General features: G+C 35.4%; 2 protein-coding genes across 2 annotated transcripts; both read left to right on the top strand.

Moving 5' to 3' along the window:
* The first annotated feature begins 22,090 nt into the window (after positions 1-22,090).
* LOC126668364 (uncharacterized) lies at positions 22,091-24,096 on the top strand. Its single transcript, XM_056104380.1, has 6 exons — positions 22,091-22,144; positions 22,231-22,332; positions 22,421-22,647; positions 22,716-22,839; positions 23,334-23,851; positions 23,940-24,096. Exons 1-6 carry the CDS (start codon positions 22,091-22,093, stop codon positions 24,094-24,096), a joined length of 1,182 nt encoding a protein of 393 aa, XP_055960355.1.
* Positions 24,097-49,874: 25,778 nt separating this feature from the next.
* LOC126668359 (uncharacterized) lies at positions 49,875-56,274 on the top strand. The gene is made up of 17 exons (XM_050361566.2): positions 49,875-50,029; positions 50,071-50,128; positions 50,907-51,740; positions 51,820-52,128; positions 52,225-52,367; positions 52,538-52,649; positions 53,093-53,143; positions 53,275-53,361; positions 53,470-53,556; positions 53,737-53,952; positions 54,060-54,335; positions 54,422-54,523; positions 54,612-54,838; positions 54,907-55,030; positions 55,513-55,727; positions 55,838-56,029; positions 56,118-56,274. The coding sequence occupies exons 1-17, from the start codon at positions 49,875-49,877 to the stop codon at positions 56,272-56,274; spliced, it is 3,345 nt and encodes a 1,114-aa protein (XP_050217523.2).
* Positions 56,275-72,089: the final 15,815 nt, after the last annotated feature.

Below are 72,089 nucleotides of genomic sequence, written 5' to 3'. Positions count from 1 at the left end.
TAAAACGTTACTGTCACGACCCATTTTCATGAATCGCGACCGGCTCTAGGGTATGGGTATGGTTGTACCAAAACCCATAGCTAGCCTTGCGGATAACCAAAAAATATATAAACCTGCATGAAAACTAATGCTCGGGGCAACCGAGACTTCAGCCTAGTTCTAACAGTTCATAATATACAAGAATTATTATAAAGTGCTTAGCCAACTCTGAGTCTTAAACGTGGTAGAAGTACATATTAACCCAAGTTAATAAAAGAATGTCAAAATAGCAATAATCCATTGACTAAGTTTATAGCAGTTATTAGACATATAAAACTTCTAATTATTACTGTGGTCTAAGAAAAAAAATCAGTTTAATAAACTTTATTAAATAAAGTAAAACCTCCGAGGAAATAAAGAATTGGAGAGCAGCTGACTCGCTGATATCATAACTCTGGAAAAATTGGGAAAACAACGGGGTCAGATATACTGAGATGAGTTCATATAACTATATACATTTATCAAGTGGAAAACCTTTAAAACTCTTTTAAAACATTTGATAACAACATTACGTATAATAGTTGGAACCCTAATCCACAATACTAAATATAACCATAATCCAATAGGTCTGGTCCCGAGAGCTGAGCTACACCGAGTTACCACCGACCACTCTTAATTCATAACCAGAGTCCCGAGAGCTGAGCTACACTGAGTTACTCTACTGGTCCCGAGAGCTATGCTCACACCGAGTTACCAACACATATCACGTACCTTATCTAGATCAATACTAGTGCGCATGCCATCCTAATGATACCCATTAGATGGAAAAACAATTCAAAATATACATACGGTATATATTTATATATTAAAATAACAATTTACTTAATAAAGCGGTAAATAGTAAGTACAAACTCACTGCTTGCTAATCCACGTGATAACCTGGCAAGCAATCTAATCCTGGTTCGTCTCCGAAGCACGAACGGTCGACGAGTCTAAAGAATATATATAATTATTAAAACAAACCCTAACTCTAAAGAGTATTAGACACCATATAGATAGCACAATTAATAAGTCAAGGTATAGACACATAGAGTAAACACAATACTCAAATAAATTATAATGTCCAAAAATAATACAAGTCTATTGAATTCCCGCTTTAAAATCCATTTCAAAAAATATTATTTAATTAATTATTAAATAATAGATCGAATAAATTTTCAGAAAGTGGATTAGCCGAGTTACCGATAACTACCAAGCTAACCTGACTTGTCGGGCGACCCAAGTCTAACCCCACCCAAATATTTTATAAAAATTATAAACCATAGTTTATAATTCAAAAATAATACATATTGATAAAATAATAATTAAATATTAAAACGGAACTCAATTGCTTAAAACACAAATAACCAATGACAAAATTAATTATTTAACTAAAATAAATTAAAAGTAATAATTTAAAATCTAAATTTTAATTTAGCCAATTTGACACGCTAAACCAAAATTCTCAAAATAATAATTACCCGAGTAATTATCTGATAAAAAATTAAAATATAATATTGTTTTCCGATTATAATAATCAAAATAATTTAAATTATAATCGAATCAACATTATTTTTCATTTATAAAATAATATTAACAAATAGTAATTTAGAAATCAAAACGATAATTGAAAGTTCGGTTTCAAATCGATATTTAATAATTTAATAACCTTTAAATAATATCAACCAAACTGATCGATTCCTCCGGCATCTCGATGGCGTTAATCCTGCAAAACAGTGTAGATGGCTAATCGGACGGTTTGTCCGATTAGCTCTCCGATGCTTAAGTCAGTTTAAGCTTAAGGGAGAATAATTGTATTTGCTATAAGTTGTGTGTTTAGGCATACCTCAAGCTCCTTTTATAGTAATTGAATGTATACCTTGTAGATATGGAATAGGAGAGTGATTCCTATTTAGTAGGGTTTGACCCTGACTAGGAGTCTCCTTCCTTATTCAGATAGGAGTCCTATTTAGGAAGATATTCCTAAATAGTCTCGTCTTCCTAAGTTGGAGGTTATCTTCCTAAGTTGAAATTTGTATCCAAATAGGACAGATACTCTGAATATGTGTAGATCTTGGTGATCTTATTCGAATCCCGGGGTCGACGTGCTTTGTCCGAGTCCTCAGGAATTCGGTCTTTATGATGTCGAATGATGTATTCCAGTCAAGGCGGATCCGATGGATTCGGCCCTTTGGGCGGGAGTCTGTGTCGTCTGAGAATGGATCTCCTGCAACTCGGCTCCATTATAAGTAGAATAGGATTCGGTATCCATCATTAGCCCCCCCGCAAGTGAGCTGAAGTCATGGTATTTTATGCATTTCAGCTCTATTTGAGGCGAGTCGTTTTGTATTCCGGCGTTCCTTTTTGCTTTTCGAGCAAGATTCCAGTTTTTCTCCTTTTTCGCCATGTGTCGTTCACCTATTCGTTTTTTTTAAGGTAGGACATGTATCCATTCGTTCTATCTTCCTTTGTCTTTAAACTGTTGTATTTGTTTCATTTTTCATCTTTTACTCTTGGTTGTTCGAAAGTAGCTTTGCCTCATCTTCAATCTTTAATTCTCGTGTTTGATTTCTTCTTTTGGTGAGACTCTTGGTGAATCTTGTTGATTTTTTTTGATGCCTTATCTCCGGGTATTCCTTTGTTCATGTTTTGATTGTTTTATGTTCTTGAAATTTTTTCAATTGTCTTCTAATTTCCAATCAATTTTGTGATTCGATCCATCGGCCTTTTGAATTTTATTTGTTTATCCTTTTCCTCTTTATTGAGATCCTTCTCTGCGATTCTTTATGGCGAAGCTCATTCTCTTGGCGAGACTTATTGTCTTCTTTTAAATATTTTATAGGCAAAATTCATGTTGCGACTCCTCATCATTTGGTGAAGCTTTTATACTATATGAATCTTCACTAGTGGGCGAAGCCCTTGTATTGGGCCAAGCCCTTGTACTGGGCGAACCATTATCTTTGGGTGTTCTCTCAGATTGGGAGAACCTTCTTTTGTGCGCGAAACCTTTTTCTTTTTATTTCAGGATTTTGAACCTTTTTGGTTTGATACTCGGCCGATTCTTCTTTACTGCCGCATTACTCCTTATTTTCCATTTGCTATGTTTGATCTTTGTGATTTTAAGTTTCTTGTTTATTCCTCCTTATTCTTGATCTTCATTCTTCCTTTCTTGGTTTTCAAATTTCAACATTCATGTGTTCTTTGTGCTTGTCTTTATCTTCATTAATCGAAGTCTTTTTTTCGAGCTTTCTTTTATTTAGACGATGCCATTATATTTGGCGAAATTAACTTTTTAGGGGTGAAACCTTTATCTTGGTGTTATCTTTAAATGTCACTTGATGTTTACTCTTTTAATGAGTAATTGTTTCTTCGAAGTGACTCTTTTTGTTTTCCTATATGCAATTCTTTTTCATTTTGAGAGTTTTACTTTCTTCTTTGGAAAGATATGAGTTCTTTGACCTCCTCCACCAGTACACTGATCTCAAAGGGTATTTATGCCCGTTTTTGAGATCATGTCTTCAATTTATTTCGTCGATTTTCCTTGATTTTAATTCTTTTTGAGTGGACTGCCTTCCTTTTTAAGATTTGTTCCTCTGATTTAGGCGAGTTGCCTGTGTTTCGTTGATTTGGGCCTGTAGCCTTATTTCTTTTGATTTGAGTGAGTCTCCTTATTTTGGCACATGGCCTTATTTTACCCGAATCATTTTAGACTCGGTCTTCTATTTCGAGATTTTTCGCATTCATTTTGATTGGTGTTTTGCCTTTCGCATTTCTCTTTCTTTTGCATTCCTCTATTTCTTGGCGTTTCTTCATTTGCTTTATTTTGCTTTATTTAGTTGATTCTCCTTTCGCTTTATTTTGCTTTGAGTTGATTTTAATCTTTGATATTTCGCCTTTACAGTTAATCTAAACTCTGTTTTTGGCGTTTTGCTTTTATTTTTAGAGTTAATCTATACTCTGGTTTTTTGGCGTTTCGCCTTTATTTTAGAGTAAATCTATACTCTGGTTTTTTGGCGTTTCGCCTTTATTTATTCTGATTCCTTTCTGCTTTGTTGCGTTGTATCAATTAAAGATAGTTCGCACCATAGGGTATGACAAACGTCTATACTTGACAATGGGCGATTGGCATCGTCGGGTATGACAAAAAGTCCATAATTGACGACGGGCGATTGGCACCATCGGGTATGACAAAAGTCTATACTTGATGATGGGTCATTTGACTTCTACTTCATTCTTCATTCTTTCCCTCTTGGGGTTTTCTTCAGAATTCGGATTGATCTATCTCTTATTTCCTTCTTGGGGTTTCTTCGGGATTCGGCCGTACCTATCTCTTCTTTCCCTCTTGGGGTTTTCTTCGGGATTTGGCCTACTCTTTCTCTTTAGGATTCGGCCAAATCTATCTGTTCTTTCCCTCTTGGGGTTTTCTTCAAGGTTCAGACGAACCTATCTTCTTTGTCCCTCTTAGGGTGGTTGGCGCAGCGGGACGCGAGGGTCCGAATCATATATTTCAATTCAAAATTGGAATTCCAACAAGTCGGATCCGGAAATTGATCATATCAATAACAAATGGATCGTCGTATCATCTAGTAATTAAAACATGCATCTAGAAACCGTAAGAAGAATACCTATGTCGATTCTCCAACGATTCTTGTAGTCGCGATAGTACGGCGACCTCAAGCTCGTCCACACGAGTATGCGTCCGATTGAATCCTCGCCTTGAAGTAATCCGCAAGAGTTCCTCTTGCCGAGCAACCCTAAACTCAAACTCTCACCGTGATTACGTCTTTGCTCGGATGTATGAAAAACTTCCGCCAAGCTTTTCTGTGATTGATGACTACTTGAACTCTTTCAAATATGCTCTCTTAAGTGTGGTGTGTATAGAAAGAGTAAAGACAACCTCTATTTATAGGGTAGAGCTTTGCTTAAGAATGCAACACCTCACATGCTAGGTGTCACACACCAAGTAAAGGTGTTGCCACCATTCGACACCTCACATGCTAGGTGTCACACACCAAGCATAGGTGTTGCCACCATCTGACACATCACATGCTAGGTGTCACACATCAAGCATAGGTGTTGCCACCTTTTGAAACGTCGGATGCTAGGTGTCACACACAGAGACATACATGACATCATCACATGACATCATCGTGACATCATCACATGACATCATCGTGACATCATCATCGTGACATCATCACATGACATCATCGTGACATCATCACATGACATCATCGTGACATCATCACATGACATCATCGTGACATCATCGTGACATCATCGTGACATCATCACATGACATCATCGTGACATCATCACATGACATCATCACATAAACTTGGATAAAATACAATTAGGTGCCTACTAATTTATAACTCTTACAAATTAGTCCCTAATTTATACTTGTTTTTCATCTTAGATTAATTTCCGAGATATGCTTGTATCTATATGAAATCGATCTCTCGTAAACTCAATCAGTTGTACACACTATTTTGTGTGACTAACTAGGTTCACATCTATATGGTAACGAGAGTCATAAGAACGTCTTTCTTATATTAAATAATTAAATCCCATTAATTATTAATTCTCGTAGATCGTGAGTGACGTCTAGCAACATATCACGACCCCCAAATAGATATGAATGTTTCGATGCATTCTTTATGAACCAATGTTCATAATTACCGTACACTCAAAATTCCCTTCATCTAAGATTCCGATCTCGACTAGTGTCACGGCTAAGTCAAACACTATTTTTCTTAATCATATGACCTCATCTCAGTTCTTATTCTTGATAAATATGACTTCCATTAAAAACAACTTTCTAAGTAAGTCATATACACCCGCGCAAGTTTTATCATCCATCAAGAACAATTTGAGATAGCATAGAATCTTTTCTCCGTTCATCCGGAGTGATAAATCCTCTCTTGGTTAAACCCCTATCTCCATATACAACTAACTAGAGCCAACACATCCCGCGACCCTAGCTCATGAAAGATCTAGGGATAAGGAGTATCAAACTCTAATCACCTATATACAAGATAGTGTCACCGCAAGTCAAAGGACATATATACAATTATAAAATAGATGACATTAAATTGACTTTGATGAAATACCATGTATAAGTCATCTAGCGTCACTTGTCCGATTCACTCAAACCCTTTGAGTGTCCATATGTTTATTCTGATCCCCATCAAGTAGTATGAGACTTACTGCTTCCTATAATTAGTAACTCTTTACTAATCAGGAGAATAAACAGAGGTGACGATCTTTCCGGGATAATGCGATGCCCTTATTCGTAGGACCCCATCGATCGTGAACGGTTATTTAGATCACTTGTATAATAGAATCTGTCACTCATATTCTCAACACCTTAAGAATAGATTCTATCAAAATGTGATAAGGACAATACGTAATAAATGAACACTTAGTTGATGAGACACTTAGTTCAAATATAGCATATATATCTTTGCCATTGGGATTAATTCTACAAATATACATAATCAAATGGCCCTAGGGCACATACTACTAACAATCTCCCACTTGCACTAGTGTCATTGACAACTATATCTAAGCCCCATCTTCTCAAGATGTAAATCTTAATGACTCTATGTCATGGGCTTTGTCAGTGGGTCAACCATGTTATTGGCTGATGCTATCTTTTAGAGAAACAATTTCTTTCTTTCCAACACTTTCTTCAGATAATATGATAATGCCTTTACTTATGTTCGGATAATTTGTGAGACCCGGTTTCTTTTGCTATGGTAGTAACACCATTGTGGTCGCAGAAAAGAGGAACTGCCGACTTTAATGGAAGAAAACCGTACTGAGTTCGATTACGAACTAATTTATCCAAACACCTTCTATTACGACATCTCATGTCATAATATACTCGGCTTCTATAATGGAATATGGAGTTGATTCTTGCTTAGAATACTTCTAGCTCACTACTCCATCATTATATATTAATATGAATCTGGAGATAGACTCTCTATTATCCATATCTGATTATTAATCAGAATCTGTAAAACGGTCTACTTAAAAATCTCATTCTCCATTTGTTAATACCATATCTTTAGTTCTACAAAAGTACTTAAAGATATCTTTAACAACCATCCAATGTTCTCAATATGGATTGGATTAAAAACGATTAGTCTCACTAACCGCATAGACAATTTTTAGCTTTGTAAGTGGCAACACATATGTCACGACCCAATCTCATAGGCCGAGACCGGCGCTAGGGAATGGGAGTGGTTGCTCCGAAACCCGTAGCAAGCCTAAAAACGTAAAATATTTTTTTTGCGAATATAAACGTCATGCATGACATACGTACACACGTGTCATGCTAGACACACATGCCAGGCATACATAACCTCTGGCAGTCTAAATTACCAAAACGCAGCTAGCATAAAACATTATTAACTTTAAAACGTTAAAGTTATATTTATAGAAAACTATACATTACAAGCTGACTTGCAAAACATTTATCTACTGCAGCTCTAAGAGTAAAGTACTGTTTCTTTACATACTTTCAAAAATACAGACTTCTGGAAGTAGGATAGAAGTCCGTTGCTTCAAAGCGTCTTTATCTTGAAAGGAAACCTGTGAGGGGTCAGTATATTGGGATATACTGAGTGAGTTCATACATTTGCTAATAAGTATTCAATAAAAACATAAAACAATATTCCATCATATGCAGCCAAGTACAGGATCCGACTGAAACCTTAATCCTCAAATATACTAATAATCAATCGAGTAACCCAATCATAAATATCAAATGCGAGTCCAACTCGCTGGTGGCCCAGCCACTAGATACGGGGACACCAGACTACACCATAGCCGAGTGCTCACTCGTATCAAAATCATATACCCAATCGTAAATTTTATAGTCATCATCAGCTCCCAGCTGATTCACATCAAAACTGGTGATCACGCAGTCCTATTGTCGCCCAATAGGTAGCACGTTCCATCGGATCAATACTGGTTTCAAATCAAGCATATGCAATTCATAAAAAGAATTCGCATCGCAATCATGCAAAACAAACATAAAGCAATATAAAATATTTGCTTAAGTAAATACTTTAAAAGCAAATCGTATAAACTCACAGAAAACGCTTATCCAAAAATACGTCGGGGCTTAGAAACGTCAAGCTTCCCGAACTACTGGTCCAGCTGCTTCTTGCCTCGCCGGATCTAAAATTTTTTTAAAACATTTGACTTGTATTAGAATCCTATTCTAAGATTGACTCTAGACTCGAGACTCGACACGTTTTACTTTCATTAATCATCGTGCTTCTCACGTATACTCCGATTAACAGTATCAAACTCGTTTACGGATCGTAAATCACTTTTAATTCAATTCCCGTTTAACCTCATTAGGTTAACTATTCACATACTCGATTAACTACTATTCGATTTCCGATTCAACACGCGTATTCAATTAATTCAATCGAGGTACGAAGATTCGGGGTGCGAGAATCGGAGGGTGCACGTTCGTGCAGGGGGGTACACGATCGTGCACCTTGATGGTACACGTTCGTGTACCTTGGTACACGGTCGTGCACCATATATTCGTGCACGTTCGTGTACCTTGGTCCACGTTCGTGTACCATTGATGGTACACGTTCGTGTACCACAAGTACACGATCGTTCACTATCGTGCACGATCCCCGGAATCGATTTCCGGGGTTTCCGACCTGCTATATACGTAAAAACGCTCCAATTTCAACCAAAACGCGTATTCTAAGCTCAAAACGCTATATATCAATCCTATACTCGATAAAACGATAAAATCGTTTCGTGGCGAACTCAAAATATATTCGTTTAAACGAGAAAATGTCAAGCTTACCGTGATTCGCCTCGTGAATACGATAGTTTTGAGCTATTAAACGTCGGAAACGGACGAGAAATGGAAACCGCGCGACGAACCGTACGTTATCGCCGTTTTTGATCGAAGAAGGAAAGAAATGAAGATGAAGTCTGGATGGTTCCTTCATCTGAAAGAATGTTTATATATATTCTGGCTAATTTGCACTTTGGTCCTTGAAACTTTTCAAAAGTTTCAATTTTGTCCAAAACCTATTTAATTAATCTTTCTATTAATTCATATACGTATTATTTATATCCGAATAAATAATACTAACTCAAAATATATATTTCCATCGAAAATCCTCAAATTTCAATTTTCGAGGCTCAATTGGCTAATTTGCACTTTAGCCCCTAAACTTTTCAAAATTTACAATTTAGCCCCAAAATGCCTCCACATCCATATTTTCAAAATTAACTCCTTAAATCCCGCTAATTGACGTATTAAAATTTATTATAAATTCCCGATATAATTAAATTAAATTAAATTAAATTATCCTTAATTTAATTTATCGGAAATCACGACATGTAGCACGACGTAATTACCTTAAAATATTTTGGGTTATTACACCATACCTCAGACTACCAATTGCCGAAGCCTATGGTATCTTTGCTAATTTCTTTCTTTCTTCAGAAGTTTCGGATGACACTCCCTTTGAAAGAAAAATGTTATGTCTAACTAGTATCAATCCTCTCTTAGAACTTCCATATTGAACTACTTCAATATCTTTTCTAAGAAGAGCCTTTAGGAGAAACCAATTATTCTCTTAGATCTATCTCTGTAGAGTCTAATACTGAGAATTTAGGCTACCTCTCCGAGGTCTTTGATGGAGTACGTATTAGATAAACCAAAGTTTTACAAAAGTTAACATTCCGATATTATTATTATTTATTAGTAATAAGTTATCTACATGCAAGATCATGAAAGTGAGTCTGCTCCCACTAACCTTCTTGTAAACGTTGCATTTATCATCGTTTTTAATAAAATCGTAACTCCTTACGGATTTATTAAGACGACAAAACTTGAAGCTTTCTTTCCATCCACTAGGGATCATTTTAGCTTACACGCCTTGGAACCTTCTTCGGATTCAAAATTCTCGACTTATTCTATATAGATATACTCCTTAATTTAACCATTAAGGAATGTGGTTCTTACATTCATATGTCCAACCACAAAATATAAATGTGTAGCCTTGGTAAGAAAAATCTTGATGGACTTAAGCATGGCTACCGGCGTTGAAGTATATTCACAATACAACTTCTTGCCTCTAGCAAAACTCTTTTGCAACAAGCCTAGCTATAAAGGTCTCCACCCTTCCATTAGTACCAATTTTACACTTAAAGATCCATTTAAACCTTATTGGTATAATACCTTTGGATGGATCGACTAGCTCCTAAAATTTGATTTCTTTATATGGAATCCATTTCAGATTTTATTCCTTCAAACCAATTTTGAAGAATATATATCACATATAGTTTCCTCATAAGTAAAGGGATCAACACTTGATCGTTTTCTCCACGACTAAACAACTCTTGTTTATCATGCGGGAAAATCATCTCTCTACCGTGGACGAGATACTCTACTTAATCTTCGAGTTGTTAATGTAGATACATCTTTTACTAACTCCGGCTTTTAGTGGGTTTGATCAATCTTCATTGATTCATTATTTTGTTGGTAACTAGATGACTCCTCATCTAATTCTATATTCCTTTCTTAGTGTCCCTCTTGAATAAACGCTTTATTAAGAAAGACTACCACCGATAAACAACGATTATTTGTTCGGTTCGAATATAGAAACAATATCCTAAATTACCTTTAGGATATCCAACATAACCTTTCCATGATTGATTTTGATTCCAAATTTATCGGATATCAGTTTCCTGATATATTCCGAAGACCCTCAAATCTTAACATCCTTAAGACTTGATTCCATACCATATCTCATAAGGTATCTATGGTGCAAATTTAGTTGGAATTTAATTTAGAATTTTATTTGTGGTAAGGAGTGCTTGACCCCATAACGAGATGGATAAGTCAGTATATAGCTCATTATTGATCGTATCATTTCCCACAATGTACGATACCTCCTTCTTGACAGACGCACCATTCAACCATGGTGTTCCCAAGGAGTAAGTTGAAAAATAATACCAGATTCCTTTTAGGAACGTACCAAATTTTGTACTCAAGTATTCTTCCCTTTTCGATCACATCATAAAGTCTTAATACTTTTTCCAATTTGGTTTTCTACTTCATTCTTGAAGTCATTTGAACATTTCAAAATCTTCATGTTTGTTCTTTATAATACAAACTTAACTATATCGTGATAAATCATCGATGTAGAAAATGAAGTATAAGTATCTACCTTGGTCCGTTTCTTTAAACGTACCATATACATCACTATGTATGATCTCTTAAACAAATTTAGCTCTACCTCTTTGTCCCACAAAGAATAATCAGGCCATGTTGCATACGACTCACAAATCGGATGAGATGCAAAATCTTGATTGCTCAAGATTCTCATCTTATCTAACTTGTTATGTCTATCTTTTGCAATATGTCCTAATCATAAGTGCCAAAGTTGTTTAGAAATTTGCTAACTTATGGTATTAATTTCCAAAATATCTTTTGCATTAAACATCTTTATTCAAGTCATAAAGAACATTTTGTACATAATATCCAACTCCGTATTATCAAACATAATACTACAAACATCCTTTATAAATAGAAAATCAACTACCAAATTTGTCATACAAATTCGGATATGATATCTCTATATATATTCGGTAAGTACAAAAAAATTTATTAAGTACAACTTATGTTTATTTAAGAAAATTGAAGTTGATCTTATAGTTCTTGTCGCAACGCTTACGTCATTTTCTAGCTTTAAGATTACTTCATCTTTTTCCTATCTTTCTCACTTTTACTAAATCTAACAAATATGAGAATTAGTATCGGTATCCAACACCCAAGATTTTAAATGAGCAATTAACATTGGAACATGAGATAGACACAATCTTGATGGAATTGTCGTTCCTCTCGTCATTGCCCTTTAAGTATTCACAATACTTAATGCAATTTTCATTTCAATGTATTTCGGTTTGACCAAAGAAACACTTTCTTTTATTAACCGAACCTCCTATTAAATATTCCAAATATTTCCGGCAATGACTTATACAGTCCTACATCTTAACAAATGAAAACACTTTTCTTTGTTAAGCGATGTGCCTTTCCTTTTCGCAATAGCCATGGAGGCATCTAAATATCTTAATCAGTATAAAAAATGATTTTAGACCACTAGCCGATTACTATCGTGAATGTCACTTTAAAGGATTCTATTTCATCTTATTATCCTTTACACAACAAAGATCTCTATTAGTATTCATGTTATTTTGTATATTTAACCATAATGATTTGGTCTTTATCAAAATGGCCTCCCACTAACCTTTTCGAATCCTACACTTCCAAAATAGGAAACGTAAATCTTCGTTGGAAAAGATTTCAAGCGGGTGATTGAGTTCTTATAGTCATTGTTCTTTCCCTCAGGTACGCCTAATTGCCGTTATTGGGATCACAATGTACTACAAGTGAACAACACTTGGTCATCATATCTCATATGAGGTTCAATAATTTCCAGCTCCTAATGTATTCACCCTCAGAAACCCATTGTGGTTATTGGGTTTCAGCATTAGTTAAGTTTAACCCATTGAATCAACTAAGATATATCAATTTGAATAATACACGACTCAGGTACGCCTAATTGCCGTTATTTCCGTGTACTATATCGATACACCCGTAACATCTCATGCTTAACAATAAACTCAACAACGGCCTCTTGACGATATCATCTCACCCCTATGTATCCATAGCCGACAAGATGATAACTCAAAGCGTGTTAGTTTATTGCTCCAATGGAGAGCCATTGATAAATCAATTTAATGATTAATCAATATAAACTTAATCTTTTAACTTTTTGGAAGATTTCTTAGGGTTTTAAGTTTTTCCGATCTCACTAAGCACACAACACATTTTAGCATGCATCTCATACATATTAAAGCTAAAAGGAATCATGCAATCACACATGTATGATCATGGACTTCCTAGGTCTCATTCTTTAGCCACAAAAGAATGAGCAAATTATAACTTGTTCCGCATGTTTTGTTGATGACAATATAATGCACAAGCGAGTCACGTATTGTGTTAAATAATCACATTAGAAAAATTCCCAGGATAGATTGGAGGGTCACGAGCGGACCACTTAAATACCAATCTCCTAGACAGAATTTAATCAAATGTAATTAATGTCACAATAGTGTTTGCTCGTTTTTGCAAACAAGACCTAAGCCCTCGGAATTATAAATTACATGTCAATTAAAAATTCCTAAGTCCATGATTATTAAAACATGCATTCAATCGTAAACCTTTAATACTTGATGATACGGTGGCTCCGATACCACTGTTGGCGCAGCGGGACGCGAGGGTCCGAATCGTATATTTCAATTCAAAATTCGAATTCCAACAATTCGGATCTAGAAATTGATCATATCAATAACAAATGGATCGTCGTATCATCTAGTAATTAAAGCATGTATCTATAAATCGTAAGAAGAATACCTATGTCGATTCTCCAACAATTCTTGTAGTCCCGATAGTACGACGACCTCAAGCTCGTCCACACGAGTATGCGTCCGATTGAATCCTCGCCTTGAAGTAATCCGCAAGAGTTCCTCTTGCTGAGCAACCCTAAGCTCAAACTCTCACCGCGATTATGTCTTTACTCTGATGTATGAAAAACTTCCGCCAAGCTTTTCTGTGATTGATGACTACTTGAACTCTTTCAAATATGCTCTCTTAAGTGTGGTGTGTATAGAATGAGTAAAGACAACCTCTATTTATAGGGTAGAGCTTTGCTTAAGAATGCAACACCTCACATGCTAGGTGTCACACACCAAGCAAAGGTGTAGCCACCATTCGACACCTCACATGCTAGGTGTGACACACCAAGCATAGGTGTTGCCACCATCTGACACATCACATGCTAGGTGTCACACATCAAGCATAGGTGTTGCCACCTTCTGACACGTCGGATGCTAGGTGTCACACACAGAGACATACATGACATCATCACATGACATCATCGTGACATCATCACATGACATCATCGTGACATCATCACATGACATCATCGTGACATCATCACATGACATCATCACATTAACTTGGATAAAATACAATTAGGTCCCTACTAATTTATAACTCTTACAAATTAGCCCCTAATTTATACTTGTTTTTCATCTTAGATTAATTTCCGAGATATGCTAGTATCTATATGAAATCGATCTCTCGTAAACTCAATCGGTTGCACACCCTATTGTGTGTGACTAACTAGGTTCACATCTATATGGCAATGAGAGTCATAAGAAACGTCTTTCTTATATAAATAATTAAATCCCATTAATTATTAATTCTCGTAGATCGTGAGTGACGTCTAGCAACATATCACGACCCCCAAATAGATATGAATGTTTTGATGCATTCTTTATGAACCAATGTTCATAATTACCGTACACTCAAAATTCCCTTCATCTAAGATTCTGATCTCGACTAGTGTCACGGTTAAGTCAAACACTGTTTGTCTTAATCATATGACCTCATCTCAGTTCTTATTCTTGATAAATATGACTTCCACTAGAAACAACTTTCTAAGTAAGTCATATACACCCGCGCAGGTTTTATCATCCATCAAGAACAATTTGAGATAGCATAGAATCTTTTTTCCGTTCATCCGGAGTGTAAATCCTCTCTTGGTTAAACCCCTATCTCCATATACAACTAACTAGAGCCAACACATACCGCGACCCTAGCTCATGAAAGATCTAGGGATAAGGAGTATCAAACTCTAATAACCTATATACAAGTTAGTGTCACCGCATGTCAAAGGACATATGTACAATTATGAAATAGATGACATTAAATTGACTTTGATGAAATACCATGTATAAGTCATCTAGCGTCACTTGTTCATATATTTATTCTGATCCCCATCAAATAGTATGAGACTCACTGCTTCCTATAATTAGTAACTCTTTACTAATCATGAGAATAAACAGAGGTGACGATCTTTCCGGGATAATGCGATGCCCTTATTCGTAGGACCCTATCGATCGTGAACGGTTATTTCGATCAGTTGTATAATAGAATCTGTCACTCATATTCTCAACACCTTAAGAATAGATTCTATCACAATGTGATAAGGACAATACGTAATAAATGAACACTTAGTTGATGAGACACTTAGTTCAAATATAACATATATATCTTTGCCATTGGGATTAATTCTTCAAATATACATGATCAAATGGCCCTAGGGCACATACTACTAACAAGGGTTTTCCTTTGGATGAGTCGTCTTTGTCAAGTTTTATTTTCTTTTTTGTTGTTTGGATGAGTCGTCTTTGTCAAGTTTCCTTTGGATGAGTCTTCTTTTTGTACCGAGCCTTATTAAGGCAAGTCTCTTCTTGGTTAAGCCTTGGTTTATTCTTCTTTGGCAGAGCCTTCTTGGTTTATTCCTTCGTTTTGCCCGAGGTCTTTTCCTTCATTTTTACATCGCTTCGTTCTCCATTATCTCAAGTGGTGCTTTTTATTTATTTCTTTCTCCATCTTCATTATTGTTCTGGGTAAAATTCATTTGATTTCTTGTTTCTTCTTTTCTTTCAGCCTCTATATTTATTTTTTCTTGCCACCGATTTTTGTTATGCTTTCTATATTCTTTTACTCCTTGTAGGAGTTCTGTTGCCACCATCTCTCGCTTTATTTTCTTTTTCTGGATTTTTTCTTAGATCTGAGTTATTTGCTTCCGCTAATTGTTTGTCTTTTTTTCTTTTCTTGATTGTATTCTTCGTGGAATTTGTATCTCTTCCTTCAAGCTCCCCCACAAATACACCGATCTCAAAGGGTATTTATGCCCGTTTTTTAGATCATGTCTTCGTTTTTCGCCTCTTGGGCCGTTTTCATTTTTTCTTTTATTGCATTAATAGGGGTGAGCACTTCAATTTCACGTCGTCTAGGTTGGGTTCTTCAGTTTTGATGTTCTTTAGTGTCTTGACTATATTTTCTTCCATAACTTCTTCCGCTATATATGTGGTTTTGCTACGATGTGCAAATTCAGAGGATTCGCCTTTGTTTTCCTAATTTTTCTTTTTTGGATTGACTCTATGGGGCTCTTTTACTTTTGCTCTTTCCTTTCTTTTGCCTTCGTTTCTCTCTTCTTAAATTTGGTTCGCTCATGGCTTCGTTTTAGTTTTCAATCGTTTCGGATGGTATCTCTGTGATCTTTTTGGGATTGTCTCCTCATGTTTTCCTCGCTTGCTTCGTTGTTTTTAGGGTATTACACCCTTCTTCTTTATTTTTCCAGTGGTGTTTTCTCTATTGATTTCTTGTTTTTTCTTCTCTTCCTACAATCTGTAGGTTTTTCGTTTCTCTTGCTTTCTTGATTAGGTCTTGTTTGTCTTTATTTTTCTTGGCGGAGGCTTTTTGCTATTTTTGCTATTTTTTCTCCTCTTTCGCTCCTGATCGGAACTCCCTCTTCATCACTATGTTTGATTCGCCTTCGTTTTTTCTTTTGGATCATCCCTCTCTTTGCCTCTTGGGCTGCTTCACTTTTCGCCTCTCGATCCATTTTGTTTTTTATTTTTTGTTTGTTCGCCTAGTTTTCTAGTATTTAGGACATTTCGTCTCTTCTTTCAGTATATTCTCCAGCATTTCTTCTTTTATTTTCTTCATCTTTTATGTCTGTATTTTATAAATTTTGACTGGTCCAATAATGGACTTCACGATATAATAAAAATTTATCATATAGAGTTGTGTTAAGATAGCAAGCGATCTTATATAAATGATGTAGGATATAGTCCATTCTCACATTATAAATTTTTATTAAACGGTTTTCTTCTTCATAAAGATATTGTATATTCAAATAATAAATCTATATACTTGATAAAGGAAACTAGTGATTCCATATGCTACATTTGATTGTTTCTTTCTTAGCTAATTAGTCTTTTGTAGACATGTAATATATTCTTTTTATATGATTTCCTAATTAGCAAAGATCTCATATATATATATAGATATTTGTACTCATATGCTTAACTAAAATATTGTCAAGTTATTCATGTATATATCTTTTCTAACAAGAAAAGATCTAAAATATTATACTAAGACAAAATATATATTTTGATAGATCTTATATTGTCTCGATTAATGCAAAAATAATTGTAAATTATAGACATGATTAATCTATCAATTTAGAAGAAATTATGCGAGATGGGCAACATGCTGAAATCATGACACGAACAATTAATTTCACATGTAATAAAATATTTAATGAGTTTAAGAACTTATCGTGATTTAGATCCGGTTGATAGTAAGATAATATTTTTGATGTGTCAATGCCGGACGTGATCCTATTTTTCCTTTGTATTTGACTAATTATGCGACCCGCTTCCTTCGCTGTTAATCACTTTCCCTTTTTCTTGTTTTTTGAGCTGTGTTATGCCTCCACTTTTTGTTTTGAATTTGGCCAATTACTAAAGTAATGTGACCTGCCTGCTTCTCTCGCCATTAACCACCTGCTCTTCTCTTTTCCTTTTCTTTTTAATTTGTATTGTACCAGCTCACCACATGCTCCTATGCATTGATTATTTTAAACTGGAAAACGTTGAATCATGATAATTATGGTCTAAAAACATTTGATTTGGCCCTCCATCCTTGTCGTCTTCTTTAAATGGAGTTGCGCAACCATTAATAACATCAACATAGTGCCTTTTGAAATAGAAACTAAGCAGCACTACGACGACACATTAGCAAGTATATTTATAATCGGTGTTGCAGAAATTTGCTTCTTTTTATCACATCCATTATAACTGGTTAATTGTTGATTTGAAAGTTTGATTTTTGGATCGAATACGTCGGATGCCATCCTTCAATGAAAATTTATTTGAGTTCAGAAAAACTTGTTCACGTTCGAAGTTTTCAAGCTTTTCCCACAGACGGCGCAAATTGATGGATTCCGGCATCTCGACGGCGTTAATCCTGCAAAACAGTGTAGATGGCTAATCGGACGGTTTGTCCGATTAGCTCTCCGATGCTTAAGTCAGTTTAGGCTTAAGGGAGAATAATTGTATTTGCTATAAGTTGTGTGTTTAGGCATACCTCAAGCTCCTTTTATAGTAATTGAATGTATACCTTGTTGATATGGAATAGGAGAGTGATTCCTATTTAGTAGGGTTTGACCCTGACTAGGAGTCTCCTTCCTTATTCAGACAGGAGTCCTATTTAGGAAGATATTCCTAAATAGTCTCGTCTTCCTAAGTTGGAGGCTATCTTCCTAAGTTGAAATTTGTATCCAAATAGGACAGATACTCCAAATATGTGTAGATCTTGGTGATCTTATCCGAATCCCGGGGTCGACGTGCTTTGTCCGAGTCCTCAGGGATTCAGTCTTTATGATGTCGAATGATGTATTCCAGTCAAGGCGGATCCGATGGATTCGGCCCTTTGGGCGGGAGTCTGTGTCGTGTGAGAATGGATCTCCTGCGACTCGGCTGCATAATAAGTAGAATAGGATTCGGTATCAATCACTAACCAATAGAAAAGAAAGAGTAAATCAAGAACAGTGGACAAGCAATTTAAAGAACAAACTTGAATTGTTACATTTTCCGCCAGCATCACCATGAACACAAAGCACATGAACCTAAACCCATTACAGAAGCCATTTCCAAATAATTAATTAAACTCATAATCATTAAACCATAACATGAAGCTGAACCAACAGCTAAACAACAAGGAATTAAACAAAGAAACCATGGCCAAAAGAATAAGGAACTCACAGATTAAAACAACAATTTATTTCAGTCTCATAATACTCAACACCATGAACTCATAATTACGACACAATCCCATATAACCATCATCTACTGAATCAAGAATAACACACAAAAACGATGAAACGGCGGCGGCTTTAGCGGATTGATTTACGTACCGTTTGACGTAAAATGAAAAGTAAAAACGTAGAGTAATGAGTCTACTTTCACGGGGATGAGACGGATCCAAATTTGATCCTAAAACGATGGAGAACGGATCGAAAAACGAAGGTATCTATTATAAACTCAAAACTGAAAATAACTAAAAACGGTAAAACGGCGGCGGCTCAAACGAAGAAGTTAACGTACCGTTTCCGATTCCGAAACTTTAGAATTGTAGAGGATTGAGTCCACTATCGCTGGGATGAGACGTATCCCAATTTGGTTCTAAAATGAGTGAAATATCAATTAATAACGGAAGTCGCATTTATGAACCAAACTGATAAGGAACAAAGCAAACATACCATGAGAGTTTTTAGCAAAACGATGGGTGAAGGATGAATGGTTTTCAGAGGATTTGCTAGGTATATGACGGCTAGGGTTTTCAAAAAAAGAGCAAGAAAAATAGAATAGGGTTTGAAACGATAGAAGCAAAACGCGTAACAGGTCTTTCTATTCAATTGAGTTGATCCTACGTCTATTTATTTGATTCTATCTTAGTACAGCCACTGATTTAATCAATTCCAATGAGACCATTACATGAGCCAATTTGTCAACAATTTCCTCCTATTGGTCATTTACAATTATTGTTTATTATTTTGCTATAAAAATTATTGAATCAATTTATTGGGCCAAAGGGAAAAGTCCTTTGGGCATGGGCCACAAATCAACCTGAACCTGCCAACGAACCACAACGAACCGATAACAAAAACACAAACCCGAACACGGTAATAATAAAAAAAGAAAATACAACCGGAAACTCATCGGAATACGCAGGAAAAATATACGGGATATTACATTCTCCCCAACTTATTAAAAATTCGTCCTCAAATTGACCCCAAAATCAAAGTAAAATAAAAATAATTATAGCACCCTTTAAATCACACGTAACTCAAAATACGGAGCAACACATCCTTAACGAAACGAAAGGAAACAACTACGAATAACAATTTCTGATTCCACAAATCATTTTACGACCAGGAGACAACTCAACGGAAACAAAATAAAAACTGCAATCTCAAGAGATTAAACAAAACTGTTACCCAAATGTACTTCTACCACAATGACAGCCGAGGAGAGGCAAATGAGACGAAACATAACTTTATCGAAACACGCTAAAAATATGGGGTGTTACATTCTCCCCAACATAAAGAAATACGAAAATTGATTTGAAAATTCGAATGGTCGCTACACGCATTCGCAAAAAATTTCTAATTCCAATAATTAGGTGCTCCAACTATTACTCGTTCAGGGCAACGTGAATAAACAACAATTATTCAACTGAGAGTCACAACTACTCTATACCGGAGTGGCCTCCAAAACCAGCTCGAAACTCATCTACTATAAAGACCTCGATATCAAATACAAGATCAAGCCCTTAGCTCAAAAATAGTCCTATAATTCTAAACTTTTATCGCCTCAACAGGAAAACCAAAACACATACTGATAAATTCTTGCGTTTCACAACATTTACTTACTTCCACTTATATAATCTCGGTATCAAAGTAATCGATAACACAATCCAATAAACATCAGATAATATATCGGTTCCAAACAAACACTACAAGGAATCATCCCAATCAACGTTTTATACAAACTCGATAATACCATAAACTTGTGAATCATAAAACACAAAGACGCATACCGTTTTTCCAAAGAAAACATGAACTTAACTCATAATAATAGAATCTCCAGATTAGTAATAAACAATCTCAATTACAATGATTCCTCCAATCATTTAGAAACATATCGCCCCAACTAAACTAAACATTGACTGCATCTCACAAAAAAAAAATTGTCTCTCACACCAAGGGTTCAACCATGATCAGAACGATATTCAAATATTACAATAATACCATCAATCAACAAAATCGACTAACCAATTTTGGCTGTCGAAACCTATTAACCACAAACCTCGATTCTCAAATCACTTAACTCATATATCCAAACCAAACTTAAATTCACAAAACTTATTGTTCAATCAATGACTATAACCTCGCATACAACGAGAGATCACTACGACCAGTATACTACGACCGAATTGTTAGTTATGCTCAAAACCAACCCCTGGGGTATAAAATCTTTTAATACAAAATATTTTATATCCCAAAATTTCTCCACTCCTCTTTAAAAGACTTTACGTCTTACACCTCCTTTTATATTTAATATCGAAATGCCTTTACCATTGAAAACCATCGGTTCTGCAAACCCTTGAAAATTTTCAAAATATCCACATTTGGAATCCGAAATTTTCCCTTACTTTTAAATACGTTTGCAAATTTATGAAACAGTTCAACTGATAAAATTTATGTTCTCTTTAAATCAACTTGCTAAAACACTTGTTAAATATTTTATACTTTTCTCGTAAAGGTCAAACTATGGAAAAATCCTCCGTATTCAAAATACACATTAATGTTTCAAAACGTTAAAATTTAAATCGTATCTAAATTTTTTGCTCTTAAACAAAACACAATTGAAGAAATCGCTCAAGCGAAAACATTTATCAATCCCTTTTGAATCAATTCGGACAAAATTTCTCCCTTTCCTCAGAAAGGTAAAATTAGCAATGTAAATCTCTTGTTTATGAAAATAACTTTATATCAGTACACTAAAATACTTGGACAATTTCAAATCTGAAAAGATAAAGTTTCTTTTAAAAATATAGTGTATACGCACACATGAGCATAATCAATATCCTTAATCCATTAATCCTTAAATCACTAATAGGAAATTATCACAAAAACTTCCTAATCTGAATCTAACCATACGCCGCACTTGGCACAATTATATCTCGAGCGTAACCTCAAATTCAATTTCACGTTCCATGAAACACGATATTCTAACAATTCAGACTAATCCATTACAACGTAATCGCCCAATATTTACCGCCATCATCACACAATATTTGTCTAGCTACCTTTCGGTAACAGTTTCAAATCATTTGAAATCCGACAACTTTATAAATACATTTATCACAATGTGACTCGCGAGCCTGTTTCAAAACATCTTTCTCAAATCACTTTATTGAAAAATCCATTTTACATAATTGTGCGCCAGGGTGATGACATCTCTCATCCCCAAAGAGTTGCATCCAACCCTAATCATTTATGTGCACGTGATGCATGTACTATTATGCATGTATAAATTATTGATTTATGTTGCTTCGTTGTCTGTTTATATTCCAACTGAGGTATTTATAAAATGAATTTAGTTTTATTAGTTTATTTTTGTTTTTGTTAAGTTGTGTTTTTACCGTGTGTTCTGTTATTTATGTAGGAAAAGTTGAATGAATCGGCTGTTTTAGCTGTAAAGCCTGTTTCACCTAAAATCGCAGATAAAAATGACGACACAGTTCCTGTTGCAAAAAGTAGACCAAAAGTAATATATTTTATTTTGTTACAACTATTTAATTATGGCATTCTTTTTATTTATTTTATTTATAATTTATTACTGTTTATTGGAACAGCTTGTTTTTAAAAGGAAAGCAGTTCAGGTTGATATACCGGCTGAATTTGCATTGATTGAGCGAATAAGAAATTTAGACTCGGCAGAGAAAGTTAAATCAATGGGGATGACTTTTACAAATCATTGTCCTTTGTTGATGGAAAGTGTTCATGATATGTGCAACCAATTTTGGCTTTCTGAGTTTAATGACTGGATTGAAACTAACACGTATAGGAGAAAACATCCAACGTAAGTTTTTTTTGTTATCATGTTTTCATTTGTTTAATTGCTTTAAATACTAACTTTGTATTTTCCAGCAATGAAATTTACTATCCAAGAGAAAAGATATTACGCCCAGGATTTAGGCTTGGTGGAGAGGAAATTACTATAAAAGATTTCTTCCATATTTTGAATACACCTGGTGGTTATTTGGAATCGAGTGTAAGTAACATTTATTCAATTTATTATTATTTGTATATATTTGATAACTACATGATAATTTTATGATTGGGTTATGATAATGTAATATATTTGGTGAATTCAAACATTATTATGTTTATTTGATAATATGATGATAATGTTCTGATACTAAATATTTTTATGATTTTATTGTTAATATTATCATACTTCTGTTTTATGATAAGTTTATGATAATATCATGATAATGTTATAATTTGGTTATGATAATGTAATATATTTGATGAATTCAATCATTATTATGTTTATTGATAATATGGTGATAAGGTTATGATACTAAATATTTTTTATGATTTTATTGTTAATATTATTATACTTCTGTTTTATGATAAGTTTATGATAATATTACTTATAGGTTTATGATAATATCATGTTAAGGAATATGTACTGTTATTTAGTTTTATGATATTGTTATTATTATCTTTATATTCAATTTGTTTGTTTTTTTTTTGTTTCAGCATATTGATTGTCTGTTTACGTACCTGCGAAAGAAGTGTATTTTTCTGAACAACAGCTATAGTGTTTGTGGAAATTGGTTTGATCAGTATGTGCAGAATGGATATCGACTCTACCTCGAGAATCAAAATGTCACTGATCTGCCTCAGTTTGATGCAATATATAATTTTATAGTTGGAGAGGATGGACTTTATAAGAGGGCATGGGGCGATCTGAAGTTCATACTTTTTTCAGTTCATCTTAAAATTGATGGCGAATTTAAAGATCATTTTCTTCTTGCCAAGCTGAGTTTTGATGAAAGATGCTTCTATGTGTATAATTCTTCTAGGAATCTGCTATATGATGAGCCTGTACGCGAAGCTATGACTGCATATTCAACGTTACTGCCATTAATTTTGAACTATGTTGGATTTTACGATCGTACTGATATCAACTTCAACTCAGTTTATTATGTTGGCAAGAAAACAACTGATCCATTTGCTGTAACTTTTATGGATGACCATCCTGTTCAAGAAAATTCGTAAGATTCTTTGATTTTTAAGTTCTGTTTTGTTTTTTATTTATTAAGTTTAATTAGATACTTATATTGTGTTTTAAAATACATGCAGAGATTGTGGTGTGTATGCTACTGCTTTTGCCGAATATTTGATTGAAGGGAAGCGTATTCCGAAGGCTCTTCGTATTAAACAAATACGTAACAGATATGCAGTTAATCTGTTCATGTATGGTAGGTGGAAGAACAAGAGTGGTTATGTATCTGATTGAATTGTAATTTTTGTTTTTGTTGTACATTTGTTGATTTGTTTTTACAGTTTTAGTAATGTTTGACAATTTTTTTTTTGGTAAATACTATTAAGGAAGGATTTGATTTTATTATGATATGATAAGTGTATGATAATTATATTTTTCTTATCTGACTACTTTCATGATAGTTATATGATAATATGAAGTACAGTGATCACGCATATATTATAATTAGTATATTTGAACCTGCAATTATTGTTTTTACAGATTATTATATGCTAAGGATGTGATACAAGAGATTTGAATGAAGTGAAGAGTATTCAGGATTGTCTTCATATTGAATATTTTTTAATGTTAATCTTTCATGTATGTTAGTAAAACAAGATAGTTTGTTTATTATAATGATTTTTGAATGTTGCTGATGGTATTATGTCAATTAATTTTTTTGTTTAAATTTCTGATATATAATTATGGAAGTATAACTAAACTGATAACTAAATGATAAGTATATGATAATTCATGATAAGTGTATGATAATCAGTATGACAATCAAATGAAAAGTTTATGATAATCAGTAGTTAATCATGTCAGAATTATATGATATTAACATGATAAGTGTATGATAAGTTCATGATAAGGATATGCTAACATATTTTTAAAACTTTTTATTAGACATTATTATTCCAAATTTATGAAAATAATTCATGATAAGTGTATGATAATCAGTATATTTATCTTTTATTATCATGATAATTATATGATTTTCTTACAGATTTCTACTCCAAACAATTTTACAAATGAAAAAGTGTATGATAGTGAAAAGTTTATGATAATCAGTATGTTACTCATGTGAGAATTATATGATATTAACATGATAAGTGTATGATATGAGTATGATTTTAAAATGATAACATCTTTAAAAAGTATAATATAATATGATAAGCATATGATAACATATGATAAGCATATGATAAGCATATGATAACATGTTTTTAAAACTTTTGACAGATTATTATTCCAAATTCATGATAAGTGTATGATAATTAAATGACAAGTATATGATAATCAGAATATTCATCATTTATTATTATGATAATTGTAAGATTTTCTTACAGATTACTACTCCAAACAGTTTTACAAATGAAAAGTGTATGATAATAATTTTTGAATTGTTAAATTTTTATTAAATGAAAAAATGAAATGGAATATTTCAATTACATAATAGCAGTTCAAATCTTTCAAATCTTTACATAATAGCAGTTCTATTTCTTTTTTGGCATATTCCTACAAGTTTTACGATTATGTCCATAAGCTCTACACCTTGTACACCTGTTCTGTGTCTGATGTTCTACTATTCCTTTTATTCTTCTCTTCTTTGGCCTTCCTGCTTTAATTCTGCCAACAGGAGGTAAGACAATATAATTTTCTACCTCAGTAGGTATATCCCATGTGTCTTCTTTATTTACAGGGTATACAACTTCTTCATATGTAGCAAGCATCTCTTCATTTGTGAAGTAATTTGAGCAGTATTCATGTGGGTCTTGATGCTTGTCATAGCATACAGCAAAAGCATGCCTACAAGGAAGCATATCTACTTGAAATTTGTTGCATGTGCAAGTCCTATCCTTCATGTTAACAGTAAAAGTACTTCCCAAGTCAATCACACTGAATATGTATTCATCTGAAGTTCCATCCACCTGATGACCAGAAGATAAAATTCAACATATGATAAATCAATGATAATGTTATGATAGTCAGATGATAAGCTTTGGACAGTCAGATGATAATGTTTATGATATTATGATATTAAGATGATAACCATGAATTTAAGCTAATTTATGATTAACCTTGAGTTCCATTGATTCTAAGTAGTTTTCCCTGAGAAGCGTTTCATATTTAGTTGACAACTTTGTGAAAGTTCCTTTAGCAAGATTTTTGTTTTTGCAGCTCCATCTTTGAACCAAGTTCCTTAAGTATTCCATAAGCATTGTAACTGGTAATTCTCTTGCTCTGTTAACTGCTGCATTAAATGACTCTGCTGTATTAGATGTCAAAATATTCTACCTTTTGTTCATAGAATGTGATACTGTCCACTTTTTCAATCCAACCCCATTGAGATATTCTGTAAGTTTTGGACTGATCTTGTGTAGTTCGTCCATATGTATTTTGAACTCTGTTTTTGTATAAGATCTTGCAGCTTCCATGAAGAGATCTTTAATTTTCTTGTGCTGTTTCTTGAATTTGTATTTCACATTATTCAGTAAATGATAAATGCAAATGTCATGTTGAGCTTCTCCTTCAAAAACACTCTCTATTGCTTTTTTGATGCTGTCGTGTCTGTCTGAAATTATACACATTTCCTCTCTTACACCAAACACAGATTTGATGATAGTGAAAAACCAATTCCATGATGCATCATTTTCTGAATCAGTAACTGCAAATGTAAGGGGGAATATTTTTCCTGCAATATATAATATGATATTAAATTAATATATGCAATAAAATAAGATAATGATAATGCTATTCCAATATTATGATAATTGATGGATACCGAATCCCATAATAAAAATAATGGAGCCGAGTCACAGGAGATCCACTCTCAGGTGATACCGGACTTCCCCTAAAGGTCCGAAGATATGAAGGATACGCCGAATCCCTTAAGATTCGGTGATATGCTAATAAAGACCGAATCCCACATGATCCGCCCAAAGCGCGTCAGGTCCGGGATTCGGCTAATCGACTAAGAATGGAAGTATTGTCCTATTCGGACACAAACGCTATATATGGAAGGATAAGCTCTACTTTAGGAAGATAAGACTATTTAGGAAGACGTTCCTAAATAGGACTCTTATCAGATTAAGGTAGATCACGACTAATCAGGAGAATCCCTACGATATCGCTGAATCCCTACAAAGTAGGATTCACCTGCCTAATACGACTCTACTAGGTATATTCGACTACTATAAAAGGAGCACGAGGTATGCCTAGAATCACAATTACATTCATATACACAAAACGCTGCTCAAAGCTCTAAACTGACTTTAGCATCGGAGAGTTAATCGGACAACCACCGTCCGGTTAGCTTCTACCTTGTTTTGCAGGTCTTACTCACTGGTTCAGAAGGCAGACTCCATCAATTGGCGCCGTCTGTGGGAAAGGCTTAACTAAACTTCAAAAAGAAGGAGCTTTTCTGAACTCAAAAACAAATCTCATTGAAGAAGATGACTTCTGAAAGAGTAAACCTGAAGAATCAAACGTCACAGAGAAAACGGAAAGCAACAGAACTCTCAACTCCTCCTCCAGTAACTTTTGACGGGGAAGACTTCGGGAGAATAGCTGAAGAGCATAACGAAGCTCTAGTGGTAGCCATGATCATCGAACACTGGAACGTTGAGAGAATCCTGATCGACGAAGGAAGCGCAATAAACCTAAGAACAAGAAAGGCTTACGAAAGCCTAGGAAGAGAACTAGCAGAACTAAAAAGAAATGCCACACCTGTGGTAGGATTTGGGGGCTCGCCAATTAAGCCCAACGGAACAATTACACTTGATGTCAAGCTAGGAAGGACAAGGAAAAGCGAGGAATTACCTACGCGGTTTAGTGTCGTAGAAATCGACTTGCCGTACAACGCGATACTAGGGAGACCTTTCCTCCACGACTCAGCCGCCGTGACGAGCGTAAAGGCACTAACCATAAAGATACCAACGAAATAGGGAATTATCACGATACAAGAAAACCGAGCCGAGGCGAAAAAGTTCTACGAACGAGCAATAAAAGAATCAGGCGAAACAATGGCAATAGAAGAAATCCTTAATCACAACATCGAAGAAAAAGAAACAGCACCCGAAGGCGAAACAAAGAAACTCCAACTCGACAAGGAGAAAAGAGTAAATCTCGGCACAAACATGAACCCAAAAATCAAAAACGAAATCACGGCCATGCTGAAAAACAACGTCAAAACCTTTGCTGCTAACGCGTCAGAAATAGTCGGGATAGACCCCCAAGTCATTACTCATGATCTAAATGTAGCGGAAGCGGCGAACCCTGTGAAGCAAAAGAAAAGGAAGTTCTCGGAAGAAAAACAGAAAATAATCGCTGAAGAAGTAGAAAAATTGGAGAAAGCGGGATTCATACGAGAAGTCCACTACCCCGAGTGGGTAGCTAACGTAGTTATCGTAAAGAAAGCCAACGGAAAAAATAGAATGTGTGTAGATTACACCGATCTAAACAAAGCGTGTCCTAAACATAGCTACCCTCTCCCAGACATCGATCAACTCGTTGACTCTACTGCTGGACACGCGATGTATAGCCTAGCCGACGCAGCTCAAGGCTACCACCAAATCCAGATGAAGGAGCAAGACCAGGAAAAAACTTCATTCATCACGGAGGGAGGAACTTACTGCTACACGGCGATGCCTTTCGGTTTGAAAAACGCCGGAGCGACATACCAAAGGCTTATGAATTTCATGTTCAAAGACGAGATAGGAAAACGAGTCCAGGTGTATGTAGACGACCTAATCATCAAAAGCGAGAACGAGGAAACCCATGCAAAAGATCTTGAAGAAACATTCAACATACTGAATAAGTTCGGAATGAAGCTGAACCCTGACAAATGCACGTTCGGCGTACAAGGCGGGAAATTCCTGGGATTTATGATATCTCAAAGAGGAATGGAGGCAAACCCCGAGAAGATCAAAGCAATTATGGACCTGAAGGCACCAAGAAACGTAAACGAAGTTCAAAAACTCAACGGGCGAATCACAGCACTCGGTAGATTCATGTCTTGCTCAGCAAAAAGATGCTTGCCTTTCTTCAAAGCCCTCAAAAGAACACAAAAATTTGAATGGAATAAAGACTGTGAGAATGCTTTTGAAGAAATAAAGAAGTTCCTCGTCACCCCTCCATTGCTCAGCAGACCGCTGAAAGGGGAGACGCTATATCTATACATCAGCACCACATACGAGACTATCGGAACAGTACTGGTGAGGGAAGAAGACAACGAGATGAAGCCAATCTACTACATTAGTCGAGTCCTGAAAGGCGCGGAGACACGATACCCCGAGATCGAAAAAATGGCACTGGCCGTATTAACCACAGCTAAAAAGCTGAGATACTACTTCCAAAGTCACAACGTTGTGGTAAGAACAAATCAACCATTGCGAAAGGCGATCCAACGACCAGAAACATCCGGAAGATTAGTCCACTGATCCATCCAACTCAGCGAACACGACATAAGATACGAACCTCGCCCGACTCTAAAAGCACAAGCTTTGGCGGACTTTGTAGCAGAAATAACTCCAACCGAGACTGGTCAGCCCAAACCAGCCTTAGTATGGGAACTTCACGTAGATGGAGCGTCGAATGAAAAAGGAGCCGGAGCAGGAGCCATCCTCAAAGGACCCGAAAAAATCGGAATCGAATATGGAGTAAACATCCAATTCACCGCCAGCAACAATGTAGCTGAGTACGAAGCCCTAATCGCAGGCCTCGGTGTCACGACCCATTTTCATGAATCGCGACCGGCGCTAGGGTATGGGTAATGTAGTACCGAAACCCGTAGCTAGCCTTTCATTTAACACATAAACACACAAACCTGCAGAAAACCAATGCTCGGGGGCAACCGAGACTTCAGCCTAAATCTAGCAGATATAATATACAACAATTAATATAACATGCTTATTCAATTCTGAGTCTAAAATAGTCATAACGTAAATAATCCGAAATAAATACATAACATGCCAGAGCAATATAACCAGTCAGACCAATCCGACAAACAACTGTAACAATAATAAAGACGTCTAGTCAACTACTGCGGTCTAAGAATAAAATAGTTTGACAGTTTATCAAAATAAATGGAACCTCCGAGGAAAAGTAAATGCGGAGATCACCAGACTCTCTCAGATCATAACCCTGGGAAAAATTGGGAAAACAACGGGGTCAGATATACTGAGATGAGTTCATACCACTATTTACATTTATTAAGTGGAAAACCTTTAAAACGTTTAAAACATTTAATAACGATATTACAGATAATAGTTGGAACCCTAATCCACAATTCTAAATAATAATCATAATCCAATAGGTCTGGTCCCGAGAGCTGAGCTACACCGAGTTACTCTACCTGGTCCCGAGAGCTATGCTCACACCGAGTTACCACATTTCCATATATACCTTACCCAGATCAATACCGGTGCGCACGCAGTCCTAATGATGCCCATTAGGTAGCATGTTCCAACTAAGAGCCATAATATAAAAACAGTTCGAAATATACGTACAGTATATATATTTAATATTAAAATAACAATTTACTTAATAAAGCGGTAAATAGTAAATATAAACTCACTGCTTGCTAATCCGCGTGAAATACCGGCAAGCAACTAACTCTGGTTCGCCTCTGAAGCACGAACAGTAGACGAGTCTAGACAAAATAAAATAATTATTAAAAACAGACCCTAACTCTAGAGAGTACTAGACACCACATAAGACTAGCACAATTAACACGTAGTAAATAAACAATCCAAAGTAACACAAATATATCCAAAAGGTAAATAAGCCCAATTAATATAAGTCTATTGAGTTCCCGCTTAAAATCCAATATATAAATATTATTTAATAACTTTAAATAATAAATAATTTCCAAATAGTGGGTTAGCCGAGTTATCACTAACTGCCAAGCTAACTTCACTTGTCGGATGACCCAAGTCTAATCCGACTCAAAACGTTTATCAAATATAAACCCGAGTTTATATACATAAAACAATTTAACAAAATAAAATCCATTTAAAAAGCGGAACTCAATAACTTCAATTCTAAGTAACCCAAGTTACAAATCAAAACTTAGTCATTTTAAGTGAATAAAAGTTTTAGGGACTAAATTGTACTTTAGCCAATCAGGCACTAAACTGTACTTTTGCCAAAAAGATATTTAAAATCAATTTAATCCCTTTTGTTTATAATCAAAACCAAATACTAAGCTATTAATCAAAATCCACTTAAACAAGTTATAAATTAAGTTTAAGGGCTAAATTGTAATTTAGCCAATTTTTTTACCAACTCGAAACATAACAAAATTACCCGAGTAATTATGTTAATTTAGATTATAAAAATATCGTTTACAAGTATCACTTATAAATTATAACGAAATCCAAGGTATTATCAAATCAATAGGTAAAGTTTAACTTAAGGAATTTATTTGATTTAGGCAAAACAATTGAGTGATCAAAGGAGTCTTTTCACCATCTTCCTCCTTTCAAAACAAAAGAAACCCGCCAACCTTAAACAACCAATTCACCATTTTTATGTTTCTGAAACTAAGTTCATTCATCAATCTTATCAAAACCAAAGCAACCTAATAGCCATAAATCAATCCAAATCAACATAACACAATTGCTACACACCCATAATCATCAAACACGAAGAACAAAACAAACGTTTACTGCCGACCCCAAACTCTCAATACGAAAATGGAAAATGGATTGATAACTCCACGAAATCATAAACTAACAAATAACTCAAGAGATATATAAGCCAACAATCAAATCCATGGCCAAAGGAAAGCAAAATGGTTCGGCAGAAACCAGAAAACTAAAACAGAAAATATAAAGCTTTAAAACGGAAACCGTAGGGCGATTGAAACGAGATCGATTACGTACCGTTTAGCAAAACCGAGATAGAGAAACGTAGGGAATTGAGTCTAGAACGTCTGAGATCAAACGGTTTTGATTTCGACCTAGAAACGAATGAGAACGACTCAATTAACTGAAAGTCGTTCAAGAGCAAAATCTGGAAATCAAAAGAACCAGAAAACTTACCGAACAACGATCTTTGGAAGATGATAACAGCTTCGATATACAGCGAAATAACAAGAGGAAAACGGCTAGGGTTTCAGTGATGAGTGGTGAAGATTTTCTGTTTAGAAGTCGAGCTGATATAACGAGAGGAAGTAGGTCGAAAACAGGTTGGAAGTGGGCCTGATGGGAGGGTTCACGAGAATGGCCTGGTCTCGAACGAGACCAGGCCTGCAGATGGATTCTCGTTCGAGAATCCTTGGATTCTCGAACGAGAATCAACGTTTTTCTCAGGTCTCAATTGAGACCTGAGTCAAACGAAAGTGGTTCAACCACTTCGGTTGAACCACAACCCAAAGAAGGAATATTTTTTTTTTTAAAACCGAACCAAAGATGAATCGAACCACAATAATCTACGAAACTACAAATAACCCTCAAAACACATCCGGAACCACGTCGGAGATTAACAAAATAAATTCAAAATTTTACGGGATATTACATTCTCCCCAACTAATTAAAAATTCGTCCTCGAATTTAACACGGTAAGTAAAAACACATCAGAATAACACGTAACACAAGTATAAACTATAAAAGTCACATAAATCAAGATATCGTACCTCACGGAAAAAGAAAAGGATAGCGACTCCGCATATCCAACTCGGTCTCCCAAGTACACTCCTCTACAGAATGATTGCGCCAGAGAACTTTGACCATCGGAATCTCCTTGTTCCGCAATTTACGCACTTGCGTATCAACAATCTCAACTGGCTGCTCCTCATAGGACAGCTCCTGGTCAATCTCAACACTCTGGGGTACAATCACGTGCGAAGGATCAGAAACGCACTTTCTCAACATAGAAACGTGAAACACCGGATGTACTAACAACATGTCTGGCGGTAGAACCAGACGATAAGCCACAGCTCCAATCCTCTCCGAAATCTCATAAGGACCAACATACCTCGGTGCCAACTTTCCCTTGACACCAAAACGAACCACGCCTTTCATAGGCGAAACCCGAAGAAATACGAAATCACCAACCTGGAACTCAATGTCTTTCCTCTTCGGATCAGCATAACTCTTATGCTGACTAAAAGCAGTCTCTAACCTCCGCTTAATCAACGGTACCTTCTCTGAGGTAATCTGAATAATCTCTGCTCCCGAGAGTTTACGCTCTCCGACCTCCTCCCAACAGATAGGAGATCTACACTTGCGCCCGTACAAAGCCTCATACGGCGCCATCTCGATACTCGCGTGGTAACTGTTGTTATAAGAAAACTCAATCAACGGCAAATGAGTATCCCAGCTACCCTGAAAATCGAGAACACACATCCTGAGCATATCCTCCAACGTCTGAATAGTCCTCTCAGACTGACCGTCAGTCTGAGGGTGAAAAGCTGTACTGAAATCCAACCAAGAACCCAAGGATTCCTGTAACGCTTTCCAGAACCTCAAAGTAAACACAGAACCTCTGTCTGAAACAATAGAAACCGGTACACCATGCAGACTGACAATCCTGTCGATGTACAACTGAGCCAACCTCGAAGCGGTATACGAAACCTTAATCGGAAGGAAATGAGCTGACTTGGTCATACGGTCAACTATAACCCAAATGGAATCGTACCCCTGTCGAGTACGTGGCAAACCAACCACAAAATCCATAGCAATCCGCTCCCATTTCCACTCTGGAATAGGTAGTGGCTGCAGATAGCCAAAAGGTCTCTGATGCTCCAGCTTCACCTGCTGGCAAGTCAGGCACTTAGAAACATACTCAGCGACATCCTTCTTCATCCCGCTCCACCAGTAGGTACCTTTAAGATCATGGTACATCTTAGTAGAACCCGGATGAACACTATAAGCAGACTTGTGCGCTTCTTCCAGAATCTGGTCTCTCAAACCATCTGAATCCGGAACACACAATCTCGAACCATGTCTCAGAACTCCATCCACAAAAGTAAACTCAGAATTCCCATCCTGCTGAACCTCCTCAATAATCCGTTTCAACTGTGGATCCTCAGCTTGTAAAGCTTTGATCCGATCAATCAAAACAGGTTGCACTTGTAACTGTGCTAACAAACAACCAGCCTGAGAAATCTGTAAACCATAGCCCGAAGCTATCAAACTGTGCCACTCTCTAACCATGGGTCTACGCCCAATCTCAGAAATATGAGCCAAGCTGCCCGAAGACTTGCGACTCAACGCATCGGCTACCACATTAGCCTTACCAGGATGGTATTGAATGGTACAGTCGTAGTCTTTCAGCAACTCTAGCCACCTCCTCTGCCTCAAGTTCAATTCTCTCTGATCAAAGATATATTTCAGACTCTTATGATCAGTGAAAATCTCACAAGTAGCACCATACAAATAATGCCTCCAGATTTTCAGCGCAAAAACCACAGCTGCCAACTCTAAATCATGAGTAGGGTAATTCACCTCATGCTTCTTCAACTGTCTGGAAGCATAGGCAATCACCTGTCCATGTTGCATCAGAACGCAACCCAAACCAATCCGAGACGCATCACAATACACTGTGAACCCATCAATGCCAGAAGGCAATGCCAAAACCGGAGCTGTAGTCAAAATCTCTTTGAGCTTCTCAAAGCTCGCCTCGCACTTGTCAGTCCACTCAAACTTGACACCCTTCTGTGTCAGTTTAGTCAAAGGTGCAGATATTCTGGAGAAATCTTGCACGAACCGACGATAGTAGCCAGCTAAACCCAGAAAACTTCTAATCTCGGTAACTGACCTTGGCCTTTGCCAATCCATGACCGCCTCAATCTTCTTCGGATCAACCTTGATCCCATCTTTCGACACCACGTGTCCTAGAAAGGTAACCTGATCCAACCAGAACTCACATTTTGAGAACTTAGCATACAACTGATGCTCACGCAACGTCTGTAGTATAGTCCTCAAATGGTAAGCATGCTCCTCCTCACTCCGAGAATAGATCAAAATGTCATCAATGAAGAAGATAACAAATTGATCCAAAAACGGCTTGAACACTCTGTTCATCATATCCATAAACGCTGCTGGTGCGTTCGTCAGACCAAAGGACATAACCAGAAACTCAAAATGTCCATAACGAGTCCGAAAAGCAGTCTTAGGCACATCTGCATCACGGATCCGTAGCTGATGATACCCAGACCTCAAATCAATCTTGGAAAAACACTTCGCACCCTGCAACTGGTCAAACAGATCATCGATGCGAGGAAGAGGATATCTGTTCTTGACAGTAGCCTTATTCAACTGTCTGTAGTCGATACACAGCCGAAAGGAACTGTCTTTCTTCTTTACAAACAGAACTGGAGCACCCCACGGAGAAGTACTCGGTCTGATGAACCCGCTATCCAACAACTCTTGTAACTGGTCCTTCAACTCCTTCAGCTCTGCAGGAGCCATCCGATACGGCGGTATCGAAATCGGAGCTGTACCAGAAACCACATCAATGCAAAACTCAATATCAAGATCAGGTGGTAATCCAGGCAATTCCTCTGGAAACACATCAGTGAACTCATTCACTATCGGAACACTATGCATATCACCACTACTAGTCTCCAAATCACGAACCACAACAAGAAAACCCTGGCAACCCTTGCCTAACATCCGCTTCGCCTTGATGGCGGAAATCAGATTCTTAGGTGTCTCTGCCTTTTCTCCCTGAAAGGAAAAAGGTAGATCACCTGGAATCCTGAACTCGACTGACTTCCCTCGACAGTCAATAGAAGCATAATGGCGTGACAACCAGTACATCCCCAAGATAACATCAAAAGAAAGAACGTCAAGTACAATCAAATCAGCACATAATTCTCTACCCTGAATAACCACTGGACACGAAGGATAAACAACGTCCACTACTACACCTTCAGACATAGGTGTAGACACAGCTAGAGGTTCACTCAAAACAGATGGTGCCATACCCAATTTTCCAGCAAAACATGTAGATACAAACGAATGGGTTGCACCCGCATCAAATAACACTAAAGCATCTATAAAAGAAATCGGAATGGTACCTTGCACCACCGCATTTGATGCACGCGCATCCTGAGGAGTAAGTGCGAACACTCTGGCCTGACCCTGCGGCTGCTGCTGCGAACTCTGTCCGGTACCATAACCGTTGGAACCTCTACCGCCGTTACCACGGCCACCAAAACCTCTGCCACCAGAACCACGGCCCCGCTGGCCACCAAAAGATGCTGCAGGTTGAGAGTACCCTACAGACTGTGTAAACGCAGGTCTCTGCTGCTGATAAGATGACTGCGCCACACTGGAGTTAGACATCTGCTGCCCAGATGTCGGACACTCCCTAGAAAAATGACCCGGCTGGCCACAAGTGAAACAACCTCCAGGAGCTAACTGGCACTGACCATAATGCCTACGTCTGCAATTCTGGCAGAACGGAATGTTCGATCCACCACTGTACCCGCGTCCTGAACCACGGTTACTCCCACCGCTGCTAGAGCTGTACGGAGTACTCCTAGCACTATGCCTCCCTTTGTTGTGAGTCCGTCGACTCCCCCTGTTGGCCTGAGAAGAGCCACTGTAGAAATTCCCACTACTATGCTGCACTGGGGCCTGTTGCCCCCCACTAGGAAGATCACTCTTTCCATTTTGATTCTGGAAAGGGTCAGAGATCGTTCCAAACTGAACCATCGAATTCTCCATCCGTCGCGCACTATCCACTAACCGGGCAAACTCCATGTTTGTCCCTATCAGCAAAGGGAGAAACTCCGAGCCTAAACCCCTAACATAACGGTCGTTCACTCGCTCTTGATCACCCTGTAGATCTGTAGCAAACCGCCCCAAACGTACAAACTCAGTAGTGTAGTCTGTCACTAATCTATCCCCCTTCTTCAAATTTAGCAGCTTTTCTCTGAAACTCTCAGTAACAGAGAAGGGTAGATAGTAACCTCTGAACCTGATCACAAAATCAGCCCAAGACAAGGTATCCATAACTGGTCTGATGTTATCGCGATACCAGTCCTTAGCTGGACCCTTCAGCGACATCTCCACAAGCATCACTGATTGACGATCAGAAGCTTGAATCCTCTGACTGTTGTACTCAAATTCCTCCAAAAAGTCAAGAGCATCCCCAGTACTATCAAAAGAAGTCGGATTCAACTTCAAGTAGGTCATCACCAACTCTCTGTCTGTTGGAATATGACAAACACCAGCAAGTCCACCAATACCAGCTACAGCACCAACCTGAGGTTGCTGTTGCTGCGCTAACTGACCCAGTATATTACACTGATTCTGCAGTAGAGCCTGATTGTTCTGCATCTCGACGACGCCAGCCAAGAAGGTAGTGAAGTCGAACGCTTGCATATTTGGTGCTTGTTGCACCTCTGGTGCCTGCTGCACATTCGGTGCCTGAACACCTGCTGCACCGCGTCCTCTAGCTCCACCTCTACCAGCACCAGCTCCTCTGCCTCTACCAGCACCTCTACCTCTGCCAGCACCTCCACCTCGACCACGTCCAGCATTAGCCTGAACTGGTGGTACGTTCTGATCGACTTCCATGGAAATCGCATCATCAGCCACAACTTCTTGCTCTGCCGCAGCACGAGCACGAGTACGAATAGCGTTGTTCATATCCTAAGGATTGAACAAGAACAATTTAAATACACAGATATTTCATACCCAAGTATGAACAAAACAAGCAACATATAGGATTCCCCAAGAAATCAACAGGAAAAACTATTCACCCAAGTGAAATAAAATTAACATTTAACGGCATCAAATCAACATACAATGACTGACTCGACGCAATCCTATTGGTGTAGGCAGAATGTTTTTAAAATCAAAAGATGACGTTTTTAAAGACATGACAGAATCCTATATCCGCAGTAGTTCCTAAGATACAACCATACTTAACAGAGTAAACACATAGCAAGCAATGGCCTTGGTTTGAAACCAAAGCTCTGATACCAAGTTTGTCACGACCCATTTTCATGAATCGCGACCGGCGCTAGGGTATGGGTAATGTAGTACCGAAACCCGTAGCTAGCCTTTCATTTAACACATAAACACACAAACCTGCAGAAAACCAATGCTCGGGGGCAACCGAGACTTCAGCCTAAATCTAGCAGATATAATATACAACAATTAATATAACATGCTTATTCAATTCTGAGTCTAAAATAGTCATAACGTAAATAATCCGAAATAAATACATAACATGCCAGAGCAATATAACCAGTCAGACCAATCCGACAAACAACTGTAACAATAATAAAGACGTCTAGTCAACTACTGCGGTCTAAGAATAAAATAGTTTGACAGTTTATCAAAATAAATGGAACCTCCGAGGAAAAGTAAATGCGGAGATCACCAGACTCTCTCAGATCATAACCCTGGGAAAAATTGGGAAAACAACGGGGTCAGATATACTGAGATAAGTTCATACCACTATTTACATTTATTAAGTGGAAAACCTTTAAAACGTTTAAAACATTTAATAACGATATTACAGATAATAGTTGGAACCCTAATCCACAATTCTAAATAATAATCATAATCCAATAGGTCTGGTCCCGAGAGCTGAGCTACACCGAGTTACCACTGACCACACTTATACCAGAGTCCCGAGAGCTGAGCTACACCGAGTTACTCTACCTGGTCCCGAGAGCTATGCTCACACCGAGTTACCACATTTCCATATATACCTTACCCAGATCAATACCGGTGCGCACGCAGTCCTAATGATGCCCATTAGGTAGCATGTTCCAACTAAGAGCCATAATATAAAAACAGTTCGAAATATACGTACAGTATATATATTTAATATTAAAATAACAATTTACTTAATAAAGCGGTAAATAGTAAATATAAACTCACTGCTTGCTAATCCGCGTGAAATACCGGCAAGCAACTAACTCTGGTTCGCCTCTGAAGCACGAACAGTAGACGAGTCTAGACAAAATAAAATAATTATTAAAAACAGACCCTAACTCTAGAGAGTACTAGACACCACATAAGACTAGCACAATTAACACGTAGTAAATAAACAATCCAAAGTAACACAAATATATCCAAAAGGTAAATAAGCCCAATTAATATAAGTCTATTGAGTTCCCGCTTAAAATCCAATATATAAATATTATTTAATAACTTTAAATAATAAATAATTTCCAAATAGTGGGTTAGCCGAGTTATCACTAACTGCCAAGCTAACTTCACTTGTCGGATGACCCAAGTCTAATCCGACTCAAAACGTTTATCAAATATAAACCCGAGTTTATATACATAAAACAATTTAACAAAATAAAATCCATTTAAAAAGCGGAACTCAATAACTTCAATTCTAAGTAACCCAAGTTACAAATCAAAACTTAGTCATTTTAAGTGAATAAAAGTTTTAGGGACTAAATTGTACTTTAGCCAATCAGGCACTAAACTGTACTTTTGCCAAAAAGATATTTAAAATCAATTTAATCCCTTTTGTTTATAATCAAAACCAAATACTAAGCTATTAATCAAAATCCACTTAAACAAGTTATAAATTAAGTTTAAGGGCTAAATTGTAATTTAGCCAATTTTTTTACCAACTCGAAACATAACAAAATTACCCGAGTAATTATGTTAATTTAGATTATAAAAATATCGTTTACAAGTATCACTTATAAATTATAACGAAATCCAAGGTATTATCAAATCAATAGGTAAAGTTTAACTTAAGGAATTTATTTGATTTAGGCAAAACAATTGAGTGATCAAAGGAGTCTTTTCACCATCTTCCTCCTTTCAAAACAAAAGAAACCCGCCAACCTTAAACAACCAATTCACCATTTTTATGTTTCTGAAACTAAGTTCATTCATCAATCTTATCAAAACCAAAGCAACCTAATAGCCATAAATCAATCCAAATCAACATAACACAATTGCTACACACCCATAATCATCAAACACGAAGAACAAAACAAACGTTTACTGCCGACCCCAAACTCTCAATACGAAAATGGAAAATGGATTGATAACTCCACGAAATCATAAACTAACAAATAACTCAAGAGATATATAAGCCAACAATCAAATCCATGGCCAAAGGAAAGCAAAATGGTTCGGCAGAAACCAGAAAACTAAAACAGAAAATATAAAGCTTTAAAACGGAAACCGTACGGCGATTGAAACGAGATCGATTACGTACCGTTTAGCAAAACCGAGATAGAGAAACGTAGGGAATTGAGTCTAGAACGTCTGAGATCAAACGGTTTTGATTTCGACCTAGAAACGAATGAGAACGACTCAATTAACTGAAAGTCGTTCAAGAGCAAAATCTGGAAATCAAAAGAACCAGAAAACTTACCGAACAGCGATCTTTGGAAGATGATAACAGCTTCGATATACAGCGAAATAACAAGAGGAAAACGGCTAGGGTTTCAGTGATGAGTGGTGAAGATTTTCTGTTTAGAAGTCGAGCTGATATAACGAGAGGAAGTAGGTCGAAAACAGGTTGGAAGTGGGCCTGATGGGAGGGTTCACGAGAATGGCCTGGTCTCGAACGAGACCAGGCCTGCAGATGGATTCTCGTTCGAGAATCCTTGGATTCTCGAACGAGAATCAACGTTTTTCTCAGGTCTCAATTGAGACCTGAGTCAAACGAAAGTGGTTCAACCACTTCGGTTGAACCACAACCCAAAGAAGGAATATTTTTTTTTTTAAAACCGAACCAAAGATGAATCGAACCACAATAATCTACGAAACTACAAATACCCCTCAAAACACATCCGGAACCACGTCGGAAATTAACAAAATAAATTCAAAATTTTACGGGATATTACACTCGGCCTCGCATTAGAAATAAGAACGGAAATCCTAAGGATCTATAGCGACTCCCAGCTGGTGGTAAATCAGGTCAAGGGAGAGTATCAAGCCAAATAAACAGGGATTATCGAATATCTGGGACAAGTCATGACACAGCTCCAACAGCTGGAAGCACAAGGAGGACAATGGGAAATCATTCAAATCCCAAGAGAGGAAAACACCGAAGCCGACGCCATCGCCATCGCCAAATCAGCATCAGAACTCGGAGATCTATTCACTAAAATGCAGTTAAAAGAAATTCTCGAATCACCAAGCACCAGAAAAGCAGAAGTCATGGCAATCGAAGAGGCCGACTCCTGGATGACCCCATTGATCAAATATCTAGACCACGGCGAATTACCAACAGACAAAATCGAAGCCATCCGCACCATCAGAAAATCTACCAACTACTCATTTCACAACGGAGTTCTTTACCGAACCTCCTTGACTCATCCATGGTCTAGGTGCATCTCGCCCCAGACAGGAGAATCCATCTTAAAAGAAATCCACGAAGAAATATGCGGAGCACACGAAGGAGCAGTCACCATAGCAAGAAAAACAATACTCCAAGGATACTACTAGCCGACCATCAAAGAAGATGCGAAAACATTAGTCAAGAAATGTGATAAATGCCAAAGACACGACAATATCAGTCGTGTACCAGAAGTACCTCAAGGATCAATGGAGAGCCCTTGGCCGTTCGCCACATGGGGGATTGATATAGTTGGACGGTTTGAAACGGGAAAACATCAATTGAAATTCCTAATCGTCGCAATAGAGCACTTCACAAAATGGGTAGAGGTAGCGCCAGTCGCAACCATCACTGCAGCCAGAGTAGAGGAATTCTTCAAGAACGAAGTAATATGCCGATTTGGCATACCCCACACTGTAATAGCAGACAACAGAAAACAATTCAATTACAAGCGGTTCAAGGCATTTTGCAAAGGACTGATGATCAATTTGAAATTTACTTCGGTGGCGCACCCTCAAACAAACGGAATGACGGAAGTCACCAACCGAACCATAGCACAAGGAATAAAAAAGAGGCTTTCTCAGTATAAGGAGAACTGGGCAGAAGAATTATACAGCGTTCTGTGGGCATACAGAACAACTCCTAGAAAAGGAACTGGCGAAACACCCTTCAGACTCGCCTACAGTACTGAAGCGGTGATTCCGGTAGAAATTGGCATACCCAGTATCAGGGTGAACTATCTAGAAGAAGAAACTAACGAGGCTAGAACAAGGCTGTGTCTAGACCTACTAGAGGAAAGGAGGGATGAAGCGGCGGTCCGAGCCGCCACATACAAGAAGCAAGCTGCAAGATACCATAACAAGAGAATGAATTCAAGAGAATTTCAAAAAGGCGATCTGGTCTTACGAAACGCGGAAGTTGGCAGAGGAAACGCAGGAGTAAAGAAAATGCAAGCTAATTGGGAAGGCCCCTACATTGTAGAAGAAGCTACTGGCAAGGGCGCATATAAACTAAAGACAATAACTGGGTCCATGATACCCAGATATTGGAATGTAGAGCACCTGAGAAAGTATTATCAATAGATTAATTCATGGCATGTACTTATTTCCATTTTTGAAATAAAAGGGCGATTTGGCGATAAGATGTAAATTTTATAGGCTCGCTCGAGACCTAATATATACAATTTAACAAGAATCGTTCGAATCTTAGTTAAAAACAATTTAGACTCGTCTGAGTCAAATAAATAAAAGGATCCATTCAGACCTACAAATAAATCACACCAGCAGAAGTTTAGATTAACTTCTCAAAATAACAAACGAGTTTCGATTAACTCTACAACTAAAGAAAAGCAATGGTCAAAAGATCATTATATTCACAAAGGAAAATTACAAAGGATCCGCCTACGATCCAATACAAAAGCAAAAATACAAAAAGCAAAAATACAAAAAGCAAAAAATACAAAAAGAAGAAAATAAAAATTAAGCTTTCTTCAAAGCATCTTGCTTCTGCTTATCAAGCTTCGCCTTCACCTCCTTCGCCAAAGAAGCAGGATCCAACTGATTGACTCCAGAAAGATCGACGCCAGGATTCTGCTCCCGCAGCTTTGCCCCGATCGCCAACCGGTATTGAGTCATGACTTGGGAATAAAAGCTCCCAGAGTCACCCAAGCGCCGGCGGAGACGCCCCTCTTCTTTCTTCAGATCATCCCTTTCCTTAGAGAGAGCATCTGAAGAAGACTTTAGAGACTCGACTTCATCGGATAAAGTTCGAACCCGAGCCTCTAAGGCGGAAATCTCTCGAGTCTTGGCAGATACGGAGGACCTCAGCTGTTGGATCAGACCAGTCGCCTCGCCAGCTTCCTCCTCCATCTTTTGTTTTTCGGAGAGCCAGGATTCAGAATCCTTCTGAAGCTTCTTCAGTTGATCCACTGCATCCCTTCGGCGGCGCTCCAAAACAGCGATGGACTGGACCACCTGCGAAATAAAGCAACAAATAAGAAAAATATAGAAGCAAATCATAATATAAAATAAAAGAAGAAAAACATAACGAAAAACCGCCAAGACAGGCGAACTCAGCCAAACTATCGCCATGTTCGCGATCAATGGACTCGATATCCTCTTTTATCATAATATTCTCCATGCAAGCATGAAAAATAGCGACGTTTGAAAGTCGAGGCGGATTTTGTGCGTCCGTCCAAGATGCAAACCGAGGTGCCTCATCGACAGACACCCCAGAAGATTTCTTCTTCTTGGGACGCTTGGAAGAAGCTCCAGCTTGGTCCTCAGCAGGAAGTTTCTTGCCGGCGGTAGGCAACTCCTTCAGAGAAGGAACTGAATCCTTCGAAGGATGCAGAGGCGACTCAGGAGTCGCAGCAGGAACCTGATCGCCAGAAGCAGGATCAAGACCCACCGAATCAGGCGACGGATTCGGCACGGCAATCGTAGAAGGATTAGGAACGCCGCTAGTGACCTCGCCCATATCTACAGTCATATCGACATGAAAATTATCAAGCAAATGTTCAAGAGAAGTCGACATCCTACAAAACAAAAACATAACAGCAAAAGTTAGAAAAATACCTTCTAAGGGAAGACCCGCCAAAAGTATTTCACGGCGACTTAAATATCGTTCTAAAAGAACGCTGTACTTGGGCTTATCAAAGCGACAATCAGACAACAAGGACACGGCGAAGTCCCTTTCCCCATCAGTCAGATCAGGTACATCAGAAAGCGAAACCTTATTAGAAGTAAAACTCCGCGGAAAAGAAGAAAAAGAGGAATGTTGAACCAAGAAAAACTTAGGGGTCCAACCTTTCAAAGAAGACGGAAGACTAAAAAGAGACCGATTCGGTCGACCACCAGCAAAAATAAATTCCTCTCCCTTTCGGCGGGAGAAAACATAAAAATAATTAAAAAGAGCAAGCGAAGGCTCCTGCATCCGAACCCTACACGATTCCATAAATGAACAAAGAAGGCGAATGGCGTTCGGATGAAGTTGACCCAAAGGAATACCTAAATTATGACAGACCTCTACGATTAAAGATTCTAAGGGAAACCTAGGACCCGCTAAAAGCTTCTCATGAAAAATTACTATCTTGGAAGACGAATCAGTGCTATAATTCGCCCGATACAGTTTTCCAGGCCTTAGAATAACATATGACCCAGGAAAACTAAATTCCTCGGCATAGCCAAGTATCTGTTCTCTTGACAAGGAGCTCCGGGTATATTCTAGCTCGTCACGAGCACCCTTCGCCCCCTCGGTTACTTCTGACATTTTAAAAATTTTAAAATGGGGGGAAAACACGGAATGATAGTGAAATTAAAATTATAAAAGATCAAAAGAGAGAAAAAGACGAAGAACAAGAAGAACAAGAAGAACAAAATCAAAACTGCAAAGAACTACCAAGAAATCAAATTAGCGAAAAGGTAAAATACCTCGCAAGCAAGTACGCAGGATCGAAAGAAAGATAAGGAGCAACTTGAAAACGAGGAATCTTGAAAGCAGAAGAAGGAAACCCACAGAAAGCTTGAAGAAATTTGTTTTAGCAGTTGCAGAAAGAGCAAAGATGGAAGAAGAAGGAAAATGAGCAATTATATAGCCTAAACCGAAGAAACTGAAAAGACGAGATCCCATAATTACAAATAAGGACCAACTAATAGCGCACGAAGACACTTGTCCTTCATCCAGTCACAACCCTCTACTGATAGACGACGCGTGGCAAACGCGGAATCTTACTAAAGAAGAAACGTCGCCCACAGACATATGAAACGACTCGCCCGGAATACAAAGCGACTCGCCCGTATAAGGGGACTCAGCTCCAAAAGAGCTAAAATCCACTAAGGCATAAATGCCAAACTACTTCAGCTCACTTGCGGGGGGGCTAATGATGGATACCGAATCCCATAGTAAAAATAATGGAGCCGAGTCACAGGAGATCCACTCTCAGGTGATACCGGACTTCCCCTAAAGATCCGAAGATATGAAGGATACGCCAAATCCCTTAAGATTCGGTGATATGCTAATAAAGACCGAATCCCACATGATCCGCCCAAAGCGCGTCAGGTCCGGGATTCGGCTAATCGACTAAGAATGGAAGTATTGTCCTATTCGGACACAAACGCTATATATGGAAGGATAAGCTCTACTTTAGGAAGATAAGAATATTTTGGAAGACGTTCCTAAATAGGACTCTTATCAGATTAAGGTAGATCACGACTAATCAGGAGAATCCCTACGATATCGCCGAATCCCTACAAAGTAGGATTCACCTGCCTAATACGACTCTACTAGGTATATTCGACTACTATAAAAGGAGCACGAGGTATGCCTAGAATCACAATTACATTCATATACACAAAACGCTGCTCAACGCTCTAAACTGACTTTAGCATCGGAGAGTTAATCGGACAACCACCGCCCGGTTAGCTTCTACCTTGTTTTGCAGGTCTTACTCACCGGTTCAGAAGGCAGACTCCATCAATAATGATATGATAATATTATGATAATGATAATGCTATGATAAGCAGATGATAATTGTGTGATAATGTAAATATACTGTGATAATATTATGATAATCCTATCTAACTCTATTATCATCAGAAGATTATAGGATGAAACAATTATGATAATGTAATGATAAAGTCATGAATAATTTGATTATAAGTATTATTTGCTTACCAGCTGCGTCATGCGTTGAAGCTGAAAAAAGAGTACCTCCATATGGTCCTTTCAAAAAGGTTCCATCCACAATCATAATAGGAATACAGTGATTCCATCCACTTATTGATGCCTTCAGTGACATGAAAGCATAGAGAAATGAATTATTCTCATCTTTTTTCAACATTACAATTGAACCTGGATTTGTTTGTTGTATCATGTAAAAGTATCTTGGTAGTTGAGCAAATGAATTTTCTGGTTTTCCTCTTAGAAGCTCCATTGCTATTTCTCTACATTTCCATGCCTTCCAGTAATCCAACTTAATGCGATAATCATTTCTCATATCTCTGATTATGTCATTAGGTGTATAAATTGTCTTGACATCCAACAAATTTGGTTTTATGATTTTTGCTATTGTTCTTGAGCTGACATATTTGTTTTTCCCCATTCTAACCTCCAATGAACATGTATGACTATTACTGAATGTTCGCACCTGAAACATTTTGGTATGTCCAATTCTTGATGCATAAAATTTCCATTCACAATAATCATCGATGCATTTTAACCGGTACTGTCTTGTGCAGGATTTTACAACCTGTATCATTTATGATATGTGTATGATAATTAGTGATATGATAATAGAAAAGATAAACAGATTATTGTATTTAAAAAAAAGATTAAAATAAAAGGATATAATATAATATTACATTGTATTGAAAATGGTCTGCTAATCCATACAGACTCATATCTGTTATTAGTGTCTCTTTGTCTATGAATATCCATCCTTCTTCTATTTTCTGATTTACTTGTATGTTTGGAGCAATATCTTCTTCAAAATCATGTTCAGGAAGATTTTCTTGAAGGTCGCATAGGAGGTTTGCATATTCAATCATATTCATATTTGTGTTAGATATTTCTTTTGATCCATATGACTGATCATAGAGCAGTGATGTATTGTCTTCATAAACAAAACTTGAACTGTTTTCTTTGTTTGCAGCTGATGATGATGATGACTCCATTAACTGCCTAGATTCTATTTTATTAATAACAACACAAATTGGATATTTTGTGAAATTATTTTCATTCTTCTTTAACTCTAAATAGAATCTGAGACTTCCTTCGTCTTCAATTTTCATTGGAGGATAATTGTCACGTATCAGAAATTTTATATCTAACTGTACTGCACTATCTCGTAGAAGCAAACGTTGATATACTATTTCATAAAAATCTTTGAATGTGCAGTCCATTTCCAATAAAAGTCCTGTTATTTGGAAGTCAATAAACCTTCCTTCCTCATTCTATTGTCCATTATGTTGCATTAAGACTTGAATATTTTCCATTTTCTGCATGTTATAAAAAATATGATTAGCTTATGATAAATATATGATAAGAATATGATAATCATACTTTTTTATCATCAAGCTAAAACAGTTATCACCAAGGTATTCTATCAGCAGATTATCATCATATTATCATCATAATATTTTAACACATATTCTTTATGATAAATATATGATAAGAATATGATAAGCTGAGTCTAAAGCAGTTATCACCAAGGTATCATTAGATTATTATATCATCACAAATAACTTAAGATACAAGTTATATTACATATACTTCCATGATAACAGCTCATTGTAGCAGTTATTACCAATGTATGATAAGAATATGATAATCATACTCTTTTATCATCAAGCTAAAGAAGTTATCACCAATGTATTCTATCAGCAGATTATCATCATATTATCATCATAATATTTTAACACATATTCTTTATGATAAATATATGATAAGCTGAGTCTAAAGCAGTTATCACCAAGGTATCATTAGATTATTATATCATCACAAATAACTTAAGATACAAGTTATATTACATATACTTCCATGATAACAGCTCATTGTAGCAGTTATCACCAATGTATGATAAGAATATGATAATCATACTCTTTTATCATCAAGCTAAAGCAGTTATCACCAATGTATTCTACCAGCAGATTATCATCATATTATCATCATAATATTTTAACACATATTCTTTTATGATAAATATATGATACGAATATGATAAGCTGAGTCTAAAGCAGTTATCACCAAGGTATCATCAGATTATTATATCATCACAAATAACTTAAGATACAAGTTATATTACATATACTTCCATGATAACAGCTAATTGTAGCAGTTATCACCAATGTATTAGCACATTATCATCATATTACCATCATACTACTAAATCATCATACTAATAAAACATTTAGAATCAGCAGTTATCACCAATGTTATCAATTTTATCATAATATTATCATATTGTCATCATATCTCACTCTAATTCTCATGCAGTTATCACCACATTATAATCGTGTTATCATAGATAAATTCAGATAGAAGCTTTGAGAACATTATCATCATGTTTTCACATATACTTCCATGATAACAGCTCAGTGTAATTATACAGCAGTTATCATCAAGGTATCAGCACATTATCATCATATTATGAAAAATACATTCAGATAGGAGCTTTTGAGCACATTATCATCATTTAGAATCAGCAGTTATCACCAATGTTATCAATTTTATCATAATATTATCATATTGTCATCATATCTCACTCTAATTCTCATGCAGTTATCACCACATTATAATCGTGTTATCATAGATAAATTCAGATAGAAGCTTTGAGAACATTCAAGGAATATTTGTACACACATACGCGGCATTGCTCCGTCAGGCTTTCGCCCATTGCGGAACTTTCGAACACAAACAATATCTATTCGAACATCATGTTTTCACATATACTTCCATGATAACAGCTCAGTGTAATTATACAACAGTTATCATCAAGGTATCAGCACATTATCATCATATTATGAAAAATACATTCAGATAGGAGCTTTTGAGCACATTATCATCATGTTATCACAAATACATTCAGATAGAAGTATTATTACATATAATTACATGATAACATCTAACTTTAATTCTCAGGCAGTTATCATCAAGGTATGAGTAAATTATCATCATATTATCATAAATACATTTAGATACAAGTTTTATTACATATACTTCCATGATAACATCTAACTTTAATTCTCAGCCAGTTATCACCAAAGTATCAATACATTATCATAATAATCTTAATACGTATATTATAATGATAACAGCTTATTTATTTTTTGAAAATTACCTTGAGATCGCGAACTTGAAATCGAGAGCTTGAAATCGAGAGCTTGAAATCGAGAGCTCGAAATCGCGAACTTGAAATCGCGAACTTGAAATCGAGAGCTTGAAGACGAGCTTTCAGAGAGTGAAATTTGAAGAGAGAGAAAAAGAAGTCTCGTTGTTGTGAGTGAATTAGTCAGCTGGGAGAAAGGTAATCATTATATACGAAGAGTAAATTCCTAAATAAAAAGATGCGGAGAGTAAAAAGTCAAAAGTAATATATTTTTGAGGTAATTTCAATATCTTTTCCGTGTTGAGGTATTTTATCATATTATTTCTCATTTTAGGTAAGAAAATTAGGAAACATACTCTCTTTTTATAAATATTTACAGATTATACCTCAGTGATTAAAAGATACTGAAATTACTCTCTATTTTATGGACATATCTATCTTTACCTACATGGGCGGTTTTTTTATTTTAATGACCCAACCCATTTATGTTTATACTCCCAGTTTTCAAATATTTACGTTTTTACTCCGTGAGCAGTTATCACTCTTCCCTCTCTTTTCTTTCATTCTCTTTCCTGTTCTCGCTTTATTACCGTTTCTTCGTCTTCCATTTTCTTCTTTTCTTCATCGATTTTGATTCTTCGTTTCTGGTTCTCATTGATATATCAGTGTTTTCTGAATCTTATCAGTGCGTTTGGTGAGTAATGTTTACATTTTTCAATTAATTTGTCTGTAATCGTTTTTTAGGTTTTTTAGGCATTTTTTTTTATTTTTTATTTAAATTTCTGAATTGTTTGTTCATATTTGTTGATTTTCTCTTTGTATTGTGTTGATTATAACTGATTTGTGTTTTATTTTCAGTTAATCTGACATCATGAGTGATCCCGATTTGAATAAAACAGTAAGTCAAATCATTAGACAAATGAAAAGGCCTGTCACTGTTGATAATGAAGTGGAGAATGTCGCTAATTCTCCAGTTCGAAAAAGTTTAAGAATCAAAATGTTACATGCAGATGAAGTTCCTGTTTGTAAGACTGAGAAAAAATCAAGAATGAAGAGGAGAGCAGTTAAAAATCTGTATGTGGTAAAAGGAAAGCAGAACCTGTTGTGGTTAAAAGAGACATTAAGATGAGAAGGCTTGTAAGTGATAATCTGAATAAAAATGATTCTATTCAGGTATAAAATTGTATTTAAGTTGTGATACTTTTATGATAATGTTGTTTATATTAGTTGATAATATGATGATATTATAATATTTTGTTTTGTTAGTCGATTGTAGTAATATTACTATCTATTTTTTGTTTTTATTTTTTTATTTAATAACATAATTTTTATGATAATTGTATGATAATGTAAAAATAATACGTTTTTTTGATTTTTGATTGATAATCAGATTTGTTATGTTAATATCATTTTGTATGATAATGATATGATTATACATGTTTTACTCTAAGTACAGTTTTTCATTTTGTTATATAAGTTGATGATACTGTTATGATAATATGTGTTTTCTGGTATAGTTTTTTGATTTATAAAAATGATAATCTAATTATAATTTTATGATAATGTAAATATAATATGATACATTTGGAATTTTTGATAAAGTTTCTATTTATACTTTGTTTCTACTGCTTATGATATTATCATTAGTATGATAATATGATGATATCGTTGATAATTTTAATTTATTTTGTAGTATTTATATGTTAAGTTTTTAAATGATACCTCTATGATAATATATATATATAATATATATATATATATATATATATATATATATATTATAATGATAATATTTTTTATATAATAACTGTATGATAACTGTATAATAATATAAATATCGTACTATATACTATGATAAATGTATGATAATGTGATCATTATAGACCTGTATTGTTATGATTATACTATGATAATGTAACTGACCTGTGAATGTATTATTTGTTTATTGCAGAACTTTGCTCTTTTAATTGCTCTGAATCTCCAGTTTGTTGGAAAAGTTGGCAAGGCTTGTTCTTTTGATGTGATAACAAATATTAAATCGAAGCTTAGTTCTGATCAGCTGTCTACATTTAAGAGCAGTAGGTTTGGTTTGTATTTGTATATTGGAAAGGATGTATTGAGTCTTAGGCTTATACATTCCATACTGCTAAGGGAAGTCCATCATCCAAATATTGATGAGCTGTGGTTTTACTATGGTGGGCAAAACTTGCGTTTCAGTTTGTATGAGTTTGGATTGGTGAGCGGTCTTGTGTGCGGTGGGGACGAGTCTAGGTTTTCTGACTATTCCACTGGTGGAACTTTTTTTGATAATTTTTTTAATGATGATATTAAGATTAGTCGTTCTGTTATTGAATCGAAATTTAAAGATGCGGTGTGGGAGAATGATGATGATGCTGTAAAGTTCGCGAAGCTGTATTTTGTTCAGTGTTTTATGTTGGGTAGCCTTGATAATACATTGATCGACAGCCGATTTATTCATCTACTGGACTGCCCTGATTTTGATGATTTTCCATGGGGAAAATATTCTTTTGATTTATTTGTTCAGTCTACCAAGAACAAGCTTTGGACCTTTCTGCAGGCATCAAAACAAGCTACATTTTATCGATTGTATGGCTTTCCCTATGCCATTCAATTTTGGTTCTATGAAACTCTGACTACTGTGCCTGCTTTTTTGTGTTCGTTGAATAATGCTGCTGCGTATCCTCGGTTTATGCGTTGGAGTCCGAAGGATATGAGAAAGATTCAAAACTTTGATTTCAAAGTTTTTGATGATCCAAATGAAAAGGTATAAATATCTTGTTTTATTATAATTTTGATTAATTTTGTGTACTGTTAGTTAGTGATTTTTTTATTGTATATTGTAGGTTATATCAAGTTCAAACATTAAAGCCACTGTTTATGAATTAAGTGAAAATATTGTGTCTGGACTGAATGATCAAGATTCTGTCTTTAAAGAAGAGGAAGCTGCTGCTGTTAATACTGAGGGTGATAATATTTTGGAAGTGGCGAAGTCTGCTTCCATGAAGTTTGTTAATGAATTGAAAGATTTGGTCTTTGATAGTGGTATTGAGTATTCTGATATGGAGTTAGGTGTCAGAAAACAGATTTATGATTGCATAGAGAGTTTTGAAACTAATCAATTAGCTGATATTTTCAATGATAAATCTGTAAAGGTACGTGCTTATGCGTTTTTTTAAATGATAAATGTATGATAATATTATGTTTTCATTTAAATATAACTTTAACAAGTTTTTTCATTTTATGTGTAGTCTGATAATGTTGATAGTGAGGTTCACTCTTCTGATGGTCATGAAGAAGACAATTCTTCCGATGAAGAGACTGAAAGTTGCAATTATGCTGAAGAAAAGATTAGAAATACTAAATCTGTCGATGATGAGAGGGAAGATGCTTAGTCTGCTGAGGATGTGACTATATTGGCTGAGGATGTGACTACATTGGCTGAGGAAGAGGTTAAAAATGATAAACCTGCTGAAGATGTGACTAAAATGGCTGAGGAAGAGAGTAAAATGAGAAGTCTGCTGAGGACAAGTTTGAAAATGATGATTCTGCTGAGTATTCTAGTAGAAATGAGAAAGATTATGGTGATGAGAGTAACAATGATACTTCTTCTGATGAATACATCGAACATGAAAGTGAGAATGTGCAGAAAGTTTATTATTCAGAGAGCGGAAAGGTAAATTTTATGTTTTTTTCATTATTTTATCAGTATATTATCATTATAATAACATGATAATAACATGATAATATCTGATAATAACATGATAATATTATGATCATATAATGATAATGTCTTACAGTGTTAATAAGTTTATGATAATATGATTATGATAATACCATGATAATATGATAATAATGTTTGTTTGATTAATATTTTTATTGTTTTGTTTCTGATTACAGACTATTGTTAAATCCAATGCTGAGCATGTTTCTGATTTTGAGATTGCATTATATTATCATGATAATATCATGATAATAACATGATAATATCATGATCATATAATGATAATGTCTTATAGTGTTAATAAGTTTATGATAATATGATTATGATAATACCATGATAATATGATAATAATGTTTGTTTGATTAATTTTTTTATTGTTTTGTCTCTGATTACAGACTATTGTTAAATCCAATGCTGAGCATGTTTCTGATTTTGAGATTGCAAAGGTATATTTATTTTTTTATTTTTTGTTAGTTTAGTTTATGTTAAATATATGATAAGTGTATCGTTTTTTCATGATATTATGATGATAATGTTTGTTAGCTTGATCTTTTTGCTATTATGTGTCTGTTTACAGATTGATGCTGATGTTAATTATCATATGCAACCTGTTGCTGATGATCAAGCCAACGCTGAGCACGTTGCTGTACTAGAGAGCAGAATTGTAAATTTTTTATTTTAATCTTGTGTTTTTAATATTCGTTTTAGTGTTGTTGTTATTATTATGATGCTGCTGTTTGTTTCACATTGCAATAAATTGTCTGTTTTATAGATTGATGCTGAGGGTAATGATCAGATCAAACCTGCTGTTGATGATAAATTGAATGAAGAGCACGTTTCTGCATTAGAGAGTGCGAAGGTAATTTTTTCTATGGACATATAATGTGATGATAATATGATAATATATTATAATACAAGAGTATTTTAGATGATAAATGTATGATAATATAATGTGTTGATAATATGATGATAATATTATTATATTTTAGGTGATACTGTTATTTGTTCAATATTTTTGATAAATTATGTCTGTGTACAGATTGATTCTGAGGTTAATGATGGAGTCACACCTGTTTCTGGTGATGTTGTGTCTATTCCTACGTGTAGTAGAGGTGTGAGTAAGGTTTATGGAAAACAGCCTGGATTTGAATTGTTTGTGGAACAAGATTGTTATTTTGATGAAGTTGGTGATCAATCCGGCTTTGATTTAGTTGGTAGAGGAATTGAAGTGGGATTAAAAGATTCTTGTACTAAGGTATAATCATGTTATATAAATTTCTGATAATGTTTATTATGACTGTTTTATTTGATATAATAATATGATGATAATATGATGATAATAATATTTTTGTGATTTTACAGAATGTCAATAAGGATGCATCTGAAGTTGATACTTCTAAACCAACCATGTTAGATCAATTGATGCAAGATGAAGTTGATAAGCTTGCTGATGTTTGTAGCGATGAGTTTTTGCTAACTCCGGTTGATGCTAATTCTGAAAAGGTTGATTTGGTTGTTCCTTCTAATAAGATTCCTTTAGAGAAGGTAAATGAATCTGATGAGATAGCTGATCTTGCTGCTGCGGAGTCAGATGTATCAAATATTGTTGCTTCGTTGTCTGTTTATATTCCAACTGAGGTATTTATAAAATGAATTTAGTTTTGTTAGTTTATTTTTGTTTTTGTTAAGTTGTGTTTTTACTGTGTGTTCTGTTATTTATGTAGGAAAAGTTGAATGAATCGGCTGTTTTAGCTGTAAAGCCTGTTTCACCTAAAATCGCAGATAAAAATGACGACACAGTTCCTGTTGCAAAAAGTAGACCAAAAGTAATATATTTTATTTTGTTACAACTATTTAATTATGACATTCTTTTTATTTATTTTATTTATAATTTATTACTGTTTATTGGAACAGCTTGTTTTTAAAAGGAAAGCAGTTCAGGTTGATATACCAGCTGAATTTGCATTGATTGAGCGAATAAGGAATTTAGACTCGGCAGAGAAAGTTAAATCAATGGGGCTGACTTTTACAAATCATTGTCCTTTGTTGATGGAAAGTGTTCATGATATGTGCAACCAATTTTGGCTTTCTGAGTTTAATGACTGGATTGAAACTAACACGTATAGGAGAAAACATCCAACGTAAGTTTTTTTTGTTATCATGTTTTCATTTGTTTAATTGCTTTAAACACTAACTTTGTATTTTCCAGCAATGAAATTTACTATCCAAGAGAAAAGATATTACGCCCAGGATTTAGGCTTGGTGGAGAGGAAATTACTATAAAAGATTTCTTCCATATTTTGAATACACCTGGTGGTTATTTGGAATCGAGTGTAAGTAACATTTATTCAACTTATTATTATTTGCATATATTTGATAACTACATGATAATTTTATGATTGGGTTATGATAATGTAATATATTTGGTGAATTCAAACATTATTATGTTTATTTGATAATATGATGATAATGTTCTGATACTAAATATTTTTATGATTTTATTATTAATATTATCATACTTCTGTTTTATGATAAGTTTATGATAATATCATGATAATGTTATAATTGGGTTATGATAATGTAATATATTTGGTGAATTCAATCATTATTATGTTTATTGATAATATGGTGATAAGGTTATGATACTAAATATTTTTTATGATTTTATTGTTAATATTATTATACTTCTGTTTTATGATAATATTACTTATAGGTTTATGATAATATCATGTTAAGGAATATGTACTGTTATTAAGTTTTATGATATTGTTATTATTATCTTTATATTCAATTTGTTTGTTTTTTTTTGTTTCAGCATATTGATTGTCTGTTTACGTACCTGCGAAAGAAGTGTATTTTTCTGAACAACAGCTATAGTGTTTGTGGAAATTGGTTTGATCAGTATGTGCAGAATGGATATCGACTCTACCTCGAGAATCAAAATGTCACTGATCTGCCTCAGTTTGATGCAATATATACTTTTATAGTTGGAGAGGATGGACTTTATAAGAGAGCATGGGGCGATCTGAAGTTCATACTTTTTCAGTTCATCTTAAAATTGATGGCGAATTTAAAGATCATTTTATTCTTGCCAAGCTGAGTTTTGATGAAAGATGCTTCTATGTGTATAATTCTTCTAGGAATCTGCTATATGATGAGCCTTTACGCGAAGCTATGACTGCATATTCAACGTTACTGCCATTAATTTTGAACTATGTTGGATTTTACGATCGTACTGATATCAACTTCAACTCAGTTCATTATGTTGGCAAGAAAACAACTGATCCATTTGCTGTAGCTTTTATGGATGACCTTCCTGTTCAAGAAAATTCGTAAGATTCTTTGATTTTTAAGTTCTGTTTTGTTTTGTATTTATTAAGTTTAATTAGATACTTATATTGTGTTTTAAAATACATGCAGAGATTGTGGTGTGTATGCTACTGCTTTTGCCGAATATTTGATTGAAGGGAAGCGTATTCCGAAGGCTCTTCGTATTAAACAAATATGTAACAGATATGCAGTTAATCTGTTCATGTATGTTAGGTGGAAGAACAAGAGTGGTTATGTATCTGATTGAATTGTAATTTTTGTTTTTGTTGTACATTTGTTGATTTGTTTTTACAGTTTTAGTAATGTTTGACAATTTTTTTTTTGGTAAATACTATTAAGGAAGGATTTGATTTTATTATGATATGATAAGTGTATGATAATTATATTTTTCTTATCTGACTACTTTCATGATAGTTATATGATAATATGAAGTACAGTGATCACGCATATATTATAATTAGTATATTTGAACCTGCAATTATTGTTTTTACAGATTATTATATGCTAAGGATGTGATACAAGAGATTTGAATGAAGTGAAGAGTATTCAGGATTGTCTTCATATTGAATATTTTTTAATGTTAATCTTTCATGTATGTTAGTAAAACAAGATAGTTTGTTTATTATAATGATTTTTGAATGTTGCTGATGGTATTATGTCAATTAATTTTTTTGTTTAAATTTATGATATATAATTATGGAAGTATAACTAAAATGATAACTAAATGATAAGTATATGATAATTCATGATAAGTGTATGATACTCAGTATGACAATCAAATGAAAAGTTTATGATAATCAGTAGTAAATCATGTGAGAATTATATGATATTAACATGATAAGTGTATGATAAGTTCATGATAAGGATATGCTAACATATTTTTAAAACTTTTTATTAGACATTATTATTCCAAATTTATGACAATAATTCATGATAAGTGTATGATAATTGATGGATACCGAATCCTATTCTACTTATAATGGAGCCGAGTCGCAGGAGATCTATTCTCAGACGACAGCAGACTCCTGCCCAAAGGGCCGAATCCACCAGATCCGCCTTGACTGGAATACATCATAAAGACCGAATCTCTGAGGACTCGGACAAAGCACGTCGACCCCGGGATTCGGATAAGATCTTCAAGATCTACGCATATTCGGAGTATCTGTCCTATTTGGATACAAATTCCAACTTAGGAAGATAGCCTCCAACTTAGGAAGACGAGACTGTTTAGGAATATCTTCCTAAATAGGACTCCTATCTGAATAAGGAAGGACACTCCTAATCAGGGTCAAATCCTACTAAATAGGAATCACTTTCCTACTACATCTCTGCAAGGTATTCATTCGACTACTATAAAAGGAGCTTGAGGTATGCCTAAACACACAACTTATAACAAATACAAATATTCTCTCTTAAGCCTAAACTGACTTAAGCATCGGAGAGCTAATCGGACAAACCGTCCGATTAGCCATCTACACTGTTTTGCAGGATTAACGCCGTCGAGATGCCGGAATCCATCAATTGGCGCCGTCTGTGGGAAAAGCTTAACAAACTTCAATTCGAATGAGCTTTTCTGAACTCAAATAAATTCTCATTGAAAGATGGCATCCGACGGGACTAATCCAAAAGAACAACAAATAGATCTAACGGATTTGATAAATCTGAAGAATCAAGAAAGAATCAAACGATTGTCATCGAAAATAATAAAAGGAGGAGCGAGCAAATAAGTGCAATAAAGAAAATTAAGCAGGATAAGGCGAGGAGATATAAAGCTGAAAAGAGAAAAAAAGCCGCAAATTGGCCCGACAAGCAAGCTGCTCAATTTATAAATTAAAGAAAAGAGGAAAGGAAACGAAGCAAAAAGAATAAACCCAACACAAAAGCAACAGGTGGCGTTGAGATTGGATTAAACACAGCAAATGGATGAACAAAAGTATAACTAAGCAATAATAAATTGGAGGAACAAAATTAAAGCACTAATCGCTGCCCACAAATTTGTTAGCTGCAAACCAATTGAAATAATATGCAACGATGATGCAAGCACTGATTGAGAAGTCTTTTGACCGAATAAACGGAGAAAAAAAATCAAGAACAAATAACATGACCGTCAAGAACAATCTATATAATAAAAGGAGGAGGAACGAGCAAATAACAAACAATTAGCGGAAACGAAGAGGATTTTCTGGCATCACCAATATTATATTCGGAATTGACGAATCAGAGATATTATCTTATTATCAACGGAATCTAAATCACGATAAGTTTTCAAACTCATTAAATATTTTATTACATGTGGAATTAATTGCTCGTGTCATGATTTCAGCATGTTGTCCATCTCGCATGATTTCTTTTAAATTGATAGATTATAATTTGCAATTATTTTTGCATTAATCGAAATTACAATATAAGATTTATCAAAATATATATTTTGTCTTAGTACAATATTTAAAATTTTTACTTATTAGGAAATATTTATACATGAATAAATTTACAATCCCTTAACTAAGCACATACATATGACTATATGAGATCTTTTCTTTTTAGGAAAGATATATACATAACTCGACAATAATTTAGTTAAGCATATGAGTACAAATATCTATATATATGAGATTTTTGCTAGTTAGGAAATCTTATAAAAAAAAATATTGCATGACTACAAAAGACTAATTAGCTAAGAAGGAAATAATCAAATGTAGCATATGAAATCATTAGTTTCCTTTATCAAGTAATAGATTTACTACTTGAATATACAATATCTTTATGAAGAAGAAAACCGTTTAATAAAAATTTATAATGTGAGAATGGACTATATCCTACATAATTTATATAAGATCGCTTGCTATCTTAGAACACAACTCTATATGATAAATTTTTATTATATTGTGAAGTCCATGCAGACATAGAAAATAAAAAAAAAAAGGGAGAAGAAATATTGGAGAATATTGGAGAATATACTGAAAGAAAAGATGAGATGTCCTAAACACCAGAAAACTAGGCGAACAACGCCCAACAAAAAAGGAAGAATGAAAACGGCCCAAGAGGCGAAAAACGAAGACATGATCTAAAAAACGGGCATAAATACCCTTTGAGATCGGTGTATTTGTGGGGGAGCTTGAAGGATAAAATACAAATTCCACGAAGAATGCGATCGAGAAAAGAAAAGACAAACAATTAGCGGAAGCAAATAACTCAGATCTAATGATTACAAAAACAAGAAAAAATCCAGAAAAAAGAAATAAAGCGAGAGATGGTGGCAACAGAACTCCTACAAGGAGTAAAAAAATATAGAAAGCATAACAAAAATCGGTGGCAAGAAAAGAAAAAATAAATATAAAGGCCGAAAGAAGAGAAGAAATAAGAAATCAAATGAATTTTATCCAGAACAATAACGGAGATGGAGAAAGAAATCAATAAAAAGAACACCACTTGAGATCATGAAGAACCAAGCGATGTAAAAATGAAGAAAAAGACCTCGGACAAAACGAATGAATAAAACAAAGAAGGATTCGCCAAAGAAGAATAAGCCAAAGCTTAAACAAGAAGAGACTCGCCTTAATAAGGCTCGGTCAAAAAGAATAAACAAAGAAGGCTCCGCCAAAGAAGAATAAGCCAAAGCTTAAACAAGAAGAGACTCGCCTGAATAAGGTTCGGTCAAAAAGAGTAAACCAAGAAACAACAAAAAAGAAAATAAAACTTGACAAAGAAGACTCATCAGGAAAACCCCAAGAGGGACAAAGAAAATAGATTCGTCTGAACCTTGAAAAAAAACCCAAGAGGGAAAGAAGGATGGATAAGATAGAAGTCAAAAGGCCCATCATCAAGTATAGACTTTTGGTCGTACCCGATGGTGTCAATAGCCCGTCGTCAAGTATAGATATTTTGTCATACCCGGCGGTGCCAATCGCCCATTGTCAAGTATAGACGTTTGTCATACCCAATGGTGCGAACTATCTTTAATTCATACAACGCAGCAAAGCAGACAGGAATCAGAATAAATAAAGGCGAAACGCTGAAAAACCAGAGTATAGATTTACTCTAAAATAAAGGCGAAACGCCCAAAAAACCAGAGTATAGATTTACTCTAAAATAAAAGCGAAACGCCCAAAAATCAGAGTATAGATTTACTCTAAAAATAAAAGCAAAACGCCAAAAACAGAGCGAAATATCAAAGATCAAAATCAACTCGAAGCAAAATAAAGCGAAAGACGAAAATGCCAAGAAATAGAGGAATGCGAAAGAAAGAAAAACGCCGAAAAATAAGAGAAATGCGAAAGAAAGGCAAAATGCCAATCAAAATGAATGCGAAAGATCTCAAAACAAAAGACCGAGTCTAAAATGATTCGGGTAAAAATAAGGCCAAGTGCCAAAATAAGGAGACTCACTCAAATCAAAAGAAATAAGGCTACATGCCCAAATCAACGAATCACAAACAACTCACCCAAATCAAAGGAACAATCTTAAAAAGGAAGGCAGTCCGACTGAAAAGAATTAAAATCAAGGAAAATCAACGAAATAAATTGAATGACCTGATCTCAAAAACGGGCATAAATACTCTATGAGATCAGTGTATTTGTGGAGGAGCTTAAAGGACTCATATCTGTCCAAAGAAGAAAACAAAACTCTCAAAATGAAAAAGAATTGCAAATAAGAAGAGTAACCTCGAAAAAACAATTACTCATTAAAAGAGTAAACATCAGCTGGAATAAAAGACTTCGAGTAATGAAGATAAAGACAAGCACAAAGAACACAGAAATGTTGAAATCTGAAAATCAAGAAAAGGAGAATGAACATCAAGAATAAAGAGGAATAAACGACTTAAAATCACAACCAACGAAGATCAAACATAGCAAAACAAATGGAAAATAAGGAGTAATGCAACAGTAAAGAAGAATACATAGGAAAAACGAAAAAGAATCGGACGAGTACTAAACAAAAAAGGTTCAAAACCCTAAAATAAAAAGAATAAGGTTTCGCGCACAAAAGAAGGTTCTCCCAAGCTGAGTGAACACCCAAAGATAAGGGTTCGCCCAGTACAAGGGCTTCGCCTACTAATGAAGATTCATATAGTATAAAAGCTTCGCCAAATGATGAGAAGTCGCCACATGAACTTTGCCTATAAAAATATTTAAAAGAAGACAATAAGTCTCGTCAAGAGAATGAGCTTCGCCATAAAGAATCGCCGAGAAGGATCTCAACAAAGAGGAAAAGGATAAACAAATAAAATTCAAAAGGCCGATGGATCGAATCACAAAATTGTTTGGAAATTAGAAGACAATTGAAGAAATTTAAAGAACATAAAAACAATCAAAACATGAACAAAAGAATACCTGGAGATAAGGCATCAAAATAAATCAATGAGATTCACCAAGAGTCTCGCCAAAAGAAGAAATCAAACACGAGAATTAAAGATTGAAGATAAGGCAAAGCTACTTTCGAACAACCAAAAGTAAAAGATGAAAAATGAAACAAATACAACAGTTTAAAGACAAAGGAAGATAGAACGAATGGATACATGTCCTACCTTCAAAAAATAACGAATAGATGAACGACACATGGCGAAAAAGGAGAAAAACTGGAATCTTGCTCGAAAAGCAAAAAGGAACGCCGAAATACAAAACGACTCGCCTCAAATAGAGCTGAAATACTCCAAGGCATAAAATACCATGACTTCAGCTCACTTGCGGGGGGGCTAATGATGGATACCGAATCCTATTCTACTTATAATGGAGCCGAGTCGCAGGAGATCTATTCTCAGACGACAGCAGACTCCTGCCCAGAGGGCCGAATCCACCAGATCCGCCTTGACTGGAATACATCATAAAGACCGAATCTCTGAGGACTCGGACAAAGCACGTCGACCCCGGGATTCGGATAAGATCTTCAAGATCTACGCATATTCGGAGTATCTGTCCTATTTGGATACAAATTCCAACTTAGGAAGATAGCCTCCAACTTAGGAAGACGAGACTGTTTAGGAATATCTTCCTAAATAGGACTCCTATCTGAATAAGGAAGGACACTCCTAATCAGGGTCAAATCCTACTAAATAGGAATCACTTTCCTACTACAACTCTGCAAGGTATTCATTCGACTACTATAAAAGGAGCTTGAGGTATGCCTAAACACACAACTTATAACAAATACAAATATTCTCTCTTAAGCCTAAACTGACTTAAGCATCGGAGAGCTAATCGGACAAACCGTCCGATTAGCCATCTACACTGTTTTGCAGGATTAACGCCGTCGAGATGCCGGAATCCATCAATTGGCGCCGTCTGTGGGAAAAGCTTAACAAACTTCAATTCGAATGAGCTTTTCTGAACTCAAATAAATTCTCATTGAAAGATGGCATCCGACGGGACTAATCCAAAAGAACAACAAATAGATCTAACGGATTTGATAAATCTGAAGAATCAAGAAAGAATCAAACGATTGTCATCGAAAATAATAAAAGGAGGAGCGAGCAAATAAGTGCAATAAAGAAAATTAAGCAGGATAAGGCGAGGAGATACAAAGCTGAAAAGAGAAAAAAAGCCGCAAATTGGCCCGACAAGCAAGCTGCTCAATTTATAAATTAAAGAAAAGAGGAAAGGAAACGAAGCAAAAAGAATAAACCCAACACAAAAGCAACAGGTGGCGTTGAGATTGGATTAAACACAGCAAATGGATGAACAAAAGTATAACTAAGCAATAATAAATTGGAGGAACAAAATTAAAGCACTAATCGCTGCCCACAAATTTGTTAGCTGCAAACCAATTGAAATAATATGCAACGATGATGCAAGCACTGATTGAGAAGTCTTTTGACCGAATAAACGGAGAAAAAAAATCAAGAACAAATAACATGACCGTCAAGAACAATCTATATAATAAAAGGAGGAGGAACGAGCAAATAACAAACAATTAGCGGAAACGAAGAGGATTTTCTGGCATCACCAATATTATATTCGGAATTGACGAATCAGAGATATTATCTTATTATCAACGGAATCTAAATCACGATAAGTTTTCAAACTCATTAAATATTTTATTACATGTGGAATTAATTGCTCGTGTCATGATTTCAGCATGTTGTCCATCTCGCATGATTTCTTTTAAATTGATAGATTATAATTTGCAATTATTTTTGCATTAATCGAAATTACAATATAAGATTTATCAAAATATATATTTTGTCTTAGTACAATATTTAAAATTTTTACTTATTAGGAAATATTTATACATGAATAAATTTACAATCCCTTAACTAAGCACATACATATGACTATATGAGATCTTTTCTTTTTAGGAAAGATATATACATAACTCGACAATAATTTAGTTAAGCATATGAGTACAAATATCTATATATATATGAGATTTTTGCTAGTTAGGAAATCTTATAAAAAAAAATATTGCATGACTACAAAAGACTAATTAGCTAAGAAGGAAATAATCAAATGTAGCATATGAAATCATTAGTTTCCTTTATCAAGTAATAGATTTACTACTTGAATATACAATATCTTTATGAAGAAGAAAACCGTTTAATAAAAATTTATAATGTGAGAATGGACTATATCCTACATAATTTATATAAGATCGCTTGCTATCTTAGAACACAACTCTATATGATAAATTTTTATTATATTGTGAAGTCCATGCAGACATAGAAAATAAAAAAAAAAGGGAGAAGAAATATTGGAGAATATTGGAGAATATACTGAAAGAAAAGATGAGATGTCCTAAACACCAGAAAACTAGGCGAACAACGCCCAACAAAAAAGGAAGAATGAAAACGGCCCAAGAGGCGAAAAACGAAGACATGATCTAAAAAACGGGCATAAATACCCTTTGAGATCGGTGTATTTGTGGGGGAGCTTGAAGGATAAAATACAAATTCCACGAAGAATGCGATCGAGAAAAGAAAAGACAAACAATTAGCGGAAGCAAATAACTCAGATCTAATGATTACAAAAACAAGAAAAAATCCAGAAAAAAGAAATAAAGCGAGAGATGGTGGCAACAGAACTCCTACAAGGAGTAAAAAAATATAGAAAGCATAACAAAAATCGGTGGCAAGAAAAGAAAAAATAAATATAAAGGCCGAAAGAAGAGAAGAAATAAGAAATCAAATGAATTTTATCCAGAACAATAACGGAGATGGAGAAAGAAATCAATAAAAAGAACACCACTTGAGATCATGAAGAACCAAGCGATGTAAAAATGAAGAAAAAGACCTCGGACAAAACGAATGAATAAAACAAAGAAGGATTCGCCAAAGAAGAATAAGCCAAAGCTTAAACAAGAAGAGACTCGCCTTAATAAGGCTCGGTCAAAAAGAATAAACAAAGAAGGCTCCGCCAAAGAAGAATAAGCCAAAGCTTAAACAAGAAGAGACTCGCCTGAATAAGGTTCGGTCAAAAAGAGTAAACCAAGAAACAACAAAAAAGAAAATAAAACTTGACAAAGAAGACTCATCAGGAAAACCCCAAGAGGGACAAAGAAAATAGATTCGTCTGAACCTTGAAAAAAAACCCAAGAGGGAAAGAAGGATGGATAAGATAGAAGTCAAAAGGCCCATCATCAAGTATAGACTTTTGGTCGTACCCGATGGTGTCAATAGCCCGTCGTCAAGTATAGATCTTTTGTCATACCCGGCGGTGCCAATCGCCCATTGTCAAGTATAGACGTTTGTCATACCCAATGGTGCGAACTATCTTTAATTCATACAACGCAGCAAAGCAGACAGGAATCAGAATAAATAAAGGCGAAACGCTGAAAAACCAGAGTATAGATTTACTCTAAAATAAAGGCGAAACGCCCAAAAAACCAGAGTATAGATTTACTCTAAAATAAAAGCGAAACGCCCAAAAATCAGAGTATAGATTTACTCTAAAAATAAAAGCAAAACGCCAAAAACAGAGCGAAATATCAAAGATCAAAATCAACTCGAAGCAAAATAAAGCGAAAGACGAAAATGCCAAGAAATAGAGGAATGCGAAAGAAAGAAAAACGCCGAAAAATAAGAGAAATGCGAAAGAAAGGCAAAATGCCAATCAAAATGAATGCGAAAGATCTCAAAACAAAAGACCGAGTCTAAAATGATTCGGGTAAAAATAAGGCCAAGTGCCAAAATAAGGAGACTCACTCAAATCAAAAGAAATAAGGCTACATGCCCAAATCAACGAATCACAAACAACTCACCCAAATCAAAGGAACAATCTTAAAAAGGAAGGCAGTCCGACTGAAAAGAATTAAAATCAAGGAAAATCAACGAAATAAATTGAATGACCTGATCTCAAAAACGGGCATAAATACTCTATGAGATCAGTGTATTTGTGGAGGAGCTTAAAGGACTCATATCTGTCCAAAGAAGAAAACAAAACTCTCAAAATGAAAAAGAATTGCAAATAAGAAGAGTAACCTCGAAAAAACAATTACTCATTAAAAGAGTAAACATCAGCTGGAATAAAAGACTTCGAGTAATGAAGATAAAGACAAGCACAAAGAACACAGAAATGTTGAAATCCGAAAATCAAGAAAAGGAGAATGAACATCAAGAATAAAGAGGAATAAACGACTTAAAATCACAACCAACGAAGATCAAACATAGCAAAACAAATGGAAAATAAGGAGTAATGCAACAGTAAAGAAGAATACATAGGAAAAACGAAAAAGAATCGGACGAGTACTAAACAAAAAAGGTTCAAAACCCTAAAATAAAAAGAATAAGGTTTCGCGCACAAAAGAAGGTTCTCCCAAGCTGAGTGAACACCCAAAGATAAGGGTTCGCCCAGTACAAGGGCTTCGCCTACTAATGAAGATTCATATAGTATAAAAGCTTCGCCAAATGATGAGAAGTCGCCACATGAACTTTGCCTATAAAAATATTTAAAAGAAGACAATAAGTCTCGTCAAGAGAATGAGCTTCGCCATAAAGAATCGCCGAGAAGGATCTCAACAAAGAGGAAAAGGATAAACAAATAAAATTCAAAAGGCCGATGGATCGAATCACAAAATTGTTTGGAAATTAGAAGACAATTGAAGAAATTTAAAGAACATAAAAACAATCAAAACATGAACAAAAGAATACCTGGAGATAAGGCATCAAAATAAATCAATGAGATTCACCAAGAGTCTCGCCAAAAGAAGAAATCAAACACGAGAATTAAAGATTGAAGATAAGGCAAAGCTACTTTCGAACAACCAAAAGTAAAAGATGAAAAATGAAACAAATACAACAGTTTAAAGACAAAGGAAGATAGAACGAATGGACACATGTCCTACCTTCAAAAAATAACGAATAGATGAACGACACATGGCGAAAAAGGAGAAAAACTGGAATCTTGCTCGAGAAGCAAAAAGGAACGCCGAAATACAAAACGACTCGCCTCAAATAGAGCTGAAATACTCCAAGGCATAAAATACCATGACTTCAGCTCACTTGCGGGGGGGCTAATGATGGATACCGAATCCTATTCTACTTATAATGGAGCCGAGTCGCAGGAGATCTATTCTCAGACGACAGCAGACTCCTGCCCAGAGGGCCGAATCCACCAGATCCGCCTTGACTGGAATACATCATAAAGACCGAATCTCTGAGGACTCGGACAAAGCACGTCGACCCCGGGATTCGGATAAGATCTTCAAGATCTACGCATATTCGGAGTATCTGTCCTATTTGGATACAAATTCCAACTTAGGAAGATAGCCTCCAACTTAGGAAGACGAGACTGTTTAGGAATATCTTCCTAAATAGGACTCCTATCTGAATAAGGAAGGACACTCCTAATCAGGGTCAAATCCTACTAAATAGGAATCACTTTCCTACTACAACTCTGCAAGGTATTCATTCGACTACTATAAAAGGAGCTTGAGGTATGCCTAAACACACAACTTATAACAAATACAAATATTCTCTCTTAAGCCTAAACTGACTTAAGCATCGGAGAGCTAATCGGACAAACCGTCCGATTAGCCATCTACACTGTTTTGCAGGATTAACGCCGTCGAGATGCCGGAATCCATCAATTGGCGCCGTCTGTGGGAAAAGCTTAACAAACTTCAATTCGAATGAGCTTTTCTGAACTCAAATAAATTCTCATTGAAAGATGGCATCCGACGGGACTAATCCAAAAGAACAACAAATAGATCTAACGGATTTGATAAATCTGAAGAATCAAGAAAGAATCAAACGATTGTCATCGAAAATAATAAAAGGAGGAGCGAGCAAATAAGTGCAATAAAGAAAATTAAGCAGGATAAGGCGAGGAGATATAAAGCTGAAAAGAGAAAAAAAGCCGCAAATTGGCCCGACAAGCAAGCTGCTCAATTTATAAATTAAAGAAAAGAGGAAAGGAAACGAAGCAAAAAGAATAAACCCAACACAAAAGCAACAGGTGGCGTTGAGATTGGATTAAACACAGCAAATGGATGAACAAAAGTATAACTAAGCAATAATAAATTGGAGGAACAAAATTAAAGCACTAATCGCTGCCCACAAATTTGTTAGCTGCAAACCAATTGAAATAATATGCAACGATGATGCAAGCACTGATTGAGAAGTCTTTTGACCGAATAAACGGAGAAAAAAAATCAAGAACAAATAACATGACCGTCAAGAACAATCTATATAATAAAAGGAGGAGGAACGAGCAAATAACAAACAATTAGCGGAAACGAAGAGGATTTTCTGGCATCACCAATATTATATTCGGAATTGACGAATCAGAGATATTATCTTATTATCAACGGAATCTAAATCACGATAAGTTTTCAAACTCATTAAATATTTTATTACATGTGGAATTAATTGCTCGTGTCATGATTTCAGCATGTTGTCCATCTCGCATGATTTCTTTTAAATTGATAGATTATAATTTGCAATTATTTTTGCATTAATCGAAATTACAATATAAAATTTATCAAAATATATATTTTGTCTTAGTACAATATTTAAAATCTTTACTTATTAGGAAATATTTATACATGAATAAATTTACAATCCCTTAACTAAGCACATACATATGACTATATGAGATCTTTTCTTTTTAGGAAAGATATATACATAACTCGACAATAATTTAGTTAAGCATATGAGTACAAATATCTATATATATATGAGATTTTTGCTAGTTAGGAAATCTTATAAAAAAAAATATTGCATGACTACAAAAGACTAATTAGCTAAGAAGGAAATAATCAAATGTAGCATATGAAATCATTAGTTTCCTTTATCAAGTAATAGATTTACTACTTGAATATACAATATCTTTATGAAGAAGAAAACCGTTTAATAAAAATTTATAATGTGAGAATGGACTATATCCTACATAATTTATATAAGATCGCTTGCTATCTTAGAACACAACTCTATATGATAAATTTTTATTATATTGTGAAGTCCATGCAGACATAGAAAAAAAAAAAAAAGGGAGAAGAAATATTGGAGAATATTGGAGAATATACTGAAAGAAAAGATGAGATGTCCTAAACACCAGAAAACTAGGCGAACAACGCCCAACAAAAAAGGAAGAATGAAAACGGCCCAAGAGGCGAAAAACGAAGACATGATCTAAAAAACGGGCATAAATACCCTTTGAGATCGGTGTATTTGTGGGGGAGCTTGAAGGATAAAATACAAATTCCACGAAGAATGCGATCGAGAAAAGAAAAGACAAACAATTAGCGGAAGCAAATAACTCAGATCTAATGATTACAAAAACAAGAAAAAATCCAGAAAAAAGAAATAAAGCGAGAGATGGTGGCAACAGAACTCCTACAAGGAGTAAAAAAATATAGAAAGCATAACAAAAATCGGTGGCAAGAAAAGAAAAAATAAATATAAAGGCCGAAAGAAGAGAAGAAATAAGAAATCAAATGAATTTTATCCAGAACAATAACGGAGATGGAGAAAGAAATCAATAAAAAGAACACCACTTGAGATCATGAAGAACCAAGCGATGTAAAAATGAAGAAAAAGACATCGGACAAAACGAATGAATAAAACAAAGAAGGATTCGCCAAAGAAGAATAAGCCAAAGCTTAAACAAGAAGAGACTCGCCTTAATAAGGCTCGGTCAAAAAGAATAAACAAAGAAGGCTCCGCCAAAGAAGAATAAGCCAAAGCTTAAACAAGAAGAGACTCGCCTGAATAAGGTTCGGTCAAAAAGAGTAAACCAAGAAACAACAAAAAAGAAAATAAAACTTGACAAAGAAGACTCATCAGGAAAACCCCAAGAGGGACAAAGAAAATAGATTCGTCTGAACCTTGAAAAAAAACCCAAGAGGGAAAGAAGGATGGATAAGATAGAAGTCAAAAGGCCCATCATCAAGTATAGACTTTTGGTCGTACCCGATGGTGTCAATAGCCCGTCGTCAAGTATAGATCTTTTGTCATACCCGGCGGTGCCAATCGCCCATTGTCAAGTATAGACGTTTGTCATACCCAATGGTGCGAACTATCTTTAATTCATACAACGCAGCAAAGCAGACAGGAATCAGAATAAATAAAGGCGAAACGCTGAAAAACCAGAGTATAGATTTACTCTAAAATAAAGGCGAAACGCCCAAAAAACCAGAGTATAGATTTACTCTAAAATAAAAGCGAAACGCCCAAAAATCAGAGTATAGATTTACTCTAAAAATAAAAGCAAAACGCCAAAAACAGAGCGAAATATCAAAGATCAAAATCAACTCGAAGCAAAATAAAGCGAAAGACGAAAATGCCAAGAAATAGAGGAATGCGAAAGAAAGAAAAACGCCGAAAAATAAGAGAAATGCGAAAGAAAGGCAAAATGCCAATCAAAATGAATGCGAAAGATCTCAAAACAAAAGACCGAGTCTAAAATGATTCGGGTAAAAATAAGGCCAAGTGCCAAAATAAGGAGACTCACTCAAATCAAAAGAAATAAGGCTACATGCCCAAATCAACGAATCACAAACAACTCACCCAAATCAAAGGAACAATCTTAAAAAGGAAGGCAGTCCGACTGAAAAGAATTAAAATCAAGGAAAATCAACGAAATAAATTGAATGACCTGATCTCAAAAACGGGCATAAATACTCTATGAGATCAGTGTATTTGTGGAGGAGCTTAAAGGACTCATATCTGTCCAAAGAAGAAAACAAAACTCTCAAAATGAAAAAGAATTGCAAATAAGAAGAGTAACCTCGAAAAAACAATTACTCATTAAAAGAGTAAACATCAGCTGGAATAAAAGACTTCGAGTAATGAAGATAAAGACAAGCACAAAGAACACAGAAATGTTGAAATCCGAAAATCAAGAAAAGGAGAATGAACATCAAGAATAAAGAGGAATAAACGACTTAAAATCACAACCAACGAAGATCAAACATAGCAAAACAAATGGAAAATAAGGAGTAATGCAACAGTAAAGAAGAATACATAGGAAAAACGAAAAAGAATCGGACGAGTACTAAACAAAAAAGGTTCAAAACCCTAAAATAAAAAGAATAAGGTTTCGCGCACAAAAGAAGGTTCTCCCAAGCTGAGTGAACACCCAAAGATAAGGGTTCGCCCAGTACAAGGGCTTCGCCTACTAATGAAGATTCATATAGTATAAAAGCTTCGCCAAATGATGAGAAGTCGCCACATGAACTTTGCCTATAAAAATATTTAAAAGAAGACAATAAGTCTCGTCAAGAGAATGAGCTTCGCCATAAAGAATCGCCGAGAAGGATCTCAACAAAGAGGAAAAGGATAAACAAATAAAATTCAAAAGGCCGATGGATCGAATCACAAAATTGTTTGGAAATTAGAAGACAATTGAAGAAATTTAAAGAACATAAAAACAATCAAAACATGAACAAAAGAATACCTGGAGATAAGGCATCAAAATAAATCAATGAGATTCACCAAGAGTCTCGCCAAAGAAGAAATCAAACACGAGAATTAAAGATTGAAGATAAGGCAAAGCTACTTTCGAACAACCAAAAGTAAAAGATGAAAAATGAAACAAATACAACAGTTTAAAGACAAAGGAAGATAGAACGAATGGACACATGTCCTACCTTCAAAAAATAACGAATAGATGAACGACACATGGCGAAAAAGGAGAAAAACTGGAATCTTGCTCGAGAAGCAAAAAGGAACGCCGAAATACAAAACGACTCGCCTCAAATAGAGCTGAAATACTCCAAGGCATAAAATACCATGACTTCAGCTCACTTGCGGGGGGGCTAATGATGGATACCGAATCCTATTCTACTTATAATGGAGCCGAGTCGCAGGAGATCTATTCTCAGACGACAGCAGACTCCTGCCCAAAGGGCCGAATCCACCAGATCCGCCTTGACTGGAATACATCATAAAGACCGAATCTCTGAGGACTCGGACAAAGCACGTCGACCCCGGGATTCGGATAAGATCTTCAAGATCTACGCATATTCGGAGTATCTGTCCTATTTGGATACAAATTCCAACTTAGGAAGATAGCCTCCAACTTAGGAAGACGAGACTGTTTAGGAATATCTTCCTAAATAGGACTCCTATCTGAATAAGGAAGGACACTCCTAATCAGGGTCAAATCCTACTAAATAGGAATCACTTTCCTACTACAACTCTGCAAGGTATTCATTCGACTACTATAAAAGGAGCTTGAGGTATGCCTAAACACACAACTTATAACAAATACAAATATTCTCTCTTAAGCCTAAACTGACTTAAGCATCGGAGAGCTAATCGGACAAACCGTCCGATTAGCCATCTACACTGTTTTGCAGGATTAACGCCGTCGAGATGCCGGAATCCATCAATAATGAGTATATTTATCATTTATTATCATGATAATTGTATGATTTTCTTACAGATTTCTACTCCAAACAATTTTACAAATGAAAAAGTGTATGATAGTGAAAAGTTTATGATAATCAGTATGTTACTCATTTGAGAATTATATGATATTAACATGATAAGGGTATGATATGAGTATGATTTTAAAATGATCTTAAAAAGTATAATATAATATGATAAGCATATGATAACATATGATAAGCATATGATAACATGTTTTTAAAACTTTTGACAGATTATTATTCCAAATTCATAATAAGTGT

The sequence above is a fragment of the Mercurialis annua genome, linkage group LG1-X, assembly GCF_937616625.2.
Source record: "Mercurialis annua linkage group LG1-X, ddMerAnnu1.2, whole genome shotgun sequence".
Lineage (NCBI taxonomy): Eukaryota > Viridiplantae > Streptophyta > Magnoliopsida > Malpighiales > Euphorbiaceae > Mercurialis > Mercurialis annua.
The sequence above is the reverse complement of the archived record's forward strand: the minus strand, read 5'-3'. Positions and strand labels throughout refer to the sequence as shown.

Coding starts and splice junctions, on each gene's coding strand:
- LOC126668359 (XM_050361566.2), top strand. CDS start 49,875: ATGAAAAGGCCTGTCACTGTTGATAATGAAGTGGAGAATGTCGCTAAT. Junction 53,953..54,059: donor TAAAAGATTCTTGTACTAAG/GTATAATCATGT, acceptor GTGATTTTACAG/AATGTCAATAAGGATGCATC. Junction 55,728..55,837: donor AGAGCATGGGGCGATCTGAA/GTTCATACTTTT, acceptor TAATTCTTCTAG/GAATCTGCTATATGATGAGC.
- LOC126668364 (XM_056104380.1), top strand. CDS start 22,091: ATGTATAAATTATTGATTTATGTTGCTTCGTTGTCTGTTTATATTCCA. Junction 22,333..22,420: donor TTGCAAAAAGTAGACCAAAA/GTAATATATTTT, acceptor TTATTGGAACAG/CTTGTTTTTAAAAGGAAAGC. Junction 22,648..22,715: donor TATAGGAGAAAACATCCAAC/GTAAGTTTTTTT, acceptor TGTATTTTCCAG/CAATGAAATTTACTATCCAA.